Source organism: Aedes aegypti, chromosome 1 (assembly GCF_002204515.2).
Source record: "Aedes aegypti strain LVP_AGWG chromosome 1, AaegL5.0 Primary Assembly, whole genome shotgun sequence".
Taxonomy (NCBI): Eukaryota; Metazoa; Arthropoda; class Insecta; order Diptera; family Culicidae; genus Aedes; species Aedes aegypti.
In genome coordinates, this window is record NC_035107.1 from 36,078,567 (window position 1) to 36,150,655 (window position 72,089).

At 39.4% G+C, this 72,089-nt stretch overlaps 2 protein-coding genes across 3 annotated transcripts; one reads left to right on the forward strand and one right to left on the reverse strand.

Moving 5' to 3' along the window:
* Window positions 1-5,482: 5,482 nt before the first annotated feature.
* LOC5565192 (negative elongation factor B) lies at window positions 5,483-7,581 on the reverse strand. Of its 2 annotated transcripts, XM_021839421.1 has the most exons (3): window positions 7,523-7,579; window positions 7,344-7,452; window positions 5,483-7,271 (listed from the first exon to the last, which is right to left on the reverse strand). In XM_021839421.1, exons 2-3 carry the CDS (start codon window positions 7,418-7,420, stop codon window positions 5,582-5,584), a joined length of 1,767 nt encoding a protein of 588 aa, XP_021695113.1. In that variant the 5' UTR covers window positions 7,421-7,452; window positions 7,523-7,579; the 3' UTR covers window positions 5,483-5,581. The 2 variants fall into 2 exon arrangements, with proteins under 2 accessions (XP_021695113.1, XP_001649534.1); XM_001649484.2 differs by having other exon boundaries at window positions 7,344-7,581.
* Window positions 7,582-11,806: 4,225 nt separating this feature from the next.
* Window positions 11,807-22,641, forward strand: LOC110673982 (pyruvate dehydrogenase [acetyl-transferring]-phosphatase 1, mitochondrial-like). The gene is made up of 4 exons (XM_021839423.1): window positions 11,807-12,270; window positions 16,474-16,782; window positions 17,121-17,412; window positions 21,627-22,641. The coding sequence occupies exons 1-4, from the start codon at window positions 12,142-12,144 to the stop codon at window positions 22,301-22,303; spliced, it is 1,407 nt and encodes a 468-aa protein (XP_021695115.1). The 5' UTR covers window positions 11,807-12,141; the 3' UTR covers window positions 22,304-22,641.
* Window positions 22,642-72,089: the final 49,448 nt, after the last annotated feature.

Here is a 72,089-nt window from a genome sequence, read left to right on the forward strand (position 1 = left end):
TTATCGAGACTTACTTGGGTTGAATTGAGGAATAGGCAGATGAGTATTATTTGATGTTTTTCGCAAAAGTTTGTGCTCATAAGCGTTGCATGGCTTTTATGGCCATCGACAAATAGCAGTACGGGTAGAACGACTTTTTCTTTTTCTAGCCATGGTTGGAAAATGTTTTTTAGGAACTCATAAGATGCATTCCCTGTCATCCATCCGCTAACGATTTTGCCTATTCCCCAATCAGCTGGAGCACTACGGATGATATCACCAGGGAGTCGACATTCATACAGAAACATCACGAGTGGTGGAAGCAGTTTGCCATCAGCAGTGGCAGTGAAGAGAGCAGTGTAGCTTTCTTTCTCGTCGTTTCCGAACACTGAGTAGGTATGCTTAGTCTGCTTCATCGCCAAACACTTCCTTTTCTTGACAACCAGCTCGCAAGATTAAAAATTCTGTCTGGACAATCCAGAAGGTAAACCAGATCTTCTTGTTCCAAGTAGGTATGCACTTCACCAAACCATGCTTCGATTTGCTCCTTTGTGATTGTTGCTCTGTACCGAGCTAGGACACTGGGTTTTCGGAGATATTTCTGGGTGTCGCTTCAAAAAAAGACAAACCCATTTTTTCCCCGGTATACCGTTGTTTAATGGAGTGCCCTTTTTTGTCTGCCTTACGAATTGTCCTACGCTTATTCGAAGCTGCTTCATAGTAACGGGAAATCCCGCTCGGGCAAGAGAAGTAACCCAATTGACAATTTTAGATTCTTCGTGTTCTGTCAACACGGACTCTTTGCCTGGTTTGAAACCGACTGGATATTTCTCTCGTAGTTTGTCTCGAAGCGTTCCAGTGGGTATTCCATGCTGTATCGCCGCTTGACGGATGGATATCCCGCGTCGAGCAACCATCAAGGCATTTGGCAAATCATTTTCGGAGTATGCTTTTCTTTTTCGAATCTAAGCCATTCTAAAAAGAGATAAATAAAAACAAAGATTTACGAGCGGTGATTGGAGACATCTGGTTCCAAAGGGACACCATTTGCCGCTCATAATAATTAGCACTTTTTCCGTATAAAATAATTGATTTATCCAGATAAAAAAACTTCAAATGAACAGTACGTACCTAGATAATGATCGTTGATAGAAATTTTAAGATCAAATCGACGAAGCAATGCTTATTTTAGCTTAAATTCACGGAGGCCACTTTTGATCGGCCATAATAACAATAACAAAACAGTGACAATCATTGCGGTGCACCGCAAGAAATATTTTTTTTTTGTGAAAACAAGGTGATGTACACACTGGAATTTTTTTTGTCAATTTAAAGTTTTTACATGTTGCAACTTACCGTAAAATGGGGCGAATAGAAACACTCTCCGACATGTTTGAATGTGTACAACTTAAACCGTGTAGATAAAAACCATTTTTATTACTCTCAAATATGGGTCCCGTCTTCCTTAGCTGAGACCCCGATTGTCATTAAAAAACAAAAATTATTTCGTACAAATATTAGTGAAAATGTTGTATGTTTCTATTCACCCCGCAATGGGGCGAATAGAAACACTGGTCAGTAAGTATCAATATTTTTTTCATTTAAATGGAAAAATTAACACTTGTTCGAGTGCATCTTAAAGAAATATCATAACGAATTCACCTAGTGAAGAAAAAAATTGAAATTTTTAAAAACAATTTCATTTTTTGATCATGTTGCAAAATGTCAAAAATGGCGGATGTTTCAAGCTATCAAAAATGGTTGAACTTATAATATTTTCTTCTTATTTTGTTTAAGCAAAATGTAGCAAAATTTATGATTTGAAAATAGTCTGTCGATACTCTGTTACTATTGAACTAATGGAAAAAATATATTTTAGTAGGTTTTTTAAGTTTATCTTTACATAATACACTGATATTAAAACTCCATTATAATTTATGTGCGAAAACCATATAGAAGCAGATTTTCTGCCTCCAACATTATTTTATGTGCCACTTTTAAATTTTATTTGTGAACAATAAAATTCAAAGTCTATGCATGTAGATACCACTAGCATTGCAATGCATTATAAAGGTTACATTAGTACAACCTATTTAAGCTGCCAATATTTTTGAAAGGCACAAACCCGTATGTAAACGGTTGCAAAAATTATCGCCATCTTATTTCTTTGCTGCTACTGTACGAGTTTTCCCATAGTATTATCATTTTTATAACAGTAATACACATCGCATTTCAGCCGAATATTCAGTGAATGTTCAGTGAATTATATCTTGGATAGCAAGAGTAAGTTGTAAGTATTATAAAATGGTTGAAACAATACAGGTTAATAAGCTATTTCTTATGTTACAGCTGTCCCAAAAAATGCAATCGTGTCGGAACCAGATTCTAAGACGATGAACTCCAATGAAAACGTATCCCGCTCGTGCAATGACTATTTGCCAAATCACGCGATGCGCTGGGTGGCGATGGAAGAACACAGTGGTTCCACATTCTCCAGCAGCACTCGTACAGACTCCGACGCTCTTGTTGGTATCATCCCCGCAGCTGCTAACATTAAGACGGATTTTCATGGATTTCTAACTGGGTCCCGTTAGAATATGTATTAACTTTTATTGTCCACAATAAATGTGTATTACTGTATGCGTATTTGATTTTCATCGTCATTTTTTTACAAAAAGAAAAATAGGAAATTTATTTGACTAGTTCATTTATTTAGTACATGCGATCAGAGATAAAATATATTAGCGTGACCGTTTGAAATAAGTTGCACCTGCATTTGCTTTATGTGTGCACTGCATTTAAAAATGAGCGTGACAAAACTTTTGTTTTTTATGTGCGTAACTAATTAATTGCAAATGCCAAGCTTGATTGCAAAAATCTATGGGCGCTGCACATAAATTCCAATTGGAGATTGAGCTCAGTGTAGACACATTTCTACCTGTAGGTCACTTTGTTTCTATTCGCCCCACTTTTTCTATTCACCCCGTTTTACGGTATTCGGCTAAATTTTGTATCAAACACAGGGATTGAATCCTGAGACAATTGAGAGAATCTCTCACGTATCGCTCTCTGTAACTATCATAACATGCTGCATATTATGAGAGACTGTTTATCGTATACTGCTACAACTTTGATCAGATTGGGGGGATAGTAGTGTATGATAAAACCCCTCTAAACATGCTCCAAGTCTGGGGGACACTATTGCTATTGGAAGTTCGTGGATTGTTTATCGTGCCAGTAAAGAAAAACACCTATCCCCAACGGTAAACAAGCGAGAAAAATGGATTTTATTTTATTATTTTAATGGATTTATCGCTCTCTCTTTGGGGATCTCGCTCGCTGCTTCCATTTATCAGACTTGTTACACCTTGCGATACAATGACGATCGTGGACTGCAACAGATGGGATGTTTTTCTTTGCTTGCTTTGATCGTGCTTCATACTCAAATGAGAGCGAATTCTGCAATGCCTGATCAAATATATACAGTATTCCGATGATATGACTAAGATTGGGATATCATGAGCGGTGAATGGCGTCCTTACGGTACTGATAAATTGCCATTTTACCTGCTTAATTTAAAGCTAAACTTAACCCATCAGTGATATCCATAGTCTATCGCCATCAATGCACTGGTGATTGAGTAGACAGCATGATGTTGATGTGATATGGAATGATCCGATTTGTATCGCAATCGGCCTGTACAAATCAGCAAATTTTAAGCATTGATGGTGACATCGAGCAACTCTGCCCACGTTCCGGTCGGACAGCCCGGGAATAAATTCTTTTTTTTGTTCTTTCCGAGTTGTGTCTATAACCATGAAAGTGACAAATACTCACATACAGTGGCTCAATCTCATTTTCGTACGGGTCACTGTTTTCATATCAAGTTGGTAAAAATCTATTAAATGGTGCTTGGACTTCGATATACTTTATCAATAATGAAGGTTATAGGTGTCATCTATTGTTTGGCAATGACAAACTCTATTCATTTGCATAAATCTTTGGAATAATGGAAAAGTATTGAGATTGTGTCTATAATTGACCCAATTCCATATTCGTACACCTAACAAAACAGAAATATACAGCATTCAAAACTAATTTTTAATGGACTAGATGATTACTTAGGCTCTTCGTTGTGTTGTTCAGATGCAGTAGAATACATTTGGAAAATTTAAAAGCGGACATATTTTAAACTTAAGTAAATTTAAGAAAAATACCAGTTTTCCCATGTTTTTTGCTAAAATATTCGGTAAGTCGAACAATAAATTGCATTTTTTTCAACATCACTTCCTTAGTAATGATAACTGCGAATATTGAACAAGTTTCAAAAAAGTATAATCAGTTTTAGAGTAGCTAGGAGTGGATATCGACAACTTATACTTTTGAATCTTAGGTAGTATAACATTTATAACAAATCCAAAACCAAAAATTTTAGCCAATTTCCTTATGTTTGGCTCCTAAATGTATATACATAATCCATAGTTAATGTTCCTATCAAAACATTGCGTAATTATCATTTTTAATTTACATTTTACTACCAAACATGATTATAGAGATTTAAAGAATAAATATTATTATTATAACCGCAACACAAACGTTTTTTAAAATTATGAAAACAACAGGATATATTCTATTAAATATTATATCAATGCTCTTTGCTCATTCAAGTTATTTTGTATTTTTCTTATAAAATCGATAAATTGCAAAATAGGGTGCTATTTTGAATATAATTTGAATATTATTTCAAAGATAATTGAATATTACGATGACATCAATTATGTGGAGGTATGTACAGCGTAGTTTAGGGTACTTTATTGTAAAACAAAATTCGTAGTTCAAATTATTTTTACAGGCAAATTTAAAATTAACATTTACCTGTTGTTTAGAATGAAAATTTGGTTTACATTGATTAAAAATATCATTTTAGAAGAGTTTTGAACCTATGGCACAACAATTTTCTGAACTCAAAAGGGATAAAAACTGTTTATGATTTCTGTAAACTATATATATTTCAACTAAATTTCTATCAGAGCTTACGAGTATAATCTATAGATTGGATCCAATGACAAAAATAAACGTTATTGTTCGAATTGTAGGATTTAATAGCAAAAATCATTCGAAAACTGGCATTTTTCATAACTTTACCTAAATTTCATATATGTCCACTAATAAATTGTCCAAATGTATTTCACTACATCTGAACATCATAATAAAGCATTTCAGTAATCAAATAGAGCTTCTAAATTTAGTTTTGAACGTTGTGCGTATGAATTTTGGTAGGTGTACGAATATGGAATTGGGTGAATTTTAGACATCAATTCAATACTTTTCTATTAATCCAAAGATGAATGTAAATGGAAACATTTTGTGATTGGCAAACAATAGATAACACCTGTTACCTTCAATGTGGATAAAGTATTTGTAGCTCAATACTTCATTTAATAGTTTTTTACTAACTTGATGTGGAAACAGTATCCTGTACGAATATGAAATTGGACCACTGTAGACTATTCTACGATTGATTATATTTTTGTAGTTCTTACACTCTAAGTATTTAATATTTATGTATAATCTAATTCATCGACGTCTTCCCCAAAACAGTTCATTGAACGTAATGCGGTCCCGGCGTGGGAACGCTCTTTAACGGCGAATCAAAGTCCGTCTCCATCGGCTCCGGCATCGGTTCGTGGTGCGTTGCCATGACCCGTTTCTGCAGATTCTCGTACAGCTTGTGGACGTTCTCGTGGTGCTGGGCGTTCGGCTGCAGCGCTTTTAGCAACGTCTGCAATCGACCCTGGGGCAACTTCTGGTGGATGTACCACAGCAGCTTCAGCATATGTCGGGTGACGTTGTCCCGCGTGAGACCGGCAAACAAGAACTCGTCGAACAGTCCGGTGCAGAAGTCTTCGTTGGCGAATTCTTCGGACATGGGAATCATCAGGGCAATCAGCGAATGCAGGAAGGGATCCTCGTAGGCCCGATCGTCTTTGCAAGAAGCCAAGATGGCCATCACCCGAAGGATTCCGACGCGGTCCTTCTGGCGAGCCGTGTGCAAGGTGTAATACATGGCGAGAATGGAAGCGACAGCACTCTCCTGAATGTAGGCCTCCACAGCGTCCGGAGCTGGGCCAGAATGTTCGATCGTCGTAATGGCGCTCTCGCGCTCATCCGGTGGCAATTTAGCGTGCAAGTTGCGCACTTGATCGTCTACCATTAGAGACATCAGTGCTGGTAGGAACTTTGTCACGACTTGACTGTCTAGTTTCGGTTCCTTGAAGTCCTGCGAGTCAATCATAATCCAAGCTGAGAGTCCGAGTGCCAACATTCTCAACAGAAGAATCAAGATTGTGTTGTCTCTCGGGAGACCTTCGTTGTTGATCAAATGCTGCAGGATTTTAATCGCCGAAGTCGCCAGGAAATTGATCGCGTACGGGTCACAGAGCGTCATCGACAGATCACCCAGAACTTGTTCCTGTCCGCGTTTAATATTATCCAGGAAGCCTTGCAACTCTCGGGACCGTTTGATGTCGACGTTCTTCTCACGGATGCAGGCATCCAAGCACCAGGTAAACTTGTGGCAGGGATCCACCGAAATGATGTCCTGCACTTCCAGATCGTGCAAGGCCATAAGCAGTTCCGCTCGCAACGTACAATAGTGTACATTCCTGGTTCGCAGGAAAAGCGTTCGCAAAAACTGTAGCACCATGTCGTATAATTTGACGCTGTTCCCAATCATGTGGGCCAACTTCTGGACGACTTCCCCTTGCCGGCGAACTTTCGGCGTCGGTGTAAAGAACAAATTGTTCAAATTCATATGATCGAACAGGATGTGCTCCTTTTCGCGAATGTATTGGGACAGCAGGGGTGAAACTTCATCCCCAAACAGCGACTGATTGTCCCTCCAGATCTGTCGTTTAACTTCGGTATCCGTATCCTGATACAACTCCCGATCTCGCACCAAAATCCTCAAATACTTATCATCGATGTGGCTGGTGTTCCTCAGGATGCACATCACAACCGGACGCAGGGCTTTGACCCTGACCACCGGGAAGCTCTTGACCAGCAGTTCCTTCAGCTTGCGATCTCGCTCCCGTCCTTCCTTAGCTCCCACCTCGTTAATGTGAGCAATCAACTTATCCCGGAGTTCCTCCAGGACAGAAGTGTGGAAATCGAGACGTCGAACGCCGTGCAAATCTAGCAGCGGAAGCATAGGCCGCAGCGACGGAAGCAGGATCCCGTTTTCCAGTTGGAAGTTTTCGATGGCTTTCAGCGGATCGTCACAGCAGGATAATCTAAAACGAAACACGGTTTTCCAATTCATTACAGGTAAATATTTTGGTTTGATTATTGAGCTTATAACTTACGCATCTCGAAGATAAGCTTGGCCGGGAACATTGACCTCTTCCAGCCCGGTGCCGGGAAATTTCGGCGGCGCGGACATGGTCTTCAACTGCGATTTCTACGGGTGGCAAACTGTGACGATGTTATTGAATTTGACGACTAAATTTTACAATCTAAAGCGTGATAATTGAGAAAAACATACGCGTAAAACTAGCCGAGCTTGTTCCACTTGTTCAAAAGACAACAATCGCCATTTTTGTTTACCCGGAATGATGACGTTTCCTAACCATCATCGTCATCGTAAACGATTTATGCTGCAAGGGAACGAACACTGAACGAAAGTTGCCTCCTCAAAATGAATATTGGGCGGATGAATAAAATGTCGTAAAGTTGAGTTTACTGCATTCTCGGTAGTAAACGCTACAAGTAGAACACGAGTGGAACATGTTTGTATCATTTTCTGTTTGAATTCTAGCATTACGATATTTGGGTTCTTTAGTGATGAAAATTTCACGGTTTTTGTAGCTTGATCGAAAGAGCACATTTTTCTAAATGTATAACGCCATTTTATTGCGCTTCAATATTTATAATCCGCTTGTTACCGCGCTGGAAGGACGACCAGAGAACGACCTGAAAGTGGATTATGTGAAGGGAAAGCTTCTGGATGAGTGGATAAGAAAAAGTGAAAAACTCAATGAAAATGTGCGTGAAAACGCTATGAAGTCCACGTTGCAGTCTGAAAATAGAAGAAGTTTTATTCGGGCGTGTTACTATTGTGGACGTGAAGGGCACTTCCAAAGAAATTGTACCGTTTTGCTGGATGAGACGAAAGCCGATATGAAAAAGCAACCACAGGTGAAATCAACAACTTTTCAGCAACTGAGTCCAAGAAGCAGTGGTGAAGATCGTGGAGTGTGTTTCAATATGACTACTAGTGGTGATGTAACTAAAGAAAAATGGATTATCGACACTGGCTGCACGAAGCACATGACCAATTCGACTACCAGTCTCGGTTGGTGGAACCCTTGTAGTGAAGAAGTAATGCTTCCAGATGGATGGATGGATGGAGAGCGAATTGAAGTAAAACTGAAGGAGGTTCTTTATGTACCCGGTTTGTCCAGGAATGTATTGTCGGTCAACCGTATTACAGAAGAAGGATATAGTGTGGTTTTTGGACGGAGTGGTTGTCAGATTCTGGATGGCAACAAGGTGATAGCTATAGGCAAGAAGATCGGTGGTTTGTACTAGAAATCCTTTATAAGAGAGATTCGCGGAAGCTGACATTTCTGTCAAAGTGTGAGCCAATCGAGCAGCGAGAGCTGTCAAAGTGTGAGCCAAACGAACATGCGTTATGTTTGTTTTGAACTTTTCTTGAGGAGTAATGTTATCCACTTGAAATTATTTCGGTAAAAGTAATTTTGCATGAAGCAAAATAAATGAAATATTTTTCTTTTTTTAATTTTTTTCAATGCGATTTTTAGTTGTTGATTTTTTGGGCTGTTTATTGGTTTGAATGTGTAGCTCAAAGATCTATAACGAAACAAAATAATATTTTTAGCGATGATGAAGTCATGTCCGTGTTACAATATTGTTCTCGACGCCGAGCAAAATCAGCACTGCTGGTCTGTTGCCAAATATTTCCATTTTACTTCCGCGTATCTCTCTATATAGGATCACTAGTTTGTACTATCTACAGCACTAGAAGAAGTTTATGAAGTTAGCAAAGACAAATTAAAGACCTCCATGTCCCTTGCAAATGCCCAAAAATTTATGGCTCATAAGGTAATCTAGAATGCCGTGAAAAGTGTACTGCGATGTGTCAAACTTGGGTACCTTTTGCACTACCGAGGGACCGAATGCAGTACTAGAAGTGGTACCCAATCTGAGCCCGAGTGCGACGGACCTGAAGTTAGCTTTGATGCAGGAGGAGTCAGCCGAATGAGGAAGTCAGATAAACGGGGCTGCATTAAGGAGGAGTGTTGAATTAGAGTAATGACAGCCCCCTGGGACGATATGGTATTAAAGAGTAGAGTCAGCACCCCAGTCGATGTAATGACAACTATCACTCCGATGACTGCTTGAGTGTTTATGTGTTTGTTTAAGAAGTAATAGAATGACGAAGCTTTTGCTGATAAACATTATTTGTGTTGTTGTTGTTTTTAGTCCGTACTATTCACTTGCGAGAAATAGATGTAGATGATAACGCAATTGTTGTAAATAGTTTTATTTTCTTCGTGTCACGCTAAAATCCTGGAACAAGTTTTTCGGTCGATCAGCTGGGTTGTATAACAGTGTTCTAAGCAGGGATTTCAACACCTACGTCATGAGGCAAAAATCCAACGAAGTTGCATCACCTTTGTTCAAATCAAGGTGTGTGCATTTTACTCTGTAGCCAGAGTAAGGTGTAATCACTTGGCGGAAGCGGCTAGGAGGCCATCTTTAACTTGCTGGCCGTTTTGTTTACAAACATTACTGCCTTGCCTGGATGATGCTGAAACTGAAACTAACTATGCTGCCATCAGTGCGGACGAAATTGTCAAAAAAGAAAATGGAGCAGGAGTGACCAGATTAGAATAATTATTGACAACACTGTTTCTCCAACCAATCAGGGTCTGTCCCAATTGGTGAATCAAATCAAAATCGAACTTAAAATTGGCAGTTCGAAAATTAATTCCCCTCCGATTTCGATATGTCAAAAATAAGTCTGCTTCAGAGGAGACTTATTTATGACAGATCGTGAATTATTCGCATCGATTTGTTTTCCACTTTTCGCTAGATTGTTATCATCAAATTAATCTGATTTGCATTACCTACATGTTTTGAGGACTGTAATTCTGTTTGAAATGGAATCAAAAACAAGAAATTGAACCAAAAAGGTAAGTAACAAGTTCCTATTTTCCACAAAGCATCTTTATTTATGTCAAGTTTATCTGCAGTGTTGACGACTGAGGTAGCTGATGCAAGGGATTTGATGTTTGTTCGGACTTGTCGTCATGAAATCTTCCGCTGAAGCCTCCGAAGCCTCACGTTATCGGCCGAAATGTTCCCGCAGAGCATTCTTGAACTTTTCCAGTGAGCAATGGTTGCAGACTAGAGTGATTAGAAGAGAAAAGGATGCAGTGAACTCCAAAGTTCAGGAAAACATAATAGGGATTCATCTGAAGCTCGCTATAAAGAGAAAGCAGGCCTAGAGGAAAGGGAAAAGATAGGAGTGGCCAGGAGTCTTACTTCGAGCAAACTAGACCGATATGCCGATAAACAATTTCAAAATATAGCTTGTTTCTTGACTTATTGTTCTCTAGGAACTTCTGAAACTAAACTAAGAACTGTCTTCGCCAATTGGTCTATGTCGAAATCCAATCACAGGGCTGGTAGCAAGTGACTTTCAGTAGACAGTCAATATATTAATACGAGTTTCCATAAAGTTTCTATTATCAATCGTAGCTTTCTTAAGTTTATTTTTATTTATTTATTTATATTTTAATCAAAATAGTCAAGAAAGCCATATGCATATGTGCCTTCTTCTTATTACATTGAACCCTGGTGCAAAAATCTAGAGACTCCAGAAAAAATTATGTGAGTTTCTCCAGGAATGCATTCTCAGGTTGCTCGAGAAAAAGCTGAAGGAACTTTTCTTGTGATTTTTCCAAAGATTTCTGAACAATTTTCCAGGAATTCAGTCAGAGATTTTCCAAGGTATGCTTCGAGAAAGTGTTCAAAATTTGCCTCAGGAAATCTTACGCAACTTTCTCCAGTATTTTCTACAGGGATTACTCTGAAAGTTTTTACACTTTGGAGTAACTTTTTGAGTTAGCTTTTCTGAGGCTAAAGGTTGAATTCTTGAAAACTGTCATTTTTAAGTTCGATATCAGTTTATTGTGCTCTGCAAGATAAATCCACGTAATGCGATTATCTGAAAATGTCGATATACCGTCGCAGTGGTAATGAAAATCACCAAATGTTTCAGATTTAGCAAATTTGAAACATTTGTGTCATTGAAGGACGAAAAAAATCCAAGCCTGCTTGAATTTTGACGTTGCGTTTGAAATGCGCGCATATCTTCTGCGCGTTACCGCCGCCGCTGGATGTGGATTTAATATAAGCGCCGCAATAATTCACCAATTGAGACAGACCCTCAGTCAATCTCTCGACTACCTGTCTCAGATGTTTGTAAACAAAACGGCCAGCCCTTCCTCTCCTACCCTGTCTGGTTTTCTCCACGAAGTGAGCATAATAGGCCAGGAGAAGTGGATGAACTTGTCATTCATTTTTCTGTCAAATCTCATACAAAATCTACTTTTTCTTTGACATAAATTCACTCTAGGTGAACCACTTCCCCTGGCCTATAGGACACCTTAGAGAATTGGACCCGCCTTGGTTCAAATGAGGATCGATGAAGAGAAATCGATTATGTCACTTACGCCCTTTTTGCAGCACACGATATTTTCGCGTGCTCGCTGATGTGTTTTTGCTTCAGTGCACATCATTGACAGCTGTCGGGTCGGGTGCGTGTTGCTGTGATTTTTTTTTTCGCGATCGGCCCGAGGTCGAACTGTGTGTTGATTATCGAGCTTTTACGCATCCGTGATATGAAAAATTGCATCTGAAAGGTCTCGAAAATTTTGCAGGAAAACCCTCACTTTAACTCGGAAAATTCAGTGAAATTATGTAAAACCGCGGTACTGAAGTGAAGTGCGGTGCAGATTGCTACGAACTAACGCCGGGGGGTTCGGCCAGTTCCTCGGGGGAAGGGTACGGTGTTATTCGACCCGGGACCGAGAGGATTTTTTTCCCAGCCGATTCCAGCGTAGAAGAGAAATAATGACCAATTTGGTGCAAAAGTTGGTGGCGCAGAGGAGCCACCTGTTAGCAGCGGTATGCCGTCGAAGTTTCCATCAGGCTGCATCCCACTATCGTCCGTCCGGGCCTCCGAAGCTGTCCCCATATGATGTAAGTGTAGCATTGCTAAAAAGGAATTCGAATCGGTGAAAATAGTTAACTGAACCTAACCTCGTTTGGAGTTTCTTACGTCGATCTGGTCGATGTTTACATTGGCAGGGCTGGTAGCGGGTCACTTTATAGTGACGTTCACTATTTTCGACCTGCTTACTAACAAGTTAATATTTGCAACAAAGATTGACTAGTCACTTTTTGCTGTGTATTTGCCTTTTCAATACACTGGGCAGCAAGTTATTTTGCTTTAAACTGACTTGGGGAAATTGACTTGCAATAGGTTAAAAAATTGTCATTGGTTACTTTAATGCGAAACATCGCTCATGGAATAATTTGCGAAGCAATTACAACGGCAGAATTTTATTTGATGAGTGCTCTTCAGGACATTTGTCAATTAAATACCCTGATAGCCCTTCATGTATTTCCTCTTCTAGAATCCCCTCTACGATTGATTTGGTCCTTACCGACTCAAGTCATCTCTATAGCCAACTGATTACTCATGCTGATTTTGATTCTGATCATGTCCCTGTTTCATTTCAAATATCCCATGAAGCGATTCTCAATCCTATCAGCTCCACTTTCAATTATTTTCGAGCCGACAATAAATGTAAAACATATATCGATAGTAATCTTGGTGTTAGAATTTCTTTGCAAACAAATCTTGATATTGACAATGGTCTCGAAACTTTCACTAATTCCATTGTTGAAGCAAGGAACGTTGCAATACTAAAATGTGTAGTAAAATTTGGATTTTTTTTTTTTAAGGCACTCCGTGCTCGTGGCCACTACTGTGCCGGACTCAGTTGATCTGTAGCTGCTTTATCGATACAGATCTATTTTCAACTTATCTATATTTACATCTAGTTTTACTCTCTCCTACTCTTTAACTCTCACACCGAGCAGGTAGGAGAAAGCTCTGCTATTAGTGAGGCTAGCTGCCTGCGAAGAGGGTCAGTTTGTCTCAGTCTCCATCTGATACTGACGGAGGATGGATGAGCTCCGTGAGGCGTCTTCTGGTGGCTAGACGGGTTTTTTGTGGAGGGGCTGGGAATCGAACCCATGATCTTCCGCTTATGAAGCGGAAGCGTAACCTCAAGGCTACAGACCCCCCATCGGATCCGTGATGATAGACGATGACCTTAAACTTTTGATGTGTCTTAAAAACGTGAGGAGGAGGCAATTTCAACGCTGAGGGTCTTGAAAGCCAGCACTAATTTTGCCCGCAATTTATTTGAGCTTCTACTTCTAGACCTTCCTAAAAAAATTGCTCAGAATATCAGAAAACAGACAAGTGTATATCATAGAATTTCAATTATAATTATTAAAATTTCGCTTAAGATGTTTTCGGAAATTTAGAACTCATCGAATTACGATTTTACAAAGAATATGACAAATATCTCTCCTGTAAGGTGCGTGAGATTAGTTATGGATCTCGACACAAATTCAAAAAGAAAAAAAGAGTAAAACTTCTATAAAAAATATTGAAAAAAAATGTGGTTCCCATTTGTCGTTATGGAAGAATGAAAAATCAATCGAATTATAAAGTCGCCCGAACAGCAAATATGTATTAACACCTTAAAATTTTCTTAGCGATCATCAACGTTATGAAAATTTTATGTTGTTAACACATATTTGGTCACAAAAGCTTCATATTGTTAATTCTGTAACATGGAACAATTATGCCTCCATCAACAGTTGAGTTCTGCAATGCTGCCTAATTTCCGACATAGTGCTTCAATAGTAGCAATAATTTTTTTTGCAAATTTCTGCGCTTAGAGGTTAATCTCATTGTTAATAATCTTGAAAACGCTATTGTATTGTAGTTTGTTCAATCCAATTTAAATATTTTGACGGGAGCATATTTAGCATATAGTCGTTTGGCATAATGTCCATTTGGCGTAACCAGATATCCCTTCTTTTAAAATATGTTATGTCAAATTACCATGTGGTAATACATTGATTGCCAATATGAAGATAACATTCTCATCATATGATAGTTCAATCCAATTACGTAAACGGTTAGAAGAACATCTTTTGGGCAATATTGGTAAGAAAAACAAATTTTAGCGATGCCTTTACAACTAGAAGTGCCTGAGTTCGTGATAGATACTTTTTTTTTACCTATCGTTTATTTGTTAGGCTCATACGGTTTCTGAAACCTTTGCGGAGTCGATTATCTAGAGAACACAAGAATTATTCCACAATATCTTATTTAGCTATCTATCAGCCTTGCGTTAACTTTTCTTCGGAGGGGCGCGGTCGACGGATCCTGAAGAGGCAAACTGGGCTCGACGCTGGCTTGCCGCTAGCTTTTTCTTCTGCTCTTCCATTCAGCGTTAAAGTTATTCACCAGTTGCGTGGCATTTGGAATACCATACGTCCGATGGATGTAGTCTTCTCGACTTCCAAAGGCTCTTCAAGTATTTCTTCTTCAATAACTTCCACAATGTCGTCCTCGGTGACGATCACCATGCAAACTCTCACAGATTTCCCGGATGCATGTTGGAAATTTTTTGGTTCCGAATTTACCCGCAAAGCCTCTTAACATTGCGAATTCAGACTGTCTTTAACTTGATGCATATGCTACGATTCTCCGTTAACTTGTAGACGGTTTCCACATCGGACACATCAGTTTGTAACTGCTTCACAAACTCGGCAATCTCAAGCCACGACGGCCGGGGCGCATCAGTCGAGAAACGAAACTCGACAGTGTTAATAAATATATCGCACATGCTGAACGATTTGGCTGTTCTATTCGCACAGCAACAGCAAGTCTACTAACGCGGGCCGGGGAGAGCACAAATGACTCAGGCGAACAATAGTACCGAAACACTGATCCGGTAGAATAAGCACTCTTCGATACAAGCAGTCCTGTTTCTCGGATACACTTAAAATTTACAAAACGATCGAAAATGAATAATTTTGATGCTGGAAAGGTTTATAAGGACATCGGAGGAACGCGACTAACCATTTTAGGTGTATTACCACTGACCGTTATGCCAAATGACGTTATGTCAAATGACCCAGACCTTTCGAACCCTCTTTTTCCCATGGTAGCTCCGGAGCTTCATTGATTTTCGATTAACTTGAGACAAATCGAATCAGATGAATACTAAGCAATGACTACTAGATAGAATATGATTTCATTATCAGAATAATTCAATAGTCAACTAACTGTTCAAATAGAAAAAAAAACTATTTATAAACAATCGATTTACTATTGAAAAAGAACTAAAATTAATTACACTATGTTCGGCAAATTTAGCCATTTTATAATATTGTTTTTTTAATTACTTTTTATATGACAACGCTTTTTTCGTAAAGATATAGTCGATCAAAGTCGAGGGAAAGATAGGGTAATTGATAAATACGTTCTCAAAAAGCTTTACCTTCAAAATCCTCAAATGTTTATTCCAGAGCATTTGTGAAGAAGTACGTTACAGGAGACTTGTACAGGAAACCTCACAAGAATTCCTCAAGGAGTTCGTGTCCCGGGTTTTCCAGTTCGTTCAGTCATTTTCATGCACATTCCTCCATGAATTCTACTACGAGTTGTCCCAGGTATTGCTACGAAACTGAATCTATTAAAAACTCTTCGAGGATTTTCTCAACAAATTCCCCAATTTAGTTCAATAGTTTCGCCAGATTTGTTTTAGGATTTTGTCCAAAATTTCATCCACGAATTACTGATGCAGTTCTTCCACACAATTCTCGAGTATTTTTTTTAAGTAAAATCATCATGGATTCTTCAAAATAAAAGGAGTCATCTCTTGATGAATTCTTGTAGAATAGATTTTACGAGAAATGACCGACAATTTTGGAAGTAGTGCTACGAAATCAGTTTGATATTTATGGAGAAATTACTGCTTCAATTATTGAATATGTCTAGAAAGGGAATCTTTAACATTTCGTTCGTTGGATGTATTGCAGAAGGAATTTTCGTGGGGAATTTGTGAATAAATCTTTGAGGGGTGTGAGGTTATGTATAGAAACAAAATCAGGTTCAACTCTTGAAGGTGTATTGAACGAAATTCTTGTAGGAAATGCATTGAGAAGGTTGTTAAAAGTCAAATAAATTCCTGACGAAATTTTCGGAGTGAAACCTGAAGGAAACTTTGGAAAACTAGCTAAAAATGTTACTAATTGAATTCCTCAAAATTATAAGGGAAGCTTTCAGTTTTGGATGCATTTTTGTTACAGGTCAATTGCATACTCAGGGCCAATGAGCACACGCAGGACTTTGTGGGTGGTTCCGTTAAGTGCTACGACTCCAATCAGCTGGCTTCGAACTCACCCATCGAGGACTCCCGTACGGAGGGAACCTGCGTGCACACCTCGGGCCTGCTGCTGGGAATCTTCGATGGGCACGGGGGTCCGGCTTGCTCGCAGGTGATCAGCAAACGGCTGATGCGGTACATCGCCGCCTCGTTGGTTCCGCCGGACGATTTGAAGGTGCACGTCAAAAACGGAGCGCAGAGCCACACGTTCATCAATTGCCATAACGATAAGGTAAGAGTGTTCTACAATTCGAAATAATTAGAAAGGCTGGTAGCGACTAATACTAGAAGTAGTAGCGTTGGAGTGCTCAAGGAAATGGTGGTCCTGAATTCCTGGAATTGGTGAAGTGATTTCTGGAGAAGTTCTTGAAAATATCCTAGAAGACATATGAAAATAACTCCTCGAGGAATCTGGGAAGAATACTAGAATAACTTGTCAAATATTTGTGTATAGAGACTATAAAGACTATCCATTATTTTTGTTTTAGAGACGCATTTAAAAGAGACCAGCCGGGATGAAGGTGCATTACATTATAAAAAAAAGTTTAAATGATAATTTTCGGTTTTCAGTTGGAGTTCGTCAGCGAAATCAAGGACATATACGAGCGGAGTTTCAACTTGTTCGCCCACGAGCTGTTCAACACGACGCTGGCAGGGTTCCAGATGCACCAGGTGCTGGAGAATGCATTCTTGCGGTTGGATCAGGATCTGTCGAAGGAAGCGATCGACCATCCCAGTCTGAGGACGATGTCGGTGGCCATGAGTGGTGCCGTGGCTTTGGTGGCACATATCGACGGACCTCACCTGCACATCGCCTCCGTTGGGGATTGTAGTGCCGTGCTGGGAACGGTCACCGATACAGGTGAGTTAAGGTCGGATAGGTGGCATACACTACCCGCCAAAAGTATGGAATCGCTTTACCACAGATAACAGATGTTTATGCTAGAACAAAAATTTGCTGAATACCTGTGTAAATATTCAAACAGAAACTCCTTGCAATCACTAGCGCCGCCACACAGCGAATTGCGTCAATCAGTGGTGAATATAAGTATCTTGAACTGTTTCATATTTACCACTCACATCGTCATGGGAACTCAGCGATAACAGCGCCACCACAGTGTTGCTACTTGTGTTTCGATATAAAATGACTGTTTATTGTCTTACACAGTTTTGTAATCGGCCTTGAAAATCTGTTGTCTGTGGCTTTACCTAGTTTTTCTTCAAATTTCTTCAGATATGTCTATAAATTACTTATTGGACTATAAAGGTTCTTCTACGAAGATTTTTCTGAAGATTTTTCTACAAGCTTTCTACAGATCCCCCAAAAAGTAAAAAAAAATCTTTCCCAGTGAGTCTCCAAGATTTTTATTTTCATGAATAATTCAAGGACAAACTCCTGCAATTAAAAAAAAAATATCTCGGAAGGTTCTGCAGAATTCCCCCTAAGGATTTTTAAAATATTCCTATATCAAAAGCCTGATTCAAAATATTTTAGGAACAATTATTTAATAAGTATTGAGAAAGCATTAGTTATGATTGGTTCTAATATATTAATATAATTTGTTAAACATTAATACCAACAATTTTTCGAAAATTTGGCTATGGTGTGACTTCTTTTGTAAGGCTTATTTCTTGCTGAACAATGAGTTTATTAATTGTTTTTTTAGCCTCTTTTGGATCAACCGTTCGAATAATATATCGATGTTGAATTCAGCTATTAATCATGTTCATGTTAAGCATTGGGAAATAGCTGAAGTGCAAAAAACTAATACATTAGTTCGTCTACTGTACAACTGTTTATACAAAAACATTTGTTTGATGGAAATCTCATCTCATTTGCAAAAAAATGTTGACAAGTCGATAGAGAACCTTTGGAAACGTTTAATAAGTGCTGATTCTACTATTATTCATTCACTTAAAATTGAATCTTCTTCAAGAGCTGAGGCAATAGTCGTGAGGTGGGAACAGTTTTTATAGTGATGGGTGATATGTAGAGGCGCATGATCGTATGGTGGCCGATCAACGAAAGAATGTGCAAGTTGAGAATTAAAGGCCAATTCTTTAACTTTAGCATAATCAACGTGCATAGCCCACACTGCGGAAGTACTGATGATGACAAGGACGCATTTTACGCGTAGTACGAACGCTGCACTAGCCACGACGTCAAGATAGGAGATTTTAACGCTCAAGTTGGCCAGGAGGAGTTCAGACCGATGATTGGAAAGCTCAGCGCCCACCGGCTGACGAACGGGAATGACGTCCAAGAACATGGACATTCGTAGCACCTATTTACAGCACAGTCTCCCGTATCGGTACACCTGGAGATCACCTCAGCAGACAGAATTGCAAATCGACCACGTTTTGATCGATGGACGACACTTCTCCGACATTATCGACATCAGAACCTATCGTGGCGCTAACATTGACTCCGGCCACTACCGTCATCAACGATGTACGGTACCGACGCCCGCCTCGGTACAATCTAACGCGACTGAAATAACCAGATGTCGCCAAAGCGTACTGTTGAAGAAGTATCTTAGCAAGCCTTGTTATTGATAGCTGTAAGAGTTTTATGAAATAAATTAGTTCCTTTTTAACCACTACAAAAGACAGACGTCTTAGCTACTCTCTACAGGTTATAGGCCTGTCGCATTAGACAATGTCATCGACTAAAACTTCAAGTCCCGGCGGATCTTGAAGCCTCCCACCAATCGAACGATTGGCATGACGAGAAAACTGGTCGTCTTGGAAGTTCGCAGCGAAAACTTTTTTTCAGCTGGAAGGACTCTGGGAAGCCGTGACACTCAAGAAAAATTAAGACGGAACATTTGAAGCGGTCGAAGAGAAACAAAAGGACCTTCAAGCCCGATTGAAGCTGATCCTGGATCCGGTAAACTACGTTTACATCGAAGACGCGGAATCGGCCCGCGTGGCGTGGGAAAAATTGGAAACGGCGTTTGAAGACAAGGGGCTGTCTCGGCAAATCGGCTTGCTCCACATGCCTATCAAGTCGGATCTGGATTCGTGTGGCTCGATGGAAGAGTACGTGAACCAGGTAATTTCGACTGCGAACCAGCTGAAGCCAGCCAGCTTGGTGGTTTGGCAATCGGCATCGTGCTGAATAAAGACGCTAGTGCAGACTGTCGGATCGGCCCAATGGGAAAGCAATCGAAGCTACCATTTCCGAAGAACGGATCCCGTGCGGCGGACGTTTTGCAACTAGTCTATTCGGATATCAGCGGTCCGATGGAAACGAACTCGATTGACGGTAATCGGTTCTACATCACGTTCATCGATGTTAAAACGAGGCGTATGTTCGTGTACTTCCTGAAACCAAAACCAGAAGATGAAGTATTTGTGGTCTTCAAGAGATTCCACGCGATGGCGGAGTGCCAAAGCGGCAAGAAGCTCAAAGCGATCCGGACTAAAGATGGTAAGGAATACCTGAATAAAAGTTTTCAAGAATACTTACAGCCAGTGGCGATTCCCTAACCTCAAATCTACCTGCTCCACGAACAGAAATTTTTTAATTTCTTCAACAAGTTAGCGTCTAATAAGTAGAGATTTGTTAAAAAGAACTATTCCAATCATTTTTTATTTACTTCATAATCCAAATTTGCCAAATTATGCACTTTTTGATTCGTAGAACAGGTAGAAAGTGAGGTTACGAGTCGCCTCTGCTTACAGCGAGAAGGTATCCTGCATGAGACTACGAACGAGTATACGCCCCAGAAAAATGGCTTGGCGGAGCGCGCCTACCGGACGATAGTAGAAATGGCACTATGTCTACTATTCGAAGACAACTTATCGAAAGGCTTCTGGGCGGCAGTGTATCTCATCAACCGATCTCCGACTGGTGGGCACACTCTGGCATCTGAGGAGGCCTGAAGTGGAAGGAAACCCAACCTTTCACATCCGCGTGTGTTTGGGACGAAAGCCATGTTTCAAGTTCCGAAGCAGAAGAGGCGCAAGTGGGATCACAAATCCCATAAATGCGTTTTCACGGGCTACGATGAAGAAACCAAAGGATAACTCTGTACGATCTGAAGAAGTAGTCAACCATCGTGAGTCTCGCGCGGGGACCAACAACTTTCGTTCGATTGGACTTTGAGGAGTCGGTTTCATCCCCTGCACCGGAGATGCCCGTTGCGGAACCAAAAGATTCGATGATCGACGACGAAGCGGAAACAGATGACGACTTCGAAGAACGTGTTTCAAGCGATGACGACATTGACTGACCCTGTGCTCCCTTCGCGACAATCTCCAGAACCACCTCGGTCGAAGGTGTTAAGGCGCAGCGAACGGGAGCACGTTCTGCCAGGCAAGTATAAAGACTGTTATGTTAACAGCACTGGCCTACCCGGTTTACCACTTCCACAGCTAATCTTCGACGATGATTCGAGTGACTAACATGGTTTCCCTGATGACGATTCCAATGGTGGACCGAACGATGACGATGGTCTTGTGGCGATTACATCTGGCATGGATGGTGGATTAGGAGATGATCCCGTGCAAGAAAATAAACCAAAATGATGTATTTTTGCATTGGTCCGTTACTTAAAGTCTGAAAATGACTAAAACATAAATTTAATATTGGTTTCGTTAACTATTGGATTCGTTGCTAGAGGTGTAAAACATGTAACACTTATTTCCGGTTGAAAAATATGTCTAGATCTGAACTTCCGATTTGAAAACCCCACTCGCAGGAAGTCTAACGCATCCCATCGATCGTAGTAAAAACCGATTTCAAATTAAAGGTATCTCCCTGGGCTTAGAGAGTTAATCTTAAAGTGTTCAATTTACCGTCACCACCCCTTATATTTAGGGATCTTTTAAACAATTCTGGAAGAAAGCTATGGAATTATATCTGATGGAATTTGATAAGGTTTTTTAAAACATGCTTCAAGTTATGCAGAATTTTCGTTATACCAAATGTCCTTTACGCCAAACAACCTCATTCCAAAATGGCCCGCTCCCTTCCAGCGCACCAATAGGTGTTTCAATACTCAGTGAAGCGATTCCATACTTTCTGCGAGTAGTATCCAATTCTAGAATGTTTCCCATCTCATATTGCAGGTCAATGGGTGGCCAAAAAGCTCACCACCGAACACAACAGTGACAACGTTGCCGAGGTGCGTCGATTGCTGAACGAGCATCCGGCCACCGAGCGGGACACGGTGATCCGTGGCGAACGGCTTCTCGGTCAGCTGGCTCCCCTCAGGGCGATGGGAGACTTCCGCTACAAATGGACCCGTGAGCAATTAGAGCAGCTAGTAGTTCCTCAATATGGCGAGCAGGTGATCGCCCCGTACTATCTCACCCCTCCCTATCTGACCGCCTGTCCGGAAATCACCCACCACATTCTAACGCCGCGTGACAAGTTCCTGATATTGGCCAGTGACGGCCTGTGGGACACGATGAGCCCCATGCAAACCGTCCACCTGGTTGGAGAGCACATGCACGGCAAAGCCTTCCTACAGCCACTGAAACTGCCAAAGCACGAAATCACGTTGGGCGAGATTAGTCAGATGTTGAGCACCCGCAAGGCTGGGCTGCAGAAGAAGCCACTGGACCGGAATGCGGCCACGCATCTGATCCGAAACTCGCTCGGGGGAACCGAGTACGGCGTCGAGCACTCGAAACTGTCCCACATGCTGTCTTTGCCGCAGGATATTGTCCGGTTGTTCCGGGACGACATCACCATCACGGTGGTGTACTTCGATTCGGAATACCTGAGAAACTGCCCCACCTAGCAGCAGATGCCGAGATCGCGGATAGCCTGCGACGGATTGCAGTCGGCTGCGGTGTAGCATTTAGGAGGTATAGTCAGGGAAGTCGAATCGTTGTTGCTTGCTGAGGGGGAGGGGGAGGGCCCGGCCTGCGTTGGGCCCCAATGTATAATAGATGTTCAGGTAACATAAGATACCAGATATACAGACGTTTCAATAGTGTTTTCGAATCTGTTTTCTTAAGTGTTTTTAGTTCTTTTTTTGTTCGTTTTTGTCCGGTACCGAAACTTTTTATTTAGATAATTATAAATACGATTGATGAGAATAAAACATCGCTGCAGATTGATATTTTATTAAAAACAGTCCAATCGAGTTTTTATTCCGGTACAATCAACATCGCCTTTGGCGCCTAATAACCTGGCGCGTACAACACACTATGGAGTATTTACTCAATCTAGCTGGACAAATGTATTTCGAGTTGGTTTTCGCATTCTTTATGTGCAGTTAGTAGCGGAGCATGCTTTAAACGGTATTTTGATGCATCATACGTGACCAACGCACCCAAAACTAATCGCGGGTGCCATAAACGGAATATAATTCGGACTTATAAAGGTTTATAAAGCATTAAATACCAAATCTTGCATAAAATGATATTTTTTCAGTGCTTTCAGGATAAACAATTGTGTATTGTAATTGATTACGATTTCGGGTTACAAATAATTTAATAAATAATTAAACAAGCTGCTTATATTGTTCAAAATTTTATGATTCCTAATGTTCGCTTACTTATGATGGTGACATGGGAGCAATATAATTTTAAGGCAAACCCATAGTAAAGGCGGCAATTCAGTTCTGCATGGAAAACATAAAAAAAATCCGAATTGGAGTAAACGTGTACAAACATTAAAAACATAAGGTGCTTCTGAAAAGTAACTTGTAAAATACTTAATCGATAATTACTCACTGTTCCACTTGAAATGATGCCAGTAATTAGCAAATTTGACAGTTTGTTTGTGAAAATTAATACACTAAAAAAATTACATACACGCTCAACAAAACATACCGTTTTTCAACAAATTTGTGTGTTGAATCAAACAATCTCTGGGTTGATCGACAAAATACGATTGTTGCTACGTCAAAGTCCGATTGTTATTTCAACAATCTTGTTGGATTGTTATGCAACAAACAATTTTGTTGATTCAACATGACGAAGGGTTAAGTTAAACTTTTGAAATCAGCATAATTCGTATAAAATGAACCATTTTTCCTTGAAATCAGCACGTTATTTGAGTACCTAGGTACTGAATTTTCCAACAGTATTGCCTATCTTCGAAAAAATGAACATTTCTATGCAAAATTTACTTTAAAAAATCAGACATCTATAGACTAGAAAACTTGGAGCTGTGATGCCGACGAGGCATTAAGTATCCTTGGAAGAAATTGGGTCCTAAAATTTGTAATGAAATCTTGTTTTTATTTAATAACACGAAAAAGCATGTTACTGTAATTACTTTAGCAATTTTTCCCGCTCAAATAATGGCTATATCATGTTTAAACTTTAATTTAAAAATTTGGTCCATAAATGAACCTTGACACTTTTGATCATGTTTGACGTTCGCTTAGTCGACAAAACACCACAGGGGTTTTAGTTCGACCACTGGGGTTTGTGCCTATCTGACATTTCGTAAGGGACACGGAAAACAAAATGCACCCAAAATTTGAGTTTAAGCCAAAGGATGTGACAAAATCAAAAAAAAAAAAATTTTTGGGCTTAAACCAACGGAAAACATTAGAAAGTTGAGTAAACATGTGTTTTTGGCCTAAACTTAAGCGTTTGGCGCTAAAATTGGGACAGGGCTTTAGGACCCAATTGCTGTTCGTTACCGGCCACGACTTATCAAATTCGCCCCAATGATCAATATAAATCTCCAGATTATGATACTAAAATCTTGAGGTAAAATAAAGAACACCGTTTGAGATAGGTAGACACAACAGTATTCACATTTGATACATTCATACTAAACTAGTTATGTAATCTCCCATACAAAATTGCACATTAGTCTTCTACAAATTTTCTGATTATTCTGGAGGCTTTCCTCACACGATCACGTCACATCCTTTGTCGAGTGCATCAGTGAAAAACTCACGACAATCCGTTGATCCGTTCTCATGTTATTTCGTGACATACAAACACAATTCTATTTTTATTTATATAGATTTATATAGATAGATAGATATTCAATACATCTATTGTTTCATTATATGTCTGCATAATCTGCATAAGGTATTGCAATTGGAAACCGAAATTAAAGTTAGAAAACTGAAAATAATCTTGTACAAACTGAAAAAGTATCAGCTAAAATTCGCATTTTTTTCAAACCCTGAATACGGAAAACAGAGTAGGAAGCTGGATCCTATTCTTGGCACTTTTGATTCATTTCGGCAATGAGGTTTTTTGAAAGCTTCTGAGCTCATATTTGGCCACAATATGCATCGTATTCAAGTGCTTCTTATTGCAAAGTTTCAGACGATTCGGCCGAGAGAAACCCCAATGCCAAAGTGAATTATGGAAGTGCCCAAGTAGCTCTACACTCTATAAGGATTATTCCACAACTGTTTATGTGTCATATGCGGAACATTATTTCGAAGAGTAGTGTTTGATCCTCTGAGAGCGTTGCTTGCTCTTGCGGGCGATGAACGTTTGTTCGTCGAACAATTCGGTTGTAGAGTAATATCGCGAATCCGGTTAGGCCTGATTATACCATGAATCGCATCACCATTAGACACTCCCATATTCTTACCTTATCCCACTAAGCCAATACCTTTTCCACGATAACTGTGGAGATACAGAAGGTTCCTCGGACTCTTGAAACAATGGTTGTTTAACTAACATTCCTTCCATTCCACGATGACCGTAAGGACGTGGCCGGCGCCGTTATTGACTTTTAAAGATTGAGCTCTCGATTTGAGCACGTTGAGAATGGTTAGCTAATCACCAGCTCCATTCATTAAATCTCTGCAACTTCGATTGTTCTGATCAATCACGGAGTAGCAACATCGAATTGTGCGGTCAACTATGTTCATGCTCATGCGGAACATTATTTTCATATCTGAGTGAACTATTAAAAATGACTTTTGGCCAGCTTGGCGCCATTAGTGCAACGGTAGGGCAGGGCTGCATAAAAATATATCCTAATTAAAATGCATGGGAAATACGTCCGATTTCATTAATATTAAAATTGAAAGGGGCTGTCCCGAGGATCCGTCGAAAGCAGGATTTTTATTCCCTCTTTTTTCCCTGCAGTTTATTCTCCACGGCAGAAAACTAACTATAATTAAACAAGCTCCGATATCGATGATGCGCGTTGCCATGCGATCCCGAAGCCTTCCTAAGGCTATAGGTCACAAACAATATGTGCGGGCCGTGGATGTACGTTTCGACCACCCGCACCCATCCCCCTCATACAAAGCATATCGACAACCGATAAATTTATGTTTACCCTACTGTTTTAAAATGTGCTCGCCTGCCTACACACGTCGACTTTGAAAACGGCAAGGAACGAAAAATGGCCATTCGTGTTATGGCCGTGTCGAACAACATAAAAAAATGTTAGCTCTAAACAAATAACGGCGATTGGCACATGGCGTATAGCAACTCTGAACATTTAGCGAACGTATTTTTTTAGTATTCATCATTCCGAGGGGCAAATAGTTCCTAGCTCCGATAACAATTGTGCAAATTTGTATGGACTTTAAATAGCTGCACTGTGTTAAAGTAGCCCTCAGTATGTGAGGCCGGGTTTTTATCAGGTTCAAACTAACTATGTAATATTTTTTCCAAGACCGTATGATCGACATGATAATTATCACAGCCTTTTTTTTCTAAGTCCCGCAATAATGCGTTCAAGAACAGCTAGGAACCCCTTCGAAGTTTTCGACACCAAGCAATTGCGCTTACCACTTGAGTGATAGAACGAAATCTTCTATAGTCAAATCGGGCTGTTGAAATCGAGGGAGTTTTATTACATCGAGAAGATTTAGATTAAGGAATATTATCAAAATGTCCGGTGAGATAAAAGAGCTTAATTTTCTCAGAGATGGCTGTTCTGCAAAAGCGAGAGGTTAGACATAGAGAGCCAAAAAGTGAAAGCAAGAGCGACAGCGAGAGAGACACAGGGCGGGAGTGAGAGCTGGATGACAAAGGACCTTGAGCGAGAGCTAGGGAGACAAAGAGCCAGTCAGCGTTAAAGAGGCAAAAAGCGATAACAAGAACTAGACGGTCAAAAAGCGAGATCGAGAGGTAGAGAACGAAGAAGCGAGATGGAGCTAGACAGTCAAAGAACTTGAGCGAGGGTTAGAGAGATTATGCGTTTGAGCATCAAAAAGCGAGAATGATATTTAGAGAGTGAGATGTAGAGAGCGAGAATGAGAGCTAGAGAGCTATCGAGCGAGAGTGAGATCTAGATATACGAAAAGCGAGAGCTAGAGGGCCAAACAGTTTAAGCAAGAGCTAGAAAGTTAAAGTGCGAGAGTTAGCGATTAAGAGGCAAAAATTGATAGCTAGAGCTAGATGGCCGAATAGCGAGAGGAAGAGGTAGAGAGTCTAAGAGCGAGATTGAAGGCTAGAGAGCGAAATAGCTAGAACGAGCTCGGAAGAGCTGGGGGAACTTGAAAGCGGTGCTGACATAGTGCCTGCGGTTGGAGCAGATAGTTACTTGTGTAGGATCAAAGATTGGGTGCAAGAGCACGAGAGCAAAAAAAGAAAACGGAAGTGAAAATATAAGAAGGACGAGAACTTGGGAAACACACACAGAGAGCGAGGGATAGAGAACAGCAAATTGAGAGCTAGATGGTCGAACAGTGAGAGCTAGAAAGTCAAAAAGACTGAGAAGCTGAGAACACGAGAGCACGAGGTAAAGAGCCAAAAGGCGAGAGGGAAATCTAGAGATATAAAGAGCGAGATTAAATGCAGGGCAGACAATCGTCAGATTCGTCACAGTTTGGTGACGTCATCCGTCACGTCATCGTCATCCAGTATAATAGCTCTGGCAGGTCGTCGTCTCGTGATCGACGAAAGAGTGCACGACTAACTTCAATCTAAAATCGCAACGAGCATTTTTTTTTTCATTCCGCTTGCTACCCTTAGTTGTCGGCCAGCGTAGACGAAGCGACGCAAAAATTCTTTGGAGTTTGACATTTCATTATCAATAATTGTTATTCCTTCCCGTGCAATTTTCGCTTCGCTTCGCAATTCGCGTCTACCATTACCCATTAGGATAAGGCGTTTACTGTATATTCACTTGCTTTGCACCAACCAATGAATGTCATCACATAAGGGGTCATTCAAATATGACGTCCATCATTTGGGGGAGGGGTGGGGGGTGTCTACGAAAGTGTGACAGTGCATGTATTAGGTATTGGAAAAAGCGTAACATAGGGGGGAGGAAATCTCGAAAAACGATGGACGTCATATTTGAATCTTCCCTAATTGCTTGTATTGGAAAATGAATTCATTCTCCTCATGATTCTACAAAAGCTCTGTTGGTAAGCGCGTGGAGTTGACGATTCCGAGATCGTTGGTTCGAATTCAGACGTGTTTTGTTGTTTTGGTTTTTTTTATTATTATTTTCAATTTTTTTCATATTCTAAGTTGGCTCAGTGCTCCCGAACTTCGATTCGCCCGTAACGAAGGAATCGTATTTGTTCGTCATGACGCCGAGCCTATGTGATCGGATTTCTGCGGTGAATCGTCATCCGACGCTGGTTGAATGACGATGACGATGCCTCTATTAGTTTCCATTTGACGGTGACAATTGTCTAGCCTGATTAAAAGCTAATGAGCCAAGGAGCTAGAACGGGATCCAGAAAGAAAAAGAAGGAAAATGAGAGCCAGACAGACAAAGAGCGATAGTGAGAGACAGAGGGTCATTGAGCAAGTGCGAGAGCACGATAGCAAAACTCTAGACTGAGAGCTAGAGCGAAAAACAGCGAGAGCATCATAGAGTGATAGCTAGAGCTAGATGGTCGAAAAGTGACAGCAGGAGGCAGAGAGACAGACAAAGAACGATAGTGAGAGATAGAGGGCTAAAGAGTGAGTGTAAGAGCACGAAAGCAAAGAACGAGACTGAGAGCTAGAGAGAAAAAACAGCGAGAGCTTCAAAGAGTGAGAGGGACTAGAGAAGCAGAGAGTGAGATTGCAAGCTAGAGTGCCAAAGAGCCATAACAAGATATAGAGAGGAAAAGAGCGAGAATGAAAGCTAGTGACCCAATGTTTTATAACGAGAGCTAGATTCAAAGAAGATAATTAGACAAAGAGCGGGAGCATGATCTAATGAGTAGGAGTGAGAGCTAGAGGGTCAGCGCGAAAGCGAGAGCTATAGAGCTAAAGAGAAAAAAGGAGAGTTAAATCATAGAGAGAGAGAGAGCTGGATACAAAGCGAAAGTGAGAGCTAAAGAGGCAAAAAATGAAAGTTAGAGTTAGAGAGCTCTAGAGAGTCAAAGAGCTATAGCAGGAGCAAGAGAAACAAAGAGTACGTGTAAAAGCTACAGAGTCAAAGAGCGATAGTGGGAGCTACACTTTCAAAATTGCTTGCACGGAGCATGTGTAAAAGTTACACAGTTTTGTATTAGAGTTACATAACTTTATGTTTGCCATCCCTGTTTCGCTCACAGTTTTTTCACTCATTTTTGCGTACTGGTGGTTCAAGTTTTACACATGTTCATGTGTGAACATTTGGTACATACAAATAAATAAAAAAAAGAGATTGAAATATAAACATGTGTTACTCTAACAGAAAACTGAGTAATTTTGAGAGTTTAGAGAAACAAAAAATGAGATATTAGAATCCAAACAGCGAGAAAGTCGAAGAGTGAGAGTGAGAGGTAGAAAGAGAAAGAGTGAGAGCTAGAGAGACAAAGCGCGAAAGTGAGAGCGATAGTTTTTTTTTGAGAAAATTTGACTTTTTCTGCATTTTGTTTTAAAGATTTTTATTTTAAATTAAAAAAAAAACTAGTACTGATATCTTAGACTGCATAACGAATAACTTTGAATGTGCTTGTAATTTTTCATATAATCGAAAGCCTATTTTCGGTTTTGGGGTAACTTTGATAACGGGTATGTAAACATATGGAAATCCTCGACCAAACTCCTGACTGACATCATTGTGCTTGGAACTGGATCGGGTATGGTGATAGAGAAAATAGAATCCGTTTATTGTATTAAAATACTGTTTTAAGTGTTTTAAGTTGAAACAAGCATAGTTCTATAAGAATTTGCATAAAATTATATTTTTGAAAAGATATTGATTGATTTTCGTGTTTCGACATTGAATTCAATATAAATCAATCGATTTTGGAATATAAATACAGTCACCCCACAGTTATGGATCAGCTAAGGGTCAGTTTTTAGAATAAAATATGATTACAAATCATGGTGACCTTGTACAAAACAAATTTATCCGCCTTACAATGCCGAACATAATTGTTTTCGAGAATACATATAAAAAATCGCGTTTTTTTACGAAAAAGTGTCGATTTCGAAAGAAATTTCAAACGGATCAGTGGAACACGAGGGTTCTTATTATGGATCAAATCGACTCATATTATGGATCAGAACACTATAAAAGCAATTTATCTGTGAAGCAAACGAATAGAAGAGTGCATGGTGACGTCACGAAAAATTCTCCTTCTCTGTCCCTCTTTCATCACGCTCAATTGACTGTCCTGCTCTTTGACACTCACTGCTGGAATTGTTTAGATTTGTTTTATATGGAGTTGACATTCACTGCTGGAATTGTTGACATTTTTTTTATATGGAGTTTCGAGGTTAGGTCAGGCGTGCAACGATCTATAAGCCATTTTATGAGACGTTTCGAATCATACACGGAGACGGAATTCAACTCAATTTTGGGTTGTTTCAACGCAATACCGTAGTTGAGCCCAATAACTCAATTTTGGCTAAATTTCCAAGGTCCCCACTAGGTAGTTTGGCTTTAATTCCATTAGAAAAATATACTCAATTTTGGGTTGATTTAACGCAAAATTGAGTTCTTTCGACCCAAACATAAGAAAAGTTGCATTTACCCAAATTTGACTTATTGGGCCAAAGTACCCCCATTGGGTAGATGCAGCTTTCTCTATTTTTGACAACATTCGTGTGGGAGAAAGAGAAAACCTAGAGATTTTGGGTTGAAACTATAATCGATATACTTAATTTTGGGTAAAGTAAACTCAAAAATTAGGTAAAAATATTTCTCCGTGTATGGTTTCCGTTTGTTTACCACACTGAACGAAAACTCCCGCCATGAATTGAATGATTATTGCTTCATCCAAGCCCCATACCTATTTTCAGACACAATCAAGATGATTTTCATCTTCGTGGAAATCATCTGTTTACAAATCATACCGAATGAAAATCATCCAGTCTTGGAAGGATTTTTATCCTCGAAGCAGATGCGTCTGATTGAATGATTATCATACACACATGTAAACGACCCCAATTCCGTAATATTTCTTAATTCAAAAGAATTCAAATAAAAAACTAATAACTACGGTACGTTGTTGGTTTATGTACATTAATGTTTATTTACACAAAGGTAACAATTTCCAGCTTTCAGGAACAGATGGCTATATGTAGCGAACATGATGTTTGATGTGGCTCCTTGCAAATAAATTTGTTTCACAGCTTTGCTCCATCGAACCAAAACACTTGGATGTCAGCTATTGTAGTTGGTAGGTACCTTAAGGAATTTTAAATTAAATGCTACAAATAAGGATAATATTAGATTCAAAGTGTAATTACCTGTAAAATCCAAGCAGAAATGTTAGGCGTTCCACGTTGCCGCCGCCATATTTACGTTTGGATTTGTCAGAATGATTTGATATTTATGACCATTCTCTTTTCGTTCGATATTTCAGACAATATTTGAATGATTTTCGGTATGGGACATAGTAGGTATTAGAATCTGTCATAAGCTGCATGTTATTCATTCATGTTATCATAATTCAATTATCTGCCTTTTGTCATTAGAATATGATCTGAGATTCATAACTGAATTGGATGATTTTTGTTCAATATACTGTGGATGCATCATATTCTTTCAATGTCATTCAAAATGAGGAATATGAAGTTTTGTAAGCGTTTGAATTACAAATCATTCAATCTAGGACCGGAGTTTTCGTTCAGTGCAGCTTTGAAAGTTTCTGGCGGGCCGATTAATTTACGTTTCTTCTAGCGCCACATTTGGAAGGAGCATATTCAACAATGGCGCTGGTGGCAATGCAACAACGTTTTTAATGTTCGCATGTAAAATTTAAATCAGTAGGCGGGGAAGATATTTTTCATATACGTTACTTATAATACATGTAAACCGGGTAGAAACATGCGCTGAAAGAGACGGGGAAGTCATCGGCAACAAAAATGTGACCAGCGCCATTCAGATATCATGCTAGTTTTTTGAACAACAACAAAGAGCGGCCCGCCAGAAAACGTCATTCGAACGTCTCGTAAAATGGCTTATGGTGTGTTAGTGAGAGTATATGTTTCGGCGTTTCTTTCGGAATCGTCTTATCGTTGATTCATAACTGTGGTACGGGTTTCAATGCCCCACAGTTATGAATCAACGATTCTATGAATATGGATAACATTTTATTTTATGCGGACGAATAAAATATGCCAGAAGATGTTATGATTGATTGCAAGGCTGTACAGATTTATGGTTTACGTAGATAAAATGTATTCTGCGTAATTGCAACTCTATTTGATGAGATATTCTCCGTTCAAGCCAAGTTTGATCCATATGTGTGTGCTATCCAAAACTGTGGGATGACTGTAAGTTTATTTCGAAGAAAATCGAATAAATACGTAAAGTATATAGGACGTTGCATACCTCTAGGCGTCTAATGCTATATAGGAATTTCTGGCATTGATTATAAAAATGGCTGGCGCGGTAAATGGTTGGGCATGGCGTACCATTGGTACCTCGCGTACCTGCAGGAATAAAATAGACCCCTTTGTGCGGTCCCTAGCCTCTTGCCCAGCAACTCCTATCCTACCTCCTCGTGGTACTGGCCGGGGTACGAGTAACCTTGGGGAAGGTCGGATAACCAAACCCCGGTGGGAACTTTGGTCGTATGCTGACAGGGAAGGGGGGGTTTGCTTTTGCTTTTGCAAACCTGGAGCGTCTGTACTCCATGTTAGGAGCGGCTCACAACAGCGTCTGTTCCCCATGTCAGGGGCGGCTGATCATCGTCCGAGTGCCAAAGAAGGACTCTAAGCTAAACTGCGCACTATGGCCCTCCGAACATTTAGGGGGAATGGTCCTCCGGAAATCTAGGGGGTTGGTGTCAGGCCCTGCAAGCCAACCGTAAAAACACATCAGCACAGGAACGTCAACGAGAGAATACGGACCGGAACAATCGGCAAAGACCACAGCGACGAAAATGGACTAGCGATTGGAAACTCGGTACGTGGAACTGCAAATCTCTCAACTTCATTGGAAGTACTCGCATACTCTCCGATGTACTGAAGACCCGCGGTTTCGACATCGTAGCGCTGCAGGAGGTGTGCTGGACAGGAGCATTGGTGCGAACGTTTAGAGGTAATCATACCATCTACCAGAGCTGCGGCAACACACGTGAGCTGGGAACAGCTTTCATAGTGATGGGTGTTATGCAAAGGCGCGTGATCGGGTGATGGCCGATCAATGAACGAATGTGCAAGTTAAGAATCAAAGGCCGATTCTTCAACTTCGGCATAATCAACGTGCATAGCCCACACTCCGGAAGCACTGATGATGACAAGGACGCATTTTACGCGCAGCTCGAACGCGAGTACGACCACTGCCCAAGCCACGACGTCAAGATCATCATAGGAGATTTGAACGCTCAGGTTGGCCAGGAGGAGGAGTTCAGACCGACGATTGGAAAGTTCAGCGCCCACCGGCTGACGAACGAGAACGGCCTACGACTGATAGATTTTGCCGCCTCCAAGAATATGGCCATTCGTAGCACCTATTTCCAGCACAGCCTCTCGTATCCTCGAGATCACCTCAGCAGACAGAATCGCAAATCGAGCACGTTTTGATCAATGGACGGCACTTCTCCGACATAACCGACTTCAGAATCTATCGTGGCGCTAACATTGACTCCGACCACTACCTGGTGATGGTGAAACTATGCCCAAAACTATCCGTCATCAATGATGTACGGTACCGACGCCCGCCCCGGTACAATCTCGAGCGGCTGAAACAACCGGATGTCGCCAATGCGTACGCGCAGCATCTTGAGGCAGCGTTGCCGGATGAGGGCGAGCTCGATAGGGCCCCTCTTGAGGACTGCTGGAGGACAGCCAAAGCAGCCATTAACGACGCTGCCGAAAGCATGGTCGGATATGTGGAACGGAGCTCAAGAAACGATTGGTTCGACGAGGAGTGCCAGGAGGTTTTAGAGGAGAAGAATGCAGCGCGGGCTGCAATGCTGCAGCATGGTACGCGGCAAAACGTGGAACGATACAGACTGAAGTGGAAACAGCAAACCCGCCTATTCCGGGACAAAAAGCGCCGCCTGGAAGAGGTGGAATGCAAAAAGATGGAGTTGCTGTACCGTTCTCAAGAAACGCGGAAGTTCTATCAGAAGCTCAACACATCCCGCAAAGGCTTCGTGCCGCGAGCTGAGATGTGCCGGGATAAGGATGGGAGCATCTTGACGGACGGACGCGAGGTGATCGAAAGGTGGAAGCAGCACTGCGATGAACACCTGAATGGCGCAGAGAACACAGGCACAGAAGGTCAGGACATCGAAGGCGATGGCTACGTCAGCACAGCGGACAGCGGAAACCAACCAGCTCCCACGATGGGGGAAGTTAAGGATGCCATTCAACAGCTCAAGAACAACAAGGCCGCTGGCAAGGATGGTATCGGAGCCGAACTCATCAAGATGGGCCCGGACAGGTTGGCCGCTTGTCTGCATCGGCTGATAGTCAGAATCTGGGAAACGGAACAGCTACCGGAGGAGTGGAAGCAAGGCGTTATATGCCCTATCTACAAAAAGGGCGACAAACTGGAGTGTGAAAATTATCGTGCAATCACCGCCTACAAAGTGCTATCCCAGATTCTCTTCCGTCGTCTATCACCTATAGCAAACGAGTTCGTGGGAAGTTATCAAGCAGGTTTCATCGACGGCCGCTCGACAACGAACCAGATCTTTTCCGTGCGGCAAATCCTCCAGAAATGTCGTGAGTACCAGGTCCCTACGCACCATTTGTTCATCGATTTCAAGGCGGCATACGATAGTATCGACCGCGTAGAGCTATGGAAAATCATGGACGAGAACAGCTTTCCCGGGAAGCGCACAAGATTGATCAGAGCAACGATGGACGGTGTGCAAAACTGCGTGAAGATCTCGGGCGAACACTCCAGTTCGTTCGTGCCTGTTGTTCAGTATTGCGCTTGAAGGTGTTATGCGGAGAGCCGGACTTAACAGTCGAGGCACGATTTTCAAGAGATCCGGACAATTTGCTTGGTGGACGAGTTCGTCTACCTCGGATCCTTGTTGACGGCTGACAACAATGTTAGTCGGGAAATACGAAGGCGCATCGTCAGCGGAAGTCGTGCCTACTATGGGCTCCAGAAGAACCTGCGGTCAAGAAATATTCACCCCCGCACCAAATGTACGATGTACAAAACGCTCATAAGACCGGTAGTCCTCTATGGGCATGAGACGTGGACTATGCTCAAGGAGGACTTACAAGCTTTTGGGGTTTTCGTATGCCGAGTGCTAAGGACGATCTTCGGCGGCGTACAGGAGAACGGCGTGTGGCGGCGAAGGATGAACCACGAGCTCGCTCAACTCTACGGCGAACCCAGTATCGTGAAGGTAGCTAAAGCTGGAAGGATACGCTGGGCAGGGCATGTTGCAAGAATGCCGGACAACCACCCTGTAAAGATGGTGTTCGCTACGAATCTGGAATGGAAGCGGAGCGCAGCGAGCTAGGTGGATTGACCAGGTGCACCAGGATTTGGAGAGCGTGGGTCACAGTCGAGGATGGAGAGAAGCGGCCATGAATCGAGTGAATTGGCGAATTATTGTTGGCGAGGCTTTATCAAGATGATTGATGTAAAGCCAAATAAAAAATAAAAATAAAAATGGCTCTAAGGCTGTCAAGGATAAGTGATGAACTCTTTAAAACTTTAACAAATTTTGAACGTTGAACAGATTGTTTGTAAGCTAAAGAAGTTCTGTTCTCAGAACTTTTGTATTTTTCCATGTTCAATACAAGTCAACAGGTTATAGGGGAACGAAAATAAAAACGTTCCTGTTATAGTTTTGTGCCAAAATATCCCATTGCCCCAAGAATCAAATCACCGAGATTGAACTGACAAATAGTGCCGCCTTGCCAACGGTGGCATTGTCTCATTTTTTGGAAGAACCTGAATCAACGAAAAAAAAAAACTTCAACTCTGTGGCATATTCAGGTTATCCGAGATCGTCGAAGGAGCGAAAAAACAGGAGGTGCACGTACAGCTAACTGCACTGAGCATCAATACACAGATAGGTCCTGATGGGCTTGGCACATGTTCCATAGATAACAGACGTTCGCTATTATCATCGAAAACAAATCGATGATTCACTGACACATTATCATGCTTTGCACTGACTTTTGAATTAACGGGGATGTCTCGATTTTCAAGGGATCGTCAATATCCTAGTCAAAGTTGGCTTCAAACTGAATTCGCACGTCTAGGTCCCATCTCTGTGCATACACGGGGCAGTCGTTTTCCCTTTATTTGGTGCACAACCGAACACAGTTGTTCCATTTTCCCAAAGCTCCCATTTCCCGGGATCGTTTTGGACTTTTTTTTCCCCACAGAATCGAGTGACTGTGAGCATCGCCGGTTTCCAGTTTTTACCGCCCTGTTATCCGCTTGTCAGGTTTCGGTTGAAAATTGCATTCCCTGTCATTTGTAGAACGGCACTGTTGCATCGGGTGATGGCCGTCTTTGGGCGTCATCGAAGAAGTGTTTAGGCTCCCATGGGGAGGACCACCAGACCCCGTTTCGGAACCAGTTCTCGGTATTTCGTCCATCACGTTGCCGCTGTTTGACTTTCTCCGCAGTGCAGTCCCCACAATTGGCGTTCATTTCCTACAAAAGTTTTTTTTACTCATTCTGGCGGTTTCAAATTCGCCGACACATGTTTCGTGACTTTGGTTTGTGATGTGATTGGTTTGGGTATTGTATTCGAAACGTGCGGGAGCGACAGTAGTAGGACAGCATTCCCGGTCTATGATTGCAGCCTAACCAGGTAAAGACTGTCGTATCAGACATGATTTTTTTCGCTTAGTCAAAGAGAGAACGTTATTCAATGTTAGTTGGAACAACTCTATTGTAAGAAATTCGATCAAGTATTTTGGGATTTTTGGCGGCCAAGTGAAATCCAGTGTTGAACTGGACATCATGCAATTCTCGCGGAACATTACTAAAGGACCTATCTAACATTGAGAGGCTCTCTTTGTTTACTTTCTCTTTGTTGTGTTTTTTGTATGAAACGCTAGTCAAGGAAATTGACTTTCGATCTATAGTGAAAAACTTCCCAAAATCTTTAGTATTCCACTGTTATAATCGAAAGAGAACGAGAGAGGAGAGAATCTCTCATTTGTACATAGGTCCTTTAGTAATGTTCCGCGAGAATTTTTCAGTTTCGGCGTTAAGTCAGAGGGGACCAAGTACAAAACTTGGTAAAATTGGATTATTCTTCCATTAGATGCGAATTTATCTTACCTTCATTACACTTTGATCAGATTTGATGAATGTTGTAAACTGCGAGAGATATGTAATAAATTTACTTTGGATGATCAATAAAAATCGATAAACGTATGCAGTCAGAGTGGACTAAGTGCTTTTTACCATAATAGCGAAAATGATCAGCTCGCTGAGGAATGTGGGGAAATGGAAAACATTTCAAGAGATTTGTCAAATCTTTCGACATTGAATGATTCTTCTATTCATCCATCACAGAAACTCATAAATATTACTTAACTTGATGCATTTGATTTTGATTTTTTACCATTTACCATATTTGGATGGGTGGTCAGGAATTGCAACAATTTCTGTGTAGGCTGACCATAAGCTTATCGGATAAAAACGGGACAAATGAAAAACAAAAAGGGGCAATCTTAAAAGATGAAGATAATGCTCTCCTAGAGAAATCTCTACGTGAATTATTGAAACATTTATGAGAACTGCCTAGAAATGTATTCAATTATTTATGGTTAATATCTATATTTAAAAGTTTGACTTTAAAAATCGTTACAATTCTCAATGCAATTTTTTTGTTATTCCGGATTGGTAGAATTTGCCCTTGAGAAAAGATAGACGAAAATGTTTTTGTTAGGCCCTGATGGATGCGGTCTCCGACATTTTGGTCTTTCAATTTGAACACATTTTTTTCCACCAGTGCTAAGGGACCGCCCATAAATGACGTAGCATTTTTTCACTGACTTTTTATACCCCCTCCCCCCTCGTAGCATTTAGTCACAACCCTGGGAAAATACGTAGCATTTCAAGCAGCAACACCCCGCATCTCCCTATTATTTATTATTTGTTTTCCTTGGCGATTGGGCTAAAACGAAACATTAAAATCCAGAAATTCTAAGCAAAGTTTGATATTAATTGATATTATTACTTATTAAAAAGTCAGGATAATGGAACGAATAAAATAGTTTGAACAAAATTATTTCTTGTTTAAGTTACATAATTTTGGTTTAGTATTTTTGATGTCGTTACAGACGGATTCCATGTAAAATCGGTCAGTCACAGAACTCGACCATCTTCGATTTAGATTAAATTTTGCACATGTTTTTGGTATGGTAGAATAAGTGTTTTCCATAGAAAAATTGATCATTTTGACTCAAGTGTAACTTCTGAAAATAGCCTATAAATTATTGCATGTAACTTATTTGAAAAATTCTAACTCCGAAACTGTTCATTTTAGAGAAAAATGTTCTATGAAGAAGTTGTAGTGAACCGTTTGGACTATAAGAAGAAAATATACACTGAAAAAATATTTTATTTATTTTCATAGAAAAATCAAATATTAAACTTAAATTTTAAATTACACAAAAAACCCATTTTTAATTTTTTTTTTAAATTTTGACCATAGAATCTTGATAGTTAAAAGATGTTTAGGACAAAGTTTCATGATGGAGAAATGTTTAATAAAAAAGTTTTTCTAAGAACAACTTTTGGTCGATTTTCAAAAATTTAATTTTTTATCAAAATAAATACGTTCTGATGATACAGTAAGCATCTTGAAATGATTCCAAGCCATAATGATTATGTGGATAATTTCTCTAGAAGTAGCCATTTTCGAATTATATCGAGTTTAATGCAAAAAATATTGTTTAAATATTAAAATAGGCCATTTTCATTAGTTGTTCGTGATTCTTTATCAAGGAAAATAAGTAAGTGAAAAGAAATATGGTCTTAACTCTCAAAAACGTATTATTATTAATGGAGAAACGCGAATAACTAATAAAAATGGCCTATTTTAATATTTAAACAATATTTTTTGCATTAAACTCCATATAATTCGAAAATAAGTACTTCTAGAGAAATTATCCATATAATCATTATGGCTTAGAATCATTTCAAGATGCTTACTGTATCATCAGAACGTATTTATTTTGACAAAAAATCAAAATTTTGAAAATCGACCAAAAGTTGTTCTTAGAAAAACTTTTTTATTAAACATTTCTCCATCATGAAACTTTGTCCTAAACATCTTTTAACTATCAAGATTCTATGGTCAAAATTAAAAAAAAAAAAAATAAAAATGGGGTTTTTGTGTAATTTAAAATTTAAGTTTAATATTTGATTTTTCTATGAAAATAAATAAAATATTTTTTCAGTGTATATTTTCTTCTTATAGTCCAAACGGTTCACTACAACTTCTTCATAGAACATTTTTCTCTAAAATCAACAGTTTAGGAGTTAGAATTTTTCAAATAAGTTGCATGCAATAATTTATAGGCCATTTTCAAAAGTTACACTTGAGTCAAAATGATCAATTTTTCTATGGAAAACACTTATTCTACCATACCAAAAACATGTGCAAAATTTAATCCAAATCGAAGACTATCGAGCTCGATTTCTATTTTTTTCGACTCATTCTGGATGGAATTCGTCTACAGTGAAAATCTAGAACAAGTTTACAGCTGTATATTTACAAAAAAAAAAAAACAAAGTAAAAATCTTCATTCGGATTGACAAAGCTAACAGTAATGATAGGGTTCAAAATATTTTATAATGTACAAATCACAGAATTTTTGTTAAATCATTTGTGGTTAAGAACCAGATTTCAGTGAACATGGTCAACAAAATACCTTAATTTGGAATGGATCTTCATCATTATCATCTAAATTAAAATCCATTTAGCAAACAGTGGCTAGACAGAAAAAGTAAAACAGTTGTAATATTAGGAATCTTTTGAAAATCCTAGCGAATTGTATGCAACCACCTTTATTGATATTTCAACTAATCTTCTTACATATTGAAACATTGAAATAATAAAAATGGAAATATCATTATAATGGAAATATCAATTATCGAGAAATGTAGAAAACTGAACAATAGGGCAATTTTGATAACACACGAATTCGATGTCCTCATTATTATTCGGATTGTTCGATCAAGAACGTTGACATATAAAAAAAATGAGTTGATCTTCTGCAACATATGCTTGATTCATTGAATAAGTGTCTTGTTTTACTATAATATATTGTTATAATAACGTTAATATTTGCGTAAATGAGCTATTGTGTTTTTTTTGAAGAATTAAAGCTCCATTAAAACATGAATAAACGATTGATTCTATGTCTTGTTAATATATAAGAAAACAATGTTTTCCAAGTCGATATAGCATTGATTTAAAATTATCTTACTAAGATTTTAATTTGATTATTTATAAATGAAAAATTTAATACGAGTACAATTCAATATTTACATAATTGTTTGAAGCTAAACAATCCATTTGATTGCATTTATCAAGAAGATTTCAAATTTCTTAGAAAATGTTGAATCTTGTATATATATGTTTTGAAGCTGAATCATGATTCAATAACTGAAGTTTATTAAGTCAAACAAAGAAGGTTGATAAGAAACAGTTTGTCAATTTTTTCAGCGTTGCTCTTTTCACTGACATGACTCAAAATGCTACGTCCGCTTGTTGGGTACCATCCCTCCCCCTCGTCACACATCGTCACAAATTTGTAAAGAGCCCCCCCCTCCCCCCAAAAATGCTACGTCATTTATGGATGACCCCTAACAATTGTTTGTTTGCTTGTCTCGCAGGAAGCAATTTTTCAAGATGCACACTTAAAATATTTCACACAAATAGAGAAACTTTAAAGTAGATGGAGTACCGTGTACCTTTTAATTCCGCTCCTAAATGCTTATCTTTGACAGATACGCGTATTTCGACTACCACTTGCAGTCTTCTTCAGTCGTCAGTTACTTTAAAGGTACACGGTACTCCATCTACTTTAAAGTTTCTCTATTTGAGATTCTGCTCAGAGGATTCGAACATTCATTAAAGATTTCACACAAAGATTTTACAGTTTGATGCAGACAATAAGTCCTATAAACCAGCTGAATCGGATAGTTTCTGATCGTATTTTAGTTTAAAATATATTTCACAAATATCTGAAAAAAAGACGGGGTTGGTGGTCTGATGGCTACCGCTTCTGCTTCATATGCAGAAGGTCATGGGTTCAATCCCAGGCCCGTCCATTTCCTCGTACTTTGTAGTTGTATATCTCTCACTTGCTTCTGTCTTCCATTCTAAATATATCACACTCCGTTCTGTCTTCCATTCTAAATATATCACACTCAAACTATTCGTTCATAGCAAACGCTAGAACCAGAGACGGACGAGAAACCGTTTCCCTAACGCTTCCTACTTCCACGCGCACGCCTGATACATAGGTAGTCTGCTAACCACAAAAGCAAACCTCTCTGCCATGCCTTTCCCCCAATCCATACACTCCCGCATGAACTGGCGTGGATGCAGTGGAATATACGGTCTACGTGGGAGTCAGTTCAATGCATCATCAATTCCTCCCCCTTCCCCTCATTGGTCTGCATTCTGACGTGGCAGGTGCCATTGTTGCCTAAAAATAGAAGATCACCAGCACTTATACACTGAGGATGCCTGTTAGTCCCAAGCAGTCATTCGGTTGGTTCCTTGTGTAAGTGCAGCTGATCTGGCGATACTGGAGTGCATCCACGGGCGGCCAATCAAGCTCAAGCTCAAGCAAATATCTGAAAAAACATACGCATCAATAAGACCAAGTGGAACGTTCCTTCAACACTTTTAACAGTTTTTGTGTCACATAAAATGCATATTTTGTTTTAGCGTGACGAAGTAATGATCACACACTCCTAGGCATACTCGGATCATTTTGATGAAAATTTAGGCTTGACAGCAGCCTGGCAGCTTGTTGATATCCAGTTCGCATCCCCTAGGTTAGGCCTATCAAATCAGGCTTATCGTAAATTGTGCATGGAAAAATACACTCTTTTCAAATGAATTGCGTATCAGTAGTAAAAAAATCATTGCATAATTTATAAAAATGGAAAAAAAACCTGGAGACTTCCTAGCAATTCATTGAATGATTTCTCAAGAATTCGATCTATAAAAAATCCAATCATGAACGTTATTTCAATCGGTTTTCAATTTACTTATATATATTTTACTAAACAGTTCATATATTCATTATCTTAAAAGTTTTCACTGCAAAAACATGATTCTGGATTAGTAGAACCAGCCCACAAGAAAAAGTAAGACGATATGATGATCAAATCATTAAACGTATTTTTTTTTCAACTTTATGTTTTTTTGATAAACTTTTTTCTGAAGATAAATTTAATCAATTGCGTATTAAGTTAAGGTAGAATTGTTGCTCAATATAATTTATTTTTAAATACCATTGATACACAGCTCGATTTTGTTCAAAAAATGATCAATACAAATAGTTCAGCTAAAAATTTAAGCTCTCTTGTACCTAGAGTAAACCTGGGAGGGAGGCACAGATACTACACACAAAATATTGAACAACACTTTTCCAAATTGCAAGATAACTTCCACTCAATCAAACGACAATCAAGGCAGGCTTGGGAAAAATCGCTAGTTTTCTTTTGATGTGTACCTGCGATTTTTCTGGACAAACTTGGAAAAAGGGCCATAGTTTTATGTGCATTTAATTTTAATTTTGATTGAAAAAGAGTAAAAAGATGCGTGTTCCAGTACTTTATTTTCAATCAAATTAAAAGGTGCTATCGTGGCATTACTTTTGGGTGTGCTGGAATTTATTTTCAATCGATTGTTGTCAACTTTGTTGAGAGATCGCAGTAGGCAGTGCGCGCGAATGGATGTGTTGAAAATTTATCTGTCACGTTTTTATCGTCTCCATAAATTACTAAATTCGGCTGGTGAAAACAGTGAACCGACTGGTGCAGTTTGTGAAAAAAAATGTCTAGCGAAAATGAAACGGTTATTCTGCACGCGTTCTGTTGGGTTGTGTTTCGGTCTGGAGAGCCGGACAGCGGATCGGGCTGAGGGCTTGATCGAATGCTCGCTCGCTGGTGGTGACCAATCGATAAGGTTTTCTGCTTGAGAGGCTGTCTGGATCTCTAGATTTGTGTCTTGGGAGTTTGGGTTTTGGCTTCGTTCCATCTTCACTAGGTTCTCGCGTTGCCGGAATGATATTTTCGTTTTGTGAAACGAGCATGCTGATTAAATTAGCTACAGCTCCTCAATCAAGGGTGGATGAGGATAAATTTACTTAGCTCGTTTCATGCTTTTATTTTAAATGTAAAACATATTATGGAACATCTATATATTATGACAACGGTAGGAATGTTACTTAAATGAATTGACTTAACAAAATATGAACAGTTCGTCACTGCAAGTGTCGACATAGACTCTTGTACATTAACGAGTGCGTCAAGAAAGCCCGAGCAGTCGTCAGATGTTTTCCCTCTCGGGTCGCGCGCCTATTTTCTCTGTGTGTTTTTATATAGCCGAGCAAACGAGTGAAGCTGAAAGTGGATTGTTGCTGCTCAAGGATGACGGATCAATTGGTGAGCTCGTTTCATGCTACTATATCTAATCTATAAAATATGTATGATTGCACCTTTAATCGTTACAACGGTGAGACGTAAATATGATTTTTCAACAAACTATGAAAGGTTCGTCACTGTGAGTGTCGACATAAACTCTGATTCATAAATTATTTACGCCCAATTTTTTTTTCTCAAAACACCTTTTTCCTTTTACTTTTATTTTTGTAATTAAAAAAAAACTTTGAATGGTTAGACACTACGAGTGTAGACTTGCGAAAGGTTCACTTTATTCAACAAACTTTGATAGGTTCGTTACCTCAAGTGTCGGCATAATTTTTCTCTACATAGATATTGTTCACACCAAATGAAAATATTATATTTACATATAAGCATATTTATAGCTCACAAATAATTATTTATCATGGTCTAATCGCTTATCAAAGTGAATCCTGTGACCCAACGATCCTCCCCATTAACAAACATTCCTCCCAGTAACCTTTGTGGAGATGCAGAGGCAAACACGGTCTCCAAATAGCAAAGGTTACACACTAACATTCCTTCCCCCAATCCCACCTGACTGCAAGGACGTGGCCGGCGCCGTTATTGACCATGTATAAATAGAGGCACTGAATTATGCACACTGAAGAAGATTATGGCCAATCCCAGCCGATCTTCTAGTTGATTCTTTGTGCATTTTCACTGACCTCGGTCAATCACGGAATAGCAACCATTGATATGTGTAGTCAGCTAAGATTGTTGTCAACTTTGTTGAAATGCAAAAATATGTTTTGATCAATTACGCACTTTTCATGTTTGTCCATTCTTTAAGATCTGGGCTCACAGTGACAATTCGTGACAGCAGAATCTCGGCTCACTATGACGTACATAAATTTTGTATCGGTTTCTCCCTCCCAGGAGTAAACTTATTGTTCCAATGGTAGCACTGCTAAGAGAAGCTAATTCTATTTAACAACATAATTGATGAAATAAGAACTTTTTACACCAATTGAAAGCACATGAAGAAAAATGAAAAAGTTTTGTAAAACAGGTTTTGATTTTTATTTAGCCTACGCCGTGAAGATAGTGCTACTATAGAAACATAAATTTGAAATAGTGCTACTTTAGGCACATGTGTTCCTATAGTGGTACAAGCGATAATAAATACTAAAATATGATTTTTCGAAAGTTTCATATTTTTTCAACAAAGCTAAGATAAATAGCTTTTAAATGATGTAAAGATAGTGCCGCTGGCTCTATTATCCGATTTTATATGAATATTTGTTTTTAGCTATGCGGCTATTGGTACATCGACCCTACATTATATCGATAAATGACCACAATTGGACAAATAATATAAATAAGCGTTTCAAGAAAAAAAAAGTTTAAAAATAAATTTTGTAAAACAAATTCTGGAAAGAGATTGAAAATAAGTTCATTCGCTGGACTTATCTACAAAATAAGTCTTCCCAAATTTAGCCTCAATTATAAATTGAGAGGGACCCAGATAGCCGTTGCGATAAACGCGCAGTTATTCAGCATGACCATGCTGAGGGTCGTGGGTTCGAATCCCGCTGGTCGAGGATCTTTTCGTAAAGGAAATTTTCTCGATTCCCAGGGCATAGAGTATCTTCATACCTGCCACACGATATGCCACATGCAAAAATGGTCAATCGGCAAAGAAAGCTCTCAGTTAATAACTGTGGAAGTGCTCATAAGAACACTAATCTGAGAAGCAGGCTTTGTCCCAGTTGGGACGTAACGCCAGAAAGAAGAAGAAGAAGACAGATTGATTTTAGAAAATGATGCTGTTTCATATGTAATATTAACAATACCACAACAACATCCTTGAACTGTCTTTAATTTTTGTTTCCTATATAAACAAAAATTAGCTAAATGAGACCCAATCATTATTTGAAAATCTACTAAAATTGGCATATGTATGAGCAAAACAAATACATAAAGATAATCAGAAGCATATGTTGTCTACAAATTAGTTCAACTTTGAATGAGAAACTGATAACTATTGAAAAAATATTAGGACATGAAACACTGAAATCGAACTCTATATTAATATTATAGTATAATATTAAACTATATATTACTTATTTTCCGTTTTTACTGTTGTGTAATACGCAGTGTTGATTCTAATTATCAAAAAAACGGAACATTTTGAGCATTTTTAATAATACGACGGGACAGCTCGTCAAGGCGATGAAAACGGTACTGGCCCGTTAAATACGGGACGTATGGTCAGCCTATTTCTGTGCAGACAGAGCGGACCAAGTGTTAAAAAGCAATAAACTGCTTGATTGTTGCATTTTTTCGAGTCAATTTCAAAGTCCGATAGAAGTTTGTGGTAGTTCTATGGTGTATGTATGAAATGCCATACTGCCGCTTATTGGACCAGTATATTTTGGCCAGTACTCAAGATTTTCACTTGGTCCACTCTGACTGAACGCATATTTCAATATTTCTGGTCTTGAAGGCCCTGACCCTGCAAAACCTTAAATTACAAGCAATCGTAATGCCACTGATTTCGGGATTGACGATAAGGATTATTGAAGAATTTGCGGTACTGATGTCGAAGAATGTTGGAAATCTGTTTATCTTAGAGATATGCACTCAGTTGGGCCATGCAAGCATTAAATGATTGTTATTTTCCTAGAAACTGTTCAGTCAGAGTGAACCAAGTACACATAGTCCATCAAAAAATCGTTCTATCAGAGGTTTGGATTATGGTTTTTCATGATTATCACTTCACGTTATATTGTTTGAAGATAACACAAAGATGTGTGGAAATATTGAACCAAAATTTGAACGAGTTCAAAAATAATAAAGCGTTAGACTTTAAGCCCATTTTTCTCAAAATATGAAAAATGTCACTTGGTCCACTCTGATTTAACGCCGACCAATTGAACACTAAAATAGTCGCAAGTCAAAAATGAACTTAAACGAGAGCAGGAGCATGAGAAACAAAGAGTAAGTGTAAAAGTTGCAGAGTCAAAGCAGTTCACAGTTAGCTGTATTTGAACTAAGTTTTGAACGTTTTGGCTAAATGATTCATTCGGCCTTGGACTGAAGTACTTCGGCCTAACGACCCGACACTAATCGATATGGAGAGAAAGGTTATACATAGTAAGAACTCAAAATCACGAAAAAGAAGTGAAAGGAATTGTACAAAAAGAAGAATAAAAGGTAAAGGAAAGAAAAGAAGAAGTGAAAAGAAATGAAGAAGAACATGCGATAGCTTAGCAAATTGAAAAAAAAAGAGCGGATTAACATTCAAATTGTGTAATCTGTGACAGACGGACGATAATGAACAATAATGGTTACAATATTCATTGCTGGGGCATAATTGTGTGTCGGTCGATGTTGCTAGATGTATGAATTGAGATGATGTTCAGAAATCGCACTCGGATACCAACTTTGGGTGGGAGTACAAAATACATCGCGAATAAATGTGTTGACCGTTACATTCGAGGGAAGGGTTTTTTTTTGGGATTACTACATATAACGAAAGGGTTGTCTTGTGTTGCCATTCCAATACCGTGGAGCACTTGCGGGTGGGAATTTATTGGGGAATCGCTTCCTGATGACGACATGAGGATGGTCGAGATTCCAGATGCGATGCGGTACGCCGAAAACATACCCATGTTGGGAGGTTTTGTTTGGTTCTGCGAAGTTGCCCGAGCAGGCGGAAAAAGCTGCATAAGATCATATTTTATTGTTATAACTGACGATCATAATCAGATATTGGTCTGTTGGAGAAAAGACATAGTAGATCAAAAATAATTTAAAAAAATAATGTGGAGGAGCTTGTTTCGAGATATGATTCTGATATTCCCGTCTGTCCGGGACATGAGGAAGGGACACCGATTTCGCGACGTGGAGGTAAATATTTAAAATCGTCCTTTTTTCTCCGTACTTGTTCCATAGCATACAGAACGGAATGGGTTCAGGTCAGGCATGTGTGATAATGTTTTTCCCCCCGAGGTGGGTTATTGTAATTAATATTGCTGTCGTGTTCGTTTTGGGATTTCGTCCTGAAAATGATGGCGGCGATGATGACCATTGGGGAACCGACGAAATAAGGAAATAATTTATGCAAAATACACTTTTTACTGTAGGATTACGTGTTGGTCAATATAACCCGAATGGAAGCGGATGAGATTAGTGTTCACACGTGATTTAACAAGTGTGATTCGAAAAAAGACCCCCGTATGGGGACATGGTTAAAGGTGCGAACTTTGGAAATTAGTTCTCTGTTGTACTTCTAATGAATGTCTTTATTATGTGGTGATTGGGTAAAACTTCATACAAACTGATGGTTTTAACAGTTATTGACAAGAACCAATGAGAATATATACCTCATTGGACAACAACAACTAGTGTGTTCTTGTTGAACATACATTACTCAAAGCTGGATGGCATCACTCTCTATGGCGGGATCTGCTTGAGGGCTGATCTTCTTCTTCGAGCGCCAGTTCTGGTTGATTGATCTGGATATGAACGCATCCGACCAGTGGCGTAGCTAGGGTTTTAGGGGCCCGGTGCGGAGGTAGATTTGGGGGCCCCTCAAAAATAGGTTTGCAAAAAATGTCTTATTAGCTTACACATACCTACATATTTAAGTCAAAAACGTTTAATATTAAAAAAACGTGATTCAAAGGTCAAAATATATTCTGCTAGTAAACATTTACCCATACGAGGACTTAGCCAGGAAGTCCGTCAAGGAGTAATTTTTGATGTTATGTCTTGTGGAATCAAAAAATATCTATGAAGCAATTGCTGCAGAAGTTCCTATAAATTTATGTTTTAAAGGATCTTTAAAGATAAATATCTTTATTTAAGAGATTTGCAGCCCGAGGCTGGCTCATCACTTTTCTTGAAAAAAATCTTGGATTACTTTCTGTATGATGTACGGTGTTTAGTAGTTTGCTTACGGTTATACCTAGATAAACGCTTTAAAGGCTTGTAGAAAAATATCTCAATTCATAGGAAAATAGCTGATAAAACGGCTCTATTTTAGTATTACGCAAATCACTGAAATTGTTTTGTGGTTTTTGAAGCAGATCTAGGAGGCAATCAAGATTAAATATTGATAAAATTTTGGAATATACCATAAAAAACATGCAGGAATTCTTCTGAAGTAAAAATATTTTCCTGGAACTCTGTCAAAATTCCTTAAATTTGTGGATTTTTTTTTAATCTTGAGAAAAACTTCTTATAACAGAAGTCTTGTAGGAATATATAAAAAAAATCTTGAAGAAACTGGTAGAATCTCTTAGAAGTTTCTGGGAATATTACTGCTTTTATCACTTGAAGGACTTATTGTAGTAATGAATGAATCCATGAAGAGCTGTCTGGAAAAATGAGGGACGTGTTTAAAAGGATTTCAAATTATCTGAGGAATTCAAACTTCTGAGATAAATACCAGATGAAAATACTTAAGAAAACCACGGAATTTCTTGGCCAACGGTACGCCAAGAAATCCCTCCAGTGATTTTCAGAGGGCTCCTCAGTGGAATTTTTAGTTAAAACCTTGATAAATTCCGAGAATGATTTCTGTAGGAGTTCTTGAACGATCCTTGAGAAAATCCGGATATAAATTTTAGGATTTTCCGTGGCAATTTAATTAAAAATCCCTCAATGAATTTACACCCATACAGGAAAGATAGATAGATTATTACTAGCAATATGTGTATTTCTTTCAAAAATTATTAGAAAACTCCTACTGGCATTGTTTAGAATAGTATGTACAGTTTCTACATGAAAGCGCTGGAAAAAGTTCCTTGGATTTGTTGCTCATGTTTATTCCGAAGAAATAAGGATTTTCTGCAAAAATTCCTGAAAGAATTCCAAAATGAATAATTGAAAATATTTTCTCTTTTTTTTTCAACGAAATCTTAAAGAAATCTCTGGATACGTTTAATAAAAAATAATAAAAATTCCATGGCATAATTTTATATAAATTATCAGGAGAAATGTTTTAAGAAATGCCCTGATGAGTTGTCAATTGAGAATAAGTTTGGATGGTTTAAAAATAAAATCTGGAAAATTTCAATATACATTCAACGTTTAAAATGAAAAAATAAATTAAAATTAGTAATATTAACTTTTTGTATTTAATCTGTTTTTGACATTTTTGTTATTTGTTCGAAACGCAACAAAATAAAAAGTTGCCGTGAACTGTGAAAAACCGTGTATCTGCACCGAAAAAAAATCTTAGCAGTAAAGTATTTTTTTAAATTTCTTTATTAGTATCATTCCAAACATTACATTCATTTCTTATATCTAGGTATTCTGTGTTAGACAACACTATCATCCTAATTTGGTAAAAAATAAATTTAAGATTTTATTAACATTTTGGTAACAACATATTACATTTGATTTGCCGTAGCAGTTCAGATTATTTACAGGTGAGTTGATTTCACCTGCTTATAAGAAAAAAAAACACGTTTTTAATCTACTTAACCTAAATATTTAACGCATTAATCGTTTCAATAGAAGATTGTAACGATTTTTGCCTGAAATTATTAATTATTTTATTTGGCATTTGTTCCAATGTTTCAACATTGTATATTCTATGTAACTCATTGGTACTATACCAGGGGGGATTAATTTTTTTTAAATTCTCTGCAGAGCTTTCTTCCTGGTATTACAACAGCTAGTCCATATAGGTACAGCATGCAACATGGCTGGCCTGAATTTATGACATTTATGATACAAAACATAAGACAACAACAACCTTAAAGAAAAATATTTTGTATTGGTCTTAGAAAAGCAAAGAATTTTGTCTGTTTTTTTTAACGAATTTAATTTAATTTCATAAAATAAGAGCAATTTTTTTATATTTTTGAAGAATAATTCTGAAAAAAATAAATTGACTTGTTTTTCATATGAGAGTTAAAGTTAATTTGTTACATTATATATTTTTTCAAAAGATGAAGAGGGTGTGTGCCTCTGTGGAATAGATATTCATAGAATATAACTCAAAATTATTGTTTATCCTTAAAATTTTAATAAATGGACCCATGGTATTCATTTTTCAACATCATTTTTAAAAAATAAAATAAAGGTTGTTAGCATGATTGATAAGCTTGTTTTTGAATTTAATCCCAATATAAGGTAATTGTAATAAATTTATATGCAAAATATGTGCATTGAAAAATCCAAGAGCATTTCAACCCATTAATAAGTCCTCAAACAGCATGGAAAAGGTCGCTTAACATGCACAGCGAGCGGACAATATAGAGTTTTTGAAGGTATACTTTTAAAGGAATAATCAAACATTATCAAGAGAAGAAACCAAAATACTATTTCACATTCAATTCTTAACTCGTAAATTTTACCATTAGGTTTAAAAGTCAAAGATCTTTCAACCTTATTCGGAGTTAAAAAATACCTAGAGATTCTAACAAAAAATAATTTGAAACTAATTGATATCAAATTACTTATTCAATTAATTCGAAAGAGGAGGACGTTTTCAGCGCAAAGAGGACGGGGGGACATATGAACAAAAAGGAGGACATGTCCTTCTAAAGGATACCGTTTGAACGTGTTTTGAACAGAAAAACTGCTTTTGAAGTTTCGATGATCACGATGATTACGATGAAGGAGCGTTGACCGTTAATATTTTTCGCGCCCTCCGTAGTGGTCTCGGATTTAAAAGAAAATTGATATTTGCATCTGCCTAAATAGTCGACCTAAAGTCGTTGGCTTACTCATTCTACATGCTTCTAAGAATATCTCGAACATTGAAATTTGAACAAAATGTACACCTTTAGCATTTGACTCATGTATATACTATTGAGAAGGTATCTGTCAAATTTCTAAAATGAGTTATTAGAATTACATTTAGAATGGTTAATATCGTAAGAAAATATATACAGGGTCAAATTTCACCAATGCTCCAAATTTCTTGAGGCCTACAAACTTGGTTAGATTTGATTGGAAATCAGAATTCATGAAGTACCGTTTTGAATCATATTACGGACACTTAAGGCCTTAGTGAAGTATAACTCAGCATAGACCATACAAAATAAATCATTCTGTATGATTTCTCAGCGTTATCGAGCGTCGGATACCCTTAACTTTCGAGTGGTGGGTAAAGAATAAGCTTCTGCAACTTAAATAATTTTAAATAAATCGAAATGTGTGGCCTTTTCATGATTCTTATTCCGGACGCTTCCTCACTTTTGCCTCATATTCCGGACACTTTGATTCGAATTCCGGACAGCTCATGGAAATCATGATTAGAAAAGTCAAACCATCAGTTGAAGTCGTCAAGCCACTACAGAGACGTCTAAGGCAGGTGGACATTATAAGTTTGCATAGATTTCTTTAGAACAAGTTTATTAAAACGAACCTTGAAAATGAGAACTTTTGAACAGCAAAAATTGAAACATTTCGTGTGAAATGTTTCCCATACAAAGTGGAGTGTCCGGAATTTGAAGCTGTCCGTAATATGATTCAAAACGGTATTATATATTCCGGACACTCTTCTTTGTATGGGAAACATTTCACACGAAATGTTTCAATTTTTGCCGTTCAAAAGTTCGCACTTTCGAAGCTAGTTTTAATAAGCATTTTTCATAAATATTGATGCAAATTTTCAATGCCCAACTGCCTTAGACGTCTGTTAAGTGGTTTGGCGATTTCAATCGATTATTTGACTTATCTATTTATGATTTTCATGAGCTGTCCGGAATTCGAATCAAAGTGTCCGGAAATCAAGGCAAAAGTAAGGATGCGTCCGGAATAAGAATCATGGGGAGTCCACACATTTCCATTTATTTAAAATTACTCAAGTTGCGGAATCAAAATCTTCCAAACCATTCGAAAGCTAAGGGTTTTCAAGGCTCGATAACGCAAAGGAATCATACAAACTGATTTATTGTAAATGTTTTTTGATGAGTAACACTTCACTGAGGCCTTAAGTGTCCGTAATATGAATCAAAACGGTAAATATAAATAATTATGAATCCAAAGCCGTAATTAGACTCAACAACTTAAGTATCTACATCAGGGCCCCGTTTAGCTATTAGAAGACTCGGATTTCTCATGCGTGCTATCGATTGAACAACAACAGCCTGTTATACTACTTTGCAATCACCTGGACCTTTCTTCCGACAATGTCCACGTCGTCAGCGAAACAGATGAACTGATTGGATTTATTGAAGATCGTGATTCGGATGTTAGAGCTCGTCCGTTTCATAACTCCTTCTAGCACAATGTTGAACAGGACGCAGGAACGGTCATCATCTTGTTAAAGTCCTTTGAATGCTTCGAACGAATCCGAAAACGCACCCAATATCTTCACACAGCACTGTACGTTTCCACTCTTGTACATAACTGCAGGTCTTCCTCCAGAACGGGGAATTCTTCAAAATTTTTGTCGCTAATATGTTGTACTTCTAATGAATGTTCTTAGTCTAGGATGGTTGGGTACAAGCGGATGTGTTTTTACAGTTTTTGATTAGGGTTCATTCAAATATTACGTTACGCAAAATTTTCTAATTTTAGACCTCCTCCCTCCCCCACGGAACAGCTTTTGTATGGAAAATTTTAAATTTTTGTATGGGCCGTAACCAAGGCCGTAACACTATGTAAGACCCCCTCCCTCCCCCTGTTGCGTTACGTAATATTTGAACGATCCCTTACTTATAACAATCAGGTTGCTAAGATAAAAAAAAAACTAGTCGCTACAGTCTCCACTGATGGTAGCCATCGACTACTATGTTAGTGGCCAACATTTTCATGGCCTCCTTGATGGTCCCTTCAAGAAGACTCAACTGTTGTACCTATCAATTCTTATCCTGGGGACGGACCTGGTGTGGTGATTAGAACACACGCCTCTCATCCCGAGGACCTGGGATCGAATCCCATCCCCGAGATAGTGACAACAAAAAAAAATCCAGTGACGACTTCCTTCGGAAGGGAAGTAAAGCCGTTGGTCCCGAGATGAACTAGTCCAGGGCTAAAAATCTCGTTAATAAAGACAGAAAAAAAATTCTTATCCGAGATATTTATTGATTGAGTAATAGTATAAGCACTTTTAACATCAAAGCAACCTGCGTCATCATCGTCACTTTCTTCCTTTTATTCAATTGACACGACACACCAAAGCAAGCTGTCAAAAAGCCGAATTCTGCGAACGTGGGCTACTTTGATCGCATGTTTGACTTGTAGTTATCCGGTGATGATTCCTAATCGAGTTAGGAGGCCCTTTCAGCCCGGCAGCCTGTCGAGAGGACTCGAAACTCAACGGATGTCGAAAGCAAATATTAAATTATTTATTTCCACAGTGAGCTCCGCCCGAGCGATTGGCGGGCGGTACAAGAAAAGTTTCTCCATTGAAGGAAGAAGCTTATACCAATCGAACGGAAAAGACGACGAGGACGGTGCACACAGGGGGGACTGGGCCAAATTCCTGGTCATAAGGCAAATATTTGTTTTGGGGATTTTATATGTCTTCTTTATTTTTAACATACTTGAAAGTAAACTGCATTACGTATTTAAACATTTTTACCATGATATTGATCGCTTTACTCCGGTGTGTGACTTTGGCAGCGACAACTTCTGAAAGTGTGCTGATTTTAATGAAGCGATTCATTAGTTTGTAGAGTGAGAGAAAGCTGGTTCTTCAGGGAATAACGTCGTCGTCGTCCTCGTCTTCTGTCGTCGTCGGGGGGCCTATTTGGGTATCAAAGGATCTTGACGCCTGGTTGTCGTTTCCTGTACGACACCAAACTTATAATTACTATTCAAATGAGGCTGACATGGCCGCCGATGACTGTGACTGTGGGAAAGAACAGGAAACGCACAGTGGTGATGACGGTGGGGGGGTTGTTTCCGGAGAATCCCCGACCACTACTGGCAGGAAGCATGGCCATTTTGTTATAGATTTTAATCAAAAGTTTAATTAATTTGTACAATGACAAAAGCGGTTGGCCTTGAGGCATTTGTCGAACACTGTCAGTGATGAGATGTCTTCGGAAACGTGGTGCTGATGAGAAATAGATTAGGTACTCGTTTCTTGTTCAGAACGATTCAACGAAACAGGTGGTCTTGTGAGGAGATAATTGAAAATAAGAGTAGGAAATTGATAATTATGAAGTCTGGTGAGATTATACAAGATGTATGAACAATAGTGCACCTCAACCCCTTTTCGATTGTTCTTTTTACGACCACTTCATTATTACCAAAATTCAGATTGACAATCTTTTTTTATATTAAAAAAAAAATAATGCAAATATCACTCTAAATGCTTCGGAATGACACAAATTTTGTGTTCAAGCAAAGTGCTTAGTGAACTTTCAACAAAATCGATATTTCCATGCCAAACTGAAGGTGGTTCGTCTTACCCCAGCGGGCGCTCTTACCCCGTCTTGCCTTAACTGAATGCAACACCCCGATATACCCCATTCCTTTTTTTAATAACAATCGAGCAGTGCTGCCATCTGCCAGAATTTGAAATATTAGATATCCATTCTGGACAGTTCTCGTCTAAACGTTGAAGTTTTCGAAAACGTTGTTATAATCTTCATTTGTTGGCTTCAATTTCAACTAGTCCTTATTTGAGCGGAAAATTGGCCGAAGTAGTTTAAACAATATGCTCTATCGTGGCAATAAGAAAACTAGATTTTATCAAACCAGTGAATAGCACGAAAAAGAATGATAATCATCACATCACAATCACCACCGCGTGAACCCAACCGTACAGTTGTTAGCTTGACTTGTCATTCTTGCAGTTCGCTCAAATATCATACAAATAAACGAAAACGTACTTGCACTTATTTTGCAAATTCTTTTCCAATGTACTGAGGCGATTATTCTTCGTAGCTGGGTGAGAAATACTTCCAACGGGTCACCGTTTGGTCTGATGTGTACCATTTCCAGTTTCTCTCCTCGGATGTCATCCAGAATCTTCGCAACGTTCACTCCAGTGCCAGTGCAAAGAAAGCACATGCACACGTACGATACGTTTGGTTCCATAACGAGGTGCAGTCAAGCTTATGGGAAGAACAAAAAAAAATCTGAACATTGGATAAATTTTCGAGTTATGTCAATAAACTTGTCGTGCAGAGTTCCAGCGAATGAAAATATTTGCACGATGCTTCATTTGACGGTGCCGATTTATCGTGGCGCAAATAATTGTGACAGGATATTGCAAACAGATGATAATTTTTTGTATGATGCTGGATGATCATACGCTTGAATGGTTTGTATTGTGTAGCGCTCTGCTCTGCTCTGCTTTTTTGGATTTTGGATTTTGGATTTAGATTTAGGATTTCCGATTTTGGGTTTTGGGATTTTCGATTTTCGATTTTGGATTTTCGATTTTGGATTTCCGATTTCCGATTTTCGATTTTGGATTTTGGATTATGGATTTTCGACTTTCAATTTTTTCGATTCGATTTTTTATTTTCGATTTCCGATTTCGGATTTTGGGTTTTTGATTTCCCATTTTCGGATTCGATTTTTGATTTTCGATTTCAGACTTCCGATTTCCAATTTCCGATTTCCGATTTTCGATGATTTCGGATTTTGTGTTTTCGATTTTGGATTCTCGATTTTCGAGTTGGATTTTGGATTTTGTAGTCTGGATTTTCGATTTCCCATTTTCGGTTTCCAATTTCCGATATCCGATTTTGGATTTTGGATTTTGGATTTTGCTCTGCTCTGCTCTGCTCTGCTCTGCTCTGCTCTTTGGATTTTGGATTTTGGATTTTTTTGGATTTTGGATTTTGGATTTTGGATTTTGGATTTTGGATTTTGGATTTTGGATTTTGGATTTTGGATTTTGGATTTTGGATTTTGGATTTTGGATTTTGGATTTTGGATTTTGGATTTTGGATTTTGGATTTTGGATTTTGGATTTTGGATTTTGGATTTTGGATTTTGGATTTTGGATTTGGATTTTGGATTTTGGATTTTGGATTTTGGATTTTGGATTTTGGATTTTGGATTTTGGATTTTGGATTTTGGATTTTGGATTTTGGATTTTGGATTTGGATTTTGGATTTGGATTTTGGATTTTGGATTTTGGATTTTGGATTTTGGATTTTGGATTTTGGATTTTGGATTTTGGATTTTGGATTTTGGATTTTGGATTTTGGATTTTGGATTTTGGATTTTGGATTTTGGATTTTGGATTTTGGATTTTGGATTTTGGATTTTGGATTTTGGATTTTGGATTTTGGATTTTGGATTTTGGATTTTGGATTTTGGATTTTGGATTTTGGATTTTGGATTTTGGATTTTGGATTTTGGATTTTGGATTTTGGATTTTGGATTTTGGATTTTGGATTTTGGATTTTGGATTTTGGATTTTGGATTTTGGATTTTGGATTTTGGATTTTGGATTTTGGATTTGGATTTTGGATTTTGGATTTTGGATTTTGGATTTTGGATTTTGGATTTTGGATTTTGGATTTTGGATTTTGGATTTTGGATTTTGGATTTTGGATTTTGGATTTTGGATTTTGGATTTTGGATTTTGGATTTTGGATTTTGGATTTTGGATTTGGATTTGGATTTTGGATTTTGGATTTTGGATTTGGATTTTGGATTTGGATTTTGGATTTTGGATTTTGGATTTTGGATTTTGGATTTTGGATTTGGATTTTGGATTTTGGATTTGGATTTTGGATTTTGGATTTTGGATTTTGGATTTTGGATTTTGGATTTTGGATTTTGGATTTTGGATTTTGGATTTGGATTTTGGATTTTGGATTTTGGATTTTGGATTTTGGATTTTGGATTTTGGATTTTGGATTTTGGATTTTGGATTTTGGATTTTGGATTTTGGATTTTGGATTTTGGATTTTGGATTTTGGATTTTTGGATTTTGGATTTTGGATTTTGGAATTTGGATTTTGGATTTTGGATTTTGGATTTTGAATTCTGGATTCTGGATTTTGGATTTTGGATTTTGGATTTTGGATTTTGGATTTTGGAGTTTGGAGTTTAAATTTTGGATTTGGAATTTTCATTTTTGAATTTGGATTTTTGATTTTCGATTGGGATTGCTGTATGTTTCTCACCAACTGCAGCAGTATGAATTACGCATGCATAAAAGTACCCAGCATCGGACAATTTGAATCCGGCTTGATAAATCTTCTCCAGCTCCACTATTCATACAAATAATGACTGTTGCCACAACTGAATGCAACCAATGCCACAAATTTGTGGCTGTTTCACCGTTCGCCCATTCAGCGATCCATTTCCTGAAGACGGAGATGCACCGCCGTTCACCCAAAAATTCCGCAAATCAGTTGTAGGCGACAGAAAGCGATGGTGGGGGCGGACGGATTTTCCCAGAAATTGTCGCTAATGGATCTCGATTGAAATTCATATCTGAAAGGCAACATGATGGCGTCGACGATGCGGTGCAGAAATGCAAATTGATCGACATTTGCGAGTTGGATGCTTCCCCGCTGCTTCTGGCTTGACGGTGTTCACGCTGGTACCTCAGACATACAGACACTTGACTGGCGAAATTCCCATCGACCACCATCTCAAATTTCCTTTTTTTTGTCTTTACAACCAGAGGTGCTCTTATCGCTTTCCTACGTGTTTGACGTTCTCACTAACGCCTTTTGAAGGCTTCCAGGTGATGGTGGTGTGAACTGGGCGATGGATTTTGAAGAAATATGTTCTAAGTGTTACGCCTGTTTGCCTGTGGCCACCAGATGATGATTGTGAGAAGTGAGTGATGGATTTAAAATAAAATCGTTCTAAGTGTAACGTCTGTATGTCCGTGGTGGCATTCGCCACCAGACACCAACTGTGGATAACTGGAAGTTTCAAGTGACAATTTGGAGGTGAGAAAGGGACACACTGCCCTTCGATGGTTCGGAGAGGATGGTTCAAAACGTAATCAGGTTTTAGATGGTCTTTAATATTACAAACATTGATCATTATCATTTCGCGGTTTGTACCTTGAGAGATTTAAATTTTGAAGAGGTAAAGCTCTGAACATGCCTACAATGTGCATTTTATGTCCCTTTCCCCCATTGGACTATTCTGTGGGAATGCAACGAGCATCCGCTCGGTGTCAATAAGGATTCGAAAGAAGAAAATGCTAGAAGCGGAAAGAACTGCACTAAAGACTTTTTTCAGATAGCGCAATTTTAATTCGAATTGATTCGCTTTTCATTTGCATTTGTGATTGCGTGCATCCGGTGTTAACCCTCTAATACCCAACCCCGCCTTTAGACGGGGTACACTTTGGAATTTTGTGTATTTTTTCGTAGCTCGGAAATCAAAATGATTTTATGTTTGGCTTATACCTTGACTCATAACACGCATATAAGAAAAGTTTTTTATGACTTTTGAAACTTTTTTGTATTTTTAGAAATTGTTTGAAAAATTGCATTCTTATATAACCTATAAATGCCTGGGCTTCATTTAACGTGTAATATGAAAAATCGTACCTTTTATATTTTTCTACGATTAACCTATCACAAAAGAAGAGCCTGGAGGTATTAAAATCATTTCAAACCTGTTTTTCCGTTAGTTACACGGAAAATAAAAAACGCTCCGGAAAAAAATTAAAAATTTAATATTTTTAAAAATACCATAACAATTTAATTTTTTATTATTGCCAAAAATCAACAACTAGAAAAGACTTCAAGAAAAAATGAAAAAAGCTAGGGATGTTCAAAAATAAAAATTATAAAAATCAAAAACCAAAATTTAAAAATTTGCGAATGAAAATAAATAAATGCCCATAACATGTTTAGAACGATTTTAGATAACGAAAAATAATACTTAAATAGAAAATAAAAATTTGGGTATTAGAGGGTTAATGTTGACATGCGACTCCGTCTGTGACGTTGGTAGGGGAGGATATGCGTATCCTTGTATGCAACTGAAGATGAGACTTTTGTTTTGTGAAAAATGATTGCAATGATTGAAACCGAAACTTTATTGACGTTAACTACGTCTTACGGCAATGGCGGTGTCAATTGAAAAATCGGCGACCGTCACGATATTATGTTAGGTTTTGAACGGTAGTAACTCAGCAGTTGTTGGCAACGAGCCCTGTACCTATCGATCGAGTCATCAAAGCGCTCCTCAAGTGTCTTGATCTCGGCCAGACGGTGGACCTCGGTTGTCCTCAAACTCGACTGTTTGAGGATCATTCGAAGGCATTTATTTTTAGTCCTCTGGAGCCTCAGATGGTGGATTTTGACGCAACTCTCCCAGATTGGAACGCTATATTCAATGACCGGAAGAATGACCTGTTTGTAAACAGCAAGATAGTTCTTCATAGACAAGGTTGATTTACGGTAGATCAGTGGATAGAGTGCTTTACGCAAGATATTGCATTTGGTGACCGTTTAGTCAACCTGCTGTCTGAAGAGAAGCTTGCTGTCAATCGTTAAACCAAGGTAGTCGGCTACATCAGACCTGGGAGGGAGAAACCGATACAAAATTTCTGTACGTCAAGGTGAGCCGAGATTTCTGCTGTCACGAACTGTCACTGTGATCTTAAAGAGTGGACAAACATGAAAGAGCGCGTAATTTATCAAAACATATTTTTGCATTTTATCCAAGTTGACAACAATCGGTTGAAATTCAATTCCTGCAAGTCCAAAAGCAATGTCACGATAGCATCTTTCATTTTGATAGAGCGTAAGTATTTAAACACGCATCTTTTTACTCTTTACAAATAAAAATGAAAAATAAAAGCACAGAAAACTATGGCCTTTTTCCCATGTTTGTCCAGAAAGATCGAAGGTGCACAACAAATGAAAACTAGCGATTTTCCCCAAGCCTGCCTTGATTGTCGGTAGGGAGCTGGAGTTATCTTGCAGTTTAGAACAGTTTTGTTTCATTTTTCGTGTGTAGTATCGGTGCCTCCCTCCCAGCATCAGACCATTCCACCGTTGAGCCACCGAGGGCGATTTTACAATCCTCAGCCGGAACAAGTCTGGAGGGTTTGGAATAGGGGAAGAGGATGACCTGGGTCTCCGCCGCGTTGATACAGATCTTCCAGCTGTTCAAATAATCTGACAAGACATTCAAGCCTCTCTGGAGTCGAGAAGTCAACGCTCTTGTGTATCTGCCGCTGTAGACGGCTTAGGTGTCGTCAGCGAACAGCGATAGAGAGCCGCCTTCAGGGAGCTGACGGACTACCCTGTGGAACACCTGCGGGAATGTTGAGTGTGTCTGAGTTTACTCCATTGAGGGAAACCATGAACGCCCTGTCAAACATATAGTTTTTGGTGATTTTCACCAAATAGGTGGGAATATTGTATCGGTGCAGCTTGTACACCAGGCCGTCATGTCAGACGTTGTTGAATGCTTTTTCAACATCGAGCAACGCCATGGCGGAGGATTTGGCAAGGGAATTGTTCCGCCTGAGAATGTTGGTTACTCGAGTCGGTTGAACGACCGCGTCGAAAGCCAAACTGTTCCTCGAGTAAGATGTTGTTTTGATCAGATGCCGAAAGCAGCCATCTTTTGATCGCTTTTTCAAAAAGCTTTGATAACCCTGAGAAAAGGATGATGGGTCGATAGCTTTTGGGGAGGAAGGATCCTTCCCAGGTTTCCTGATGGGGATGACTTTTGCTGACTTCCACGACGAGGGGAAGTAGCTAAGTCGGAGGCCCTGATTGAAAATCAGTGCCAGATGTTGATAGAACTGGAGACTCAATTGCTTGAGCTCCAAGTTCAGGATGTTGTCGAAACCTGGGGCCTACATGTTTTTGGATGTTTTGAGATAGGCCAGCAATTCGTCAGCAGTGATCTCCAACTCCTCCGAGAAGTCGTTGGGAGATCGGTGTAGGTTAGCTGCGTTTTCGCAGACAGCAGCTTCGTGTGGGCAAGGAATGTCTAGCCCTAGATTGTGTGAGCTGACGAAATGCCGACTTATCTCAGCAGCCTTCACCGCAGGGGTTATCAAGCGATCCTTAGAGTCGGTGTTCTCTAATGGGATCAACGGTGGAATTGGTCTGGGTTTAGTTTTTAAAAATTTGGTTATCTTCCAAAATGGCCTGGCATAATCTGGGAGAGAGCGGATCTTTTTGGAAAAATCTTCGTTCCTGAGGTCCACCATTCTGGCCTTGATTATTTTGGATATGCGATTAACTTCGCTTTTTAACGCTGGCAGACCAGTGCGTTGGTACTGCCTGCGTTTGGTGTTGCGTAAGCGAATGAGATCTTTGGTAATACGATCGATAGGAAGGGTGTTGCTTACCTGACCAGATGCTGGCAAGTGCTGCTCTCGGGCCACGGAGATGGCCTCTTCGACGCTCTGCAGCTGCCGGTCGATATCTTCAGCGGACGCCAGAGGAGCCTCGTACCGGATGCTGGCGTCGACATACCGCTGGAATTGACCCCAGTCGACACGGTAGTAGTTGCGCCGGGTGACCCAATGACGATTGACCAGGGAACCAACTTCTGCCACCACCGGGTAATGGTCCGAGCTGAGGTCCTGATGAACGACCGGTTGGGAGATGTTGTCGTACATGTTGGTCACGATGACATCGATAGTTGAGTGAGCCCCGGACCGGCTCAGGGGGTGGGTGAATCCGGATTCAGGATGGTGTAGTGGCCCTCCTCCAGGTCCTGTTGTAGGATGAGGCCATTCCTGTTTCGCCGGATGTTTCCCCATGTCTCGTACCTTGCGTTCAGGTCGCCAGCCAGGATGAACTGCTCCAGCCACCGTGTCAGCTTGGTTAGGTCTTGCTTTAGGGCCGCCGATGTTCCGTCGTTGATGGTAGCTTGCTTCGGACAGTACGCCACGATGATCTTGATGGGGGTGATGGGTCGATGGAGGTTTCCACCAGAACATTAACGGCACGGTGCAGTTTACGTTGCTCCGCAGAGCAATCGCAACGCCTCCTCCTTGAGTGCCGCACCGGTCAAGCCGCACAAGCCGGAAGTCGGGGACGAAGACGTTAACTTCTCGCTTCAGGTGCGTCTCCGTGATCACGGCTATATCGATGCCTTCCTGGTTTGTTCCCGGGTTTTGCTCCACAGGGAGCTAGCGTCCCAATTGGCGATCTTGGTGATGGCCTCACGGGCCGTATTTTGCGAGGAATGCAAGTACCACCGAGTTGGCGGCGTTGATTTGTTCCGCCTTGGAACGGCAGGCGCGCAACCGTTGAACAAGTCTCTGGTGTACTCCAACGTTTGCTCCGGTGTGTCGTCGGAAGGAGGAGTGCCGGGGGCACTGGGTCCAGGATTCCCCTCTCCAGGAGGGGGCGCATTCTGCACCGGTGGAGCAGCAGCGGCGGCCGCGAGGCGATGCTGAACGGAATAGGCTGGCTGGCGGGATGCCTGCCGATGGGTTGGTGGAAGCGGTGGCAGATTGGGCACCTAGTAGAAGGGCGTTGGAAAGTGCTCCTCAGTCAGCGGTGGTAGTGGTTGGCGCTGGCGTTGCCGTCCCTGCTTCTTGGCGGATGCTTGTCGGTGGATTGCCACACTGCGTCACGTCTCTTTTCTTCGGGCAGTAGCGCTCCCATTCAACGACAATGTTGAAGAGCGCTCTCACCTTCGTTAGGCTTCTCCAGGTGGGCCAGGTAGAGCTGGTCCCGATGTCCTCCTCCTTGCGCTCGCTTGATGGGGAACACATTCGTTGGCTTCAGTCCAGCCGCCTTCATCTCGTCAACGATGGCGTCCGGGGTATATTCCGGCAGCCCTCGAACGAAAACCTTCATCGGCTTGCTACCGGGGGCATCGTGGGTGTAAAATTCCACCCCCTTTGCCTTCAGTAGCTTGGCGGCCTTGGCGTAGTCGGCGCCATAAGCAAAGACAAAATAAAGACCTCCATGTCCCTTGCAGTTGCCCAAAATTTTATGGCTCACAAGGTAATCTAGAATGCCGTGAAAAGTGTACTGCGATCTGTCAAACTTGGGTACCTTTTGCACTACCGAGGGACCAAATGCAGTACTAGAAGTGGTACCCAATCTGAGCCCGAGTGTGACGGACCTGCCATAAGCGCACATGATCTTTGTGCCGATGTGGCACAGCTTGAATAGTGGCCTGATATTGTTGGCCGCTAATTCGGACCGCAGCGCCGAGATGTTCTTCGACGCCGTGAACAGGGGGGCAACCTTCGCGCTCTGGGGGACTTGGTCCACAGGCAGGGAGGCAAACTGGTTGTTTGCCAGCAACCTGCTGTACCCCGCCGGGTTGGCATCTTCATTCCTTGCGCGTTTCGGCACGCTTGTCTGCCCGTTGTCGGCCAGCGGGGCAGGGATCTAGGCGGAATCCGCCTTTTGTTTGCGGTTACGACCCATCGCTATGGGCCGCGGTTGCTCTGCTGCTGCTTGCTGCAGGGAGGCTTTCTCGCTAGCCACACTAAGCAGGTATGCTAGCGCCGGGGAGCAGTCGTGGGAACGGGAAATCGCGAAAGAGTGCACTTCGCACACGAAAGAATAATCGAACTTGCAAAAACGAACTCATCGAAAAAACACGTCCGCTCTGAACGGAAGTTCGAACCAGAATGATGCTTCTTTTGCGTTCTGCTTCTCACTATAAAAGCGATAAAAGCAGACCGATTCCTGCTTCTTCACTCATTCTTCTTTTTGCCGCCGGACTGTGAACACTACAACAGCATTTACGCCACGTGCTTAATGGAGTATGGTCAGAGCATTAGTTTAGGCGATTTTACGATCATTAGTATCATGTGTGTCGATGTCGAGTCATAGGGACAGTCCATGAATGACGTAGCATTTTAGGAGGGTTGGTAGTCTACGATGTTGTGACGAACCATGTATTAGGTATAGACCAATCCAATTGCCTGCGTAGTAGTGCAATGTTGACAAAATTTTCTTTGTTTGCTGTGAGAACTGTCACAACATTGCTTTTGTTTGCTTTGTGAAAGGAAACATAAACAGAATGGCTGCCGAGCATTCACTTCCTTGTTGGACAGACGTTGACCGAAAGCTCGAATGACGTCAAATAAACATCGATACGTTTTTATTCTAAGGAAATCGACTTGTGTAAGATTGATCGTGCGTTAGTGTTCGCGGCAGTTTACTGGTAGACCTCTATAAGAAAATAGGCTACAATAGGGGTGTCAAAAGCCTGCCAAAAAATACTACGCCATTTGTGGGCGTTCTCCTAATTAAAATGCCTGCATATCAGCTTATTATTCCAACAGCACTTTCACAATTATTAACAGAAAAAAATTCTATGTCTTTGTTGTAATTTTGCAGTTGAACAAAGACACATGACTCCATATTGAATTGCAGAACCATTTGAGTTGGTTTTCATGGCTACCTCGATGATCCCCTGAATCGTGCTTGCGCTGAGTTTGTGTTTCAACTCGATGCCTCCTCAACTCAATCGTCTCTTCGATATCAAGTGATGGAGAGCTGACTGTATAATGGTCTCGCATTGTATTGATTGTCGAGTTAGTGTGACGTCACGCAAAATCAGTGCAAATATGCTTCAAGGGACTGTTCCCGCGGATACGATCCGGTATTGAAATTTACTATACGAAGAGATGCCATTAAGTTCACGGTTTATTTCCAACTGATTTTGTACATTCGATTTCGCTCAATTTATACTGCATTATACCTCGATATCTAGTTGGAGAGCCAAAGTAAAAGTTGGTTTTCATGGCTACCTTGATGGTCCCTTGGATTGTATTTGCACTGGTTTTGTGTTCCATAACTCACTACCTCCTTAACTCGATGGTCTATTCGATATCGAGTTAGGGGGAGTTGACTATACACGGTGCTCCCTTGGCCGTTATTATCAGAAAAAAAATCTCTGGGCAAAATTTAAAAAATCGTATGGCTCGTTTTAATGTTACGCCCTTTTGATTGTCCACAATTGCAAAGGAAATCTGAAATATTTAAATGAGTTTTCTTTGGCCATGTTTATCAGAATAAACATCATATTAAAATTTGAATCAAAGTTAATTTATATAGTTACTTGTAACTTATGGGCGAAGTTTTGAATGAGAAAATTGACAAAATTTGGAGTTACGTCTTTTTGGAGGTGTAACCATTCAAAACACTACTGTGAAATAGAATAATTAGGGATGATTCCAATTTTACGTAACGCAAAATTTTAGACTTCCTCCCTCCTCCACGTAACAGCTTTTGTAAGAAAAATTTAAAATCTTAGTATGGACCGTAAGATTACGGAAAATCCCCTCCCTCCCCCTATTGCGTTACAAAATATTTGAACTATCCATTGGGCATTCTAAAACCGTTAAGCATGTTCAAATGTTTTCAATGACACATTGTGCTTATTGTATATGGCAAAAGTCTTTCACAATTGATTGATTTTTCTTAGTCTCAAGTGCTATAAGGCATTACGGAGCTAATTTCATAATGTTCACGTGTTCCAGTAGTTGCGCTAGTGCTCCAGTAGTAGACGTTGGAATATGATACAAGAGATTTTAAACAAAATAGTTATAATAGATCTTCGAGCTGTTTAGTAGAATACCTATAAGTAGATGAAAAAACCGAATTTAGTACTATACCATTTAATTCCACTAGAGTTTGTATCCTTTGACAGATACGCGTATTTCGACCTCAACTGTAAGGCCGTCTTCAGTGTCGTGTACTAGACTCGACTAGTACACGACACTGAAGACGGCCTTACAGTTGAGGTCGAAATACGCGTATCTGTCAAAGGATACAAACTCTAGTGGAATTAAATGGTATAGTACTAAATTCGGTTTTTTCATCTACTCAAAATAGTTAACTTTTAAATAGGTTAAGCATTTTTCCCTCAGAGCAGCAACTAAAATCTTCCGAATGAAGCATAAAAGTCATCTATACTGTACCTTATTCATGATTACAAACAATGTTCGTGTTACCTACTTATTGTAGGCCATATTGTGAAGGTATTGTATTGTATGCTTTTGACTGATTTTTCATTAACTGTCAATGTCATAACACGGAGAAAACGAAGTACTCAAATTTGAGTTCTTTGTGCCCAACTTGGCACCTTTGTGCGTTACCCCAAATTTGAGTAAATAGCCTAGTACTCAAATTTGGGTTATCGCACAAAATTATCTTAGTGGGTGATTTTTACCTAATGTCACCTCGGATATCAAAACTCAAAAATAGGTAATTTTTAATGGGTTCAAAATGCAACCTAAAAAATATTCATAAATGCAATATGCATAAGCTATATTTTTATGATTCATGGAAATAAACTAAACTCAACTTGAACGATACAACCATTCATTTTATTTTATATCAAGAAGGGAACAATGCAATGAAATTACATCTAGAATAATATTAAAAACCGATATTTTTGGGATACATCACGAAATTCAGCCAAGGGCGTGGGTGGCAGGAATGACGACATCATTGCAGGACACAATTCGGATTCGTGATCAAACGTCAACATCCCACCGAAAAATCGCTAGTGTTTGGAGGTGATTTGAACCTCCAAATTGCGAAATCATCACCTCCAAGTTAGTTCTCATACTCTCCGTTATATGAATTATGGTGGAGCGTCGATCGTCGGAAGTTTCTCGTTACACAGTCAATCGGGTGAGAATACTTGCAGCATAGGATGGCAGGAACAGCATGTAGTGGGTAGGCAACAAACGACACATATTGGGTACAGCATCCAGCTTCTCACTTACAACAATTGTTAATCGGTAACGATTCCGGGAATCTTGAACGATTGCTGGCTGGAACGGCAATCAGTAGTTCGAAGAGGGTGGTAGTCATCCACACTTAATCACGATTTGCTTGTTCGGTAATTTGTTATACTGGGTACGAATTGTAAACCATAAAAACTACCGAACTTTCAGCTTTTTGGTTGAATACTTCTGAGGTTCAGTAATAATTTTTACTTTTTACTGAACTTCGGTAGCAGTCAGACCCAATATTGCAACATTACCGAACAGGCCGAAAAGTCAGTAAAAACAATTACCGACTATTCAGTAGTTGATGTTTTTTACTGACTTGTCGTCAAAATCAAATCAAAACAAACAGATGCGCGTGCGGGAATGTGTCAAATGAGAATCTTCTGCTGTAAAATCATCCGGCCGGCACCAGGAGACACGTCCACGGCAACCAAACTTTTCCTGCACCTATTTTGCGCTTTCACGTGGTAAGTAGTCGACATTTAGTGACAAACTCAACTATTTTAAGCAACCAAAAAGGCTCAGCACGATTTTAACTGCTCTTACGTTGGTAAATTCGGTTGGTTTCCATACAAGAGGTAAATTCATCTGCATCATTGAGTTTGCCTCTTGCATGCAAACCAACCAAATAATAATGATTTTGTCACACATTTTTTGATTACTGCCACCGAGATACAAGCGTACCGTAGATGTTTATTCATATGAAAAATGCTTAATAAGGAATATGTCCATGTCCCTTGGGTTTTCATTTGTACAGCTTATGCTCGATAACTGGGCTGAGAGAACCTTCCAGTTAGCGAGCAGTGCTCGATAACTGGACTGCCATTCCAACGCACACACACATTCAAATAAAAATCGAGGGGGACAAAGCAAAGTTTTGGTTGGCGTCATTCGGTTTTGGAATCGCGTCGTGTTCGTGTCATTCCGTCATTGAATTCGCGTTTTAATCGTACCGTCTTGTAAATTTTGAGGTGAATTAAACAGTTTTCGTTCCTGCAATGGACATCCCACCGGGCACCAACCGCAAACGGAAACAAAAAACCCTTACGTTGGTGGAAAAAGTTAAAACTATCGACGATTTCGAAAGAGGAGGTGGATCGCACGAGTCGCTCGCCAGAAAATATGGCGTAGGATCTTCCTCGGTGACTCGCTTCCTAAAACACCGAAAATAATGCCGAAACCTTATTTTGCATTTGCACGCCCCTCGTCAGTTACGGGATGGTGAAAGTTTTTGACGTTTAACTGTTTTTTAACTGGGCTACAGCCCAGTTAGCGAGCACCCAGTTAAAAAGCAGCCCAGTTAAATAGCACCCAGTTATCGAGCATTAGCTGTATTGTTTTTGGAGAAGAAAAAAAACCAGAATCCCGAGAAGCAAAGCATGAAGCATGGGAAACTGGAAAGCCAGTAAAAACGCTCTACAATTTTACTGACTAAGTCAGTAATTTCCATCAATTAAAACATGTTTTGGTTTACTGGGTTTTTTCGGTAATCGTAAAAATTACCGAAAAAACCGTAGTTCCAAAACCCAGTAAAATTTTACTGGGGTCGGTAATCTGGATTGGCTGTGTCGAGAGCAGAGCACTAACTTCATAGGAATCCGACACTTTTCCTGGAAAAAACAGAAAGGGACCATTCTACATTTCTGCACACTGATCTGTACGTCGGGAAATAAATCAAGCATAATATTATTTACCTTTAGTAGATCCGGATTCCGGAATATTCACTGGCCGATTGCATACATTTTTTAGAATTGAAAAAACAATAACTAATTTTGACGATTACGTCTTACACCGACGACGACTAAGCTGGAATGAACAGTGTTGACGTTTCATTATGGCTGTCACATTTTTTCATCCAAAATTGAGTTAAAACTACCCAACGGAAAGTACGCAACTTAAATGCCATAAGTTGAGTCATTTTTACTCAACATTTTGTTTTTTGAGTGTTTGGCAATTGAATGATCGATTAACATATTTATGTGTCTAGCCATTTTGACTGCGTTTTGTGGCATAATAAAATACGTTAAGTGACAATTCGAGCGATGCAACTAGTTTTGCTCAGAAAGCAGGCAAGTTCAAATATGACAATAATTGTCAACTATTGTATGGTCAAAGGCGCAATAATTTGCATAAGTTATTTTTTACTCAAATTTGGGTTTTCGTCCAACTACTCAAAAGTTGGGTATTCGACAGAATGTAAATCACCCATTTCTTGAGTTCAACCGTCTTTACTTAATTTTGAGTTTAAAAAAACTTATTTTTAAGTACTTCGTTTTCTCCGTGAAGAAGGACAGTGTAAACTACACAGTTAAAAATAATGAATATTACACGTCATGTAAACTTCATTTATGCGATGTAAACAGGACGTCATGTAAATTTAAGTCTGAAATCATGTAAAAATGTGTTATATGTCATGTAATCACACAGAATCCTGCTGGATTACATGACATATACTTGAAGTTTACATGACATATTATGTAAATACCCATGATATTCCACGCTCCAATTATGTGCATTATATGTCTCAGAAATTTACACGTTTCGTTCGAACTGTGTATATTAAATAAAAGATATAGTAATGGAGTGATGCTATACAAGAAGAGGTAAGTATTTACGACAAAATAATACGTTTGTCTACTTCTAGGTCGGTTTTAAGAGCTTTGCTGTACTGTGCAACTTATGCTGTACAAGGAGAACGTAAGTAGAGAAATGTTTTTTGTGCACTGTTTGTGGCCATGTTCGTCCACTGGTGTGGTGCGGTATGATGCACTCCGGTGGCTGGTTGCCCATAACAGGGACCATAGAGATCAACCATGAAGATTTTTTTTATACGAAATATAGCGAGTTGACTGCCATAGATGTACAGTGATCCTAATAGAAAGCTCATAATAATTTCGCAAGATTAGTTGGGATTGAAGGGTTTTTCTGTTTAATGACTCTTCGCGATCTGGCGCAGGGCATTACCCTCGGAAGGCGAAAGGCAATAAATTTTTCTTAAAGGTTTATTTTATTGGCAACTCATCTGGTGAGTTACAAAGGAAGAATTCTCGCATATCTTCTCAAAAGATCTAATAAACAATACGATATACTCTTTTCTCTTAAATTATTTAGAAAACCACGAATTTGCATAGTATAAATAACATATTCTGCAAAAAGTATATCACAAACCGAAACTTCGAACATCTAAAAACCATTCTCATCCTTTTCAAAAGTTGATTCAGAGTTTTCAATTTCATTACTATGTAGAGGCAAAGCTAACTCCATAGCTACTCTTGGAATTTTATCCTCAAAGGCAAACGCGCTGTCAGCAAATGAACATCATGCTTACACAATTGCATCGACTCTAAACCCACCATCGTAAAATTATGTTGCGCAGCAGATACTGTTCACACGTTTAAACAAAAGACAACTCCAACCGACGACGGTTCGCATCTCGAGATATCATCATCATTTTGATTGCACTTTTATTGGCCGTCCCCTTGGTTGTGGATATTCTTTCCAAGAGTTTTACAAGGTAATTAAAATGCTGGCACGTTCGTTGCCTTTGCGTTGGCCTTTATCGTGTCCTGCTCCAGTAGAGAAGCACACGCGCGCGCTTACACTCTTCAATCCCTGCCTGCAGGGGTCAGACACAATTGGGATGGATGCTAGTGCTTCAACTTGTACATCACGACTTTTTATGAACTTTTCTCCACAGTCCGCCCCATCTGGTGAAACCCTCGAGCTTGCCACCCTGCAGTAGCCATCGAAGGCAGCTGTTTTAAATTCCGAGGTTGCCATGGCTGTCAGTCTCGTGTTCCCTTCCCACACTTATCCATCTACCCGATCAGAAAGGAATAACACAATCATAACAAACAGAGATAATATATCAAACCATGCTTTATTACATAAGGTGTTATAAACAACAAAAACGTAAAGCAAATATGTGAAATAATATTACAAATATAACAGGTTTTAAGTTAATTTTATCTAAAAAAAAAGATTACATGTTTCTTAAAAATGCGTTAGGAAATATTCAGATATTGCTTAAGTAATTCCTATAGATTTCATCAAGGGATTTCTCCAAGAATATATCTAAGAATTTCTCATGGTGTTGTGCTGGAATTCCTCCATGGATTCCATCTAGAACTAGTAATCACAAAAAAAATAATGATTCGACACAAAACTTGTAGACCTTTTCTTTGAAGACTGAACGAAGACTCTCCGAATGATTCGTCACCACAAGTGTCAACATATTTTGTGTTCAGATGAACACAATAGAACAACACTATGTGAATTGTGTGGCTTCTGAATCCATCCCACTAACAGAATTTCATTCCTGTGATAACTATGAAGATGCAGAGGTATATTCAGTCTTCAGTAACAATGGTTGTCACACTAATATTTCTTCCCTTCTCCGAAAGCCGTAACCCAACAAACAATTTTGCTGAATTAGATTTGAACTAATCACTCTTAAGCTTATTTCAGTTTAACAAACTATTGTTCAGCTACTAATGTTACTTGGGAAGGATGTGGCCGACGCCGTTATTGACTTAATAATATTTGGAATTCCCGAAATTATACAAAGAAGATGATAGGCACCTCAAGAGTTCCGTCTGTTGATTCCTTGTACAATTTTCCCAAGTAAAATTCGTAGCTGAATAACAGTTTAATCATTTGAAAGGTAAGCAAGAGTGACTTGATCAACAGTTATTCAGCAAAATTGTTTGTTGGATTATCCTCCCATAGCCCAAATACTTTCTCTAGGAATTTCTCCATAGAAAAAATAAATAAAAAAATAAAATAAAACTAAGATAAGTAATCAAAACCTACACGGAGAAATCAGACTACCCAAAAATAAGTTCTTTTTACTCAAATTTGTGTAAACTGCATTTAGTTTTTACCCACGGTTGGGTTGTTTTGCCTCTCACGCAACAACAATGTTGTCAAAACAGAGAGAGACGCACCGACCCAGCGTCGAAGTTCAATGAAATAATCCAAATTTGGGTTCATTCGAGTTTACCTAACGTTAAGTTGTTTTAACCCATCACGGAGACTTCGAAAGTCAACGCTGGGTAGATTTGTTTTTGCACTGAGTTGTTTTTTTCGCCGCTATCAAAGGGAAACA

Bases quoted from the DNA above. Each gene is read 5' to 3' on its own strand.
- LOC5565192 (XM_001649484.2), bottom strand. From the start codon at position 7,420: ATGTCCGCGCCGCCGAAATTTCCCGGCACCGGGCTGGAAGAGGTCAAT. The intron at 7,272-7,343 runs GTAAGTTATAAG...GTTTCGTTTTAG, and splicing joins CAAGCTTATCTTCGAGATGC to ATTATCCTGCTGTGACGATC.
- LOC110673982 (XM_021839423.1), top strand. From the start codon at position 12,142: ATGACCAATTTGGTGCAAAAGTTGGTGGCGCAGAGGAGCCACCTGTTA. The intron at 12,271-16,473 runs GTAAGTGTAGCA...TTTTTGTTACAG, and splicing joins CGAAGCTGTCCCCATATGAT to GTCAATTGCATACTCAGGGC. The intron at 16,783-17,120 runs GTAAGAGTGTTC...TTCGGTTTTCAG, and splicing joins TCAATTGCCATAACGATAAG to TTGGAGTTCGTCAGCGAAAT.